This window comes from Pezoporus occidentalis, unplaced genomic scaffold (assembly GCF_034315485.1).
Source record: "Pezoporus occidentalis ecotype Australia unplaced genomic scaffold, CSIRO_AGI_Poc_V1 ctg71, whole genome shotgun sequence".
Lineage (NCBI taxonomy): Eukaryota > Metazoa > Chordata > Aves > Psittaciformes > Psittacidae > Pezoporus > Pezoporus occidentalis.
The window spans coordinates 2,353,327-2,424,943 of record NW_026916062.1 but is presented as its reverse complement, the minus strand read 5'-3'; the positions used below and the strand labels follow the sequence as shown (position 1 = coordinate 2,424,943).

Here is a 71,617-nt window from a genome sequence, read left to right as displayed (position 1 = left end):
AGAAAGTGAATAGACAAATCTAGGAGGAAAAAGACAGAAGCACACATGGATAGCTGACCATGAGAAAATGATTCAGTTATCTCTTACTTTGATCTTATATTTCAGAGAATAAGGATTACCAGAGGAAGAGGTTGTTATCACACCCCTATGATCCCGGGGGTGTTATTTCAGGCCTATAGGTACCTAGGTGCCTGTAATACCAAAGAACTGTGTTAACTAGTTTGCTGTATGCAGTAGTTTACCACTGAAGTGTTACACACAGTACATATGTAGGTAAGAAAAAAAATCAGAATGGAAATCTAGAGGCAAAACTTTGATTGTCACATAGGATCTGAAAATCACAACCTCCACTGCAAGCATACCCTAAAACAAGAAGAGCAGCAGAGGTTCAGAGCACGACTCAAGAATTGTGCAAGAAAAAAGAGTGTTCTTTGGGACCTGCTAAAATTTCTGAGATAAAGTTTTTATCAGAAGAACAGACATGAGCTAATCAAACTGCTAATCAAATTCAAATAAAGGGCAGATTTTGAAGCAATGGTTATTTCTGCTGGTTGCATGCTAATCCCCAGGGGCTCCACTAAGATATGTATCTTCTCACAGTTTCCAAATGCACCTTTCATGCCCTTGGCAAAGCATTACTCAATCTTTCTGAATTACCTTGCAACAGTTCTAGTCAGGTTAGCAGAAACACGTGTTATGTTTACAGATAACTTTTTTTTTATACTCCCCCTTTATTATTTATTACTCTCCCTCCCTTTAGCCTTCAGTCATGATGTTTTTCCTCAGCTAGTTATGCCCCTGCCAGTAAACAGATTTACCCTGGTTTTCTAATATGGTAAGGCCACAGTGAACCCTACAGTATGTGCATATACAGGTAACTCATAAGTCATGCTGCTTGCTCTGTTATGTTTTATCCCTACCAGTTTCCCTACTCAATCCTGAGTTTGAACTCTTTTTCAGATTATTAACCCTTTACCAACCAGCAAGATCTCTCACACCATGGTTGTTTAGATTATGGCTTAGCTACATCTGTAAAACTATCTGACTGGTTTTAAAGACAAGTTTGGGTTTTGCTGGTGTTTTTTTTTTTTAAAAAAAAGGAAAAAATGATGTTTTACCTTTTGGTATTACAATAACTATGAACACTCTTTTGTCTGCTTTAAGCAAACACTGAATTTAAAGGGTGAATTTTCTCATTAAGACCCTGCTGTGCCACCTGCTTCCCCTAAGCAGGTGGCTAGGGAAAGGCCTCAGAAAGGCCCTACTCGAGCTTAACCTATGAGGCAGATTAGAATTTTCACAGCAGTCTCTCCCCAGCCCAAGCCATCAGCAGCTTCCCACACTCCGTCTGAGGGCAGACACCTTCTTCCACTCAGATCCTACTACCACGAGAGACACAAGAACTCCATAAACCGCCCTGACGCCACCAGCATCCCGCCTCTAAGCGCGGCGCCGCCCCACCCCTCCGAGGCTATTTCCTGTCCTGGCCAAACCCAGGTGCTTCCGGGTTGCGGAGGGAGCTGTAGGCTGCGGTGCTGTCGGGCGGGCGGTGGTCCCGATTCTCCCTCCCGGTACAGCTGTGTGCCGCTCCTCTGTTACTTCTGCCTGCTGCGCCTCTCCTGGAGGTGAGCGGCGCCGGGCAGGGTCGTGCTCCTCGGCGGGGTGAGGCTGGGCGAGGCTGGGCACTACTGTTCGCTGTACGGGTGCAGCAGCGGCCGCAGGCCCCGGGCGGGGTGAGTGGGGGCAGACTGCGTGTCTGAGAGGGAGGAGATGGGGGTCTGGCAGTAAGTCTCTCAACCACTGTAGACTCAACATCCTTCTGGACAAGTGCTTTCAGCTGAAAACCCGCGGTTGTCCTGGTGCTGCTAGAGAGTCGCTATGTTCTAAGGGTAAAATTGTTGAAGTTTGACTGGGCAGCCCTAAAGCCGCTTTATCTCTTCCGTTTTTCTGTCTTCCTCAAGGAAATGTGTTAACTCTTTCAGTGTCTGAAATAGCATTTTCTCTGCAAAGGTGAGTTGGACTTGTCATTGCTCTCCTGTCCAGGGAGAGAAAGCACCATAATCAGCACAGGGTGGTGTTCACTTCCTTCCTTCTTTGGGGGGAACAAACAGATGTGACCCTGTTAACCTTTACTGCACTTTAATTCATGCTGCTTTTGAAACTTCATTTTGAGTCAGCAAAGACTGGTGTGTGCTAGTGCTGATTTGGCACTTAGTTGGCCTTATGCTTCTGACCGCTATGTTGTTTCCTGGCTAATACCAAGCATGCATGCTCACATTAGGGAAGTGTAAATACATTGCAAGTTGGACAGAGAGTCTTAGTCTTTCTGACAATTACCTGACTCTGTTAAGCAGAAACTCATGGAAAATGAGGTTCACTTAAATGCAAGAGATGCTTATGTACTTTTAACAGTCAAGCTTGTTCTCTAGATATTTATCTTGGCAATTATATGGCTGTACTCAAAATCAGAGCCTATCAAGAGTGACTGACTTCTGTTTAAAGTTATACTGAAAAGGGAAAATGTGACCTTAACGATCTCATAGCTATTTTTTCCTGTGAATTTTAAAGATTTCAAATATCTGTATTGCTTTAACACTTTTTGTTTTTGCAGATTAATAAGCTTCCTGGAGCATTGTTACAGAGCATTAATGGGAATGAAAGGAGTTTTTATTGTTCTCTTAGAATTATGAGTTTTAAATATAGAAGCATGTGGTTATTCTGGGCCTTGTTTTTGAAGGTTTAGGCATTCAGCTGGTCATAAGTAACAGGAGTTAATGTCAATGTTTGTTTACTTATTTGCTTTTATTTCAGAGTTTGTCCTCCCCTAAGAGAAACAGCTAGTTAAAAAGCTGGTGTTTAAAATTGCTTGTTCTCATTTCGGTTTAGCTTTTTCCTATAAGCTAGTTTAAATTGGTCTGTGAATTTTAATAAATGTTTTGATTGTAATCTGTCACTTGGATTCTGTAGCTTTTCTTCTGATTGTCCAAAGTCCAGCTTGATCTAGGACTGCAAGAATGCTTATGCAAGGAAAAGATCCTTTATTTAGCACTTTAAGTCATCAATATAAAAGGTCCTTTTGTATCTCTTCTGTAATCTAAGTTTTACAACTATTCATATGGTGCTTATTTTTAAAACTTTGACATTTTCTTCAGGTTAAAGTTTATTTTATCATAGAAGTTCCTCAGTGCCATAATGAGGCTAGTAATTCTTGAAGATTATGATCAGGCTAGTGAATGGGCAGCAAAATACATCTGTAATCGTATTATCCAGTTCAAGCCAAGTCAAGGAAGATATTTCACGCTTGGTCTACCAACAGGCAAGTTTTATTCAAAGCCTATGTAAATGATTAAACCTAGAATGATGGTTGTATCATTGCTAACAGATGTAGAATTAAAAAAAAACCCACAAGTATCTTTTTGGTAATACTCCAACGTATGTCTTTTTAAATACAGATTTGATTTGTTTAAAAAGTTGAAGTTTGAGAAACTAAGAAATATTAAATGAGAAATAAGAGATTTCTTATAATGTTGAAAAGCCTTGTAGCAAAATTTAACTATAAAGAGTTTTAAATACACTCAAAATGTTGTGTGGATACATAGAACAATAGAAATGTTTTCTTTAACAGGGAGTACTCCTCTGGGATGCTACAAAAAGCTGATAGAATATCACAAGAAAGGAGATCTGTCTTTCAAATATGTAAAGACTTTCAACATGGATGAATATGTAGGTAAGATGTGCTAATTATTTCAGAACACACTATACTGGTAACTTTCTTCCATTATTAAAACTGTTAAATACTTCGTCAAAGCACAAGGTCAGTCTAGTATGTTTGCACTCCTATGTTAGACTTCTGTCTGTGGGGTCACGTTTAGCATTTTTCTCTATTCCTTTATCCACTAAAATGCAAATAGCAAACAAGTAGATCCTAGACTAAAATCATTGCTTTACAATACTTCTGTAGAAAGTATGTTGTCTTGTAATGTTGTGGTTGTATTTCTTTTGAAGACTACACTGTTTGTGATAAGATGTATGAGAATGGAATGTAAGCCAATTGCCCTGTGCATGCCTAGAATTTTTTTTTTTCTGAATATGATTTCAAATACTGTTTCATCTGACCTGCTTAGGTTTGACTTGTATGCCCTACATTGGTTACACATAGACTAGAATTAAGGCTGTTTGGTTAAGTCTTGTAATATGCTAATTTCGCACTAAATGATTTCAGGGCTTCCCAGAAACCATCCAGAGAGCTATCATTCCTACATGTGGAATAACTTCTTTAAACATATTGACATAGATCCAAATAACGCTCATATCCTTGATGGGAATGCTCCAGACTTACAGGCGGAATGTGATGCATTTGAAAAGAAAATTGAAGAAGCGGGGGGGATTGATCTGTTTGTTGGAGGTATGAGGAAATGCTCTGTAGCTAGGTTTCAAATGAGTATACTGACTCTTTAATCACTATTTTCATGATTTAGCTAAACCCATTTTTTTCAGTTGTGATGTAAGAAAGTTCTGTGATTAACAAAGAGCCAGTACGAATTCCGTAAGAGTATGGTTGGTGTCCAAGTTTCTAATAACTGAATTTCAAATAAGTTTTGACTGTTTTTTTTTACTTTTTTGTAAAAAAAATGGAGAACCAAAAGGAAAGATTCAGTCCGAAAGCTTTTTTAATCATTTACAATGTTTGAGGATCTTTGTTGACTCGCAGGTCTGGAATGATTTACTTTTTTTTAACTTTGACAAGGCATTGGTCCAGATGGCCACATTGCATTCAATGAACCCGGATCAAGTTTGTCTTCAAGAACAAGATTAAAGACTTTAGCAATGGACACCATTTTGGCAAATGCTAAATACTTTGATGGAGACTTATCTAAAGTACCAACTATGGCGCTAACAGTTGGTGTGGGTACAGTGATGGATGCTAGAGAAGTAAGACCTTATTTAGTTCTAGTTGCATGTGTCTGTTTTAAAGACTAATTGGTATTGATACTGGGATTGAAAGTAAAGAGACCTTTGTTTTGCAGGTGATGATTCTTATAACAGGTGCACATAAGGCATTTGCTTTGTACAAAGCAATTGAAGAAGGAGTCAATCATATGTGGACGGTTTCTGCTTTCCAGCAGCACCCTCGTACTATCTTCGTATGTGATGAAGATGCTACTTTAGAACTAAGAGTTAAAACTGTAAAGTACTTTAAAGGTGAGCACTAAATCAGAAGTTACACATATCTTTCAGAAAAACTTACATTGCTTTAAGTGTGAGCTTTCCAACACTTTACAGTAGCTAATGTCTAATGTTATATATTAAAAATTATGTTAACTTATTTCTTGTGAATGGTAAAGTGCTAGGAAGCAGAACTTATGTTCCTTACATTCCTGACAAATCTACTTCAAAAGCGTTTCCTTTGCTTCCCATTTGCAATGATAGTTTAGTCATCTCTAACAGTTTGTAGATCACCAGCAGTCTGGTGTTCCAGAATAGTTGTCTTAAATATACTGGGAAGTTTCACTCAAAGAAAACTTGATACATTTTAATCCTGATCTGTTTTCATGCTGCTTTTGCTATGTGCTGTCTAGTAAACTTAAGATGTGTGATGCCAACTTTGAAGCCACCTGAGGACACTTTTCATCCAGTGCAACTAGCGTAACAGTCTATAGTGACTCTGAATATATTGCACCTTTCTGCTGTGCTTTTATATTGGCAGTAAGCATATTAAGGCAGACTCAATTGAGATTTTTGATAGTCACTGAGACTTCCTGGATGTGAATTACATTCATTGTAGAAGCTGAAAAGTAGTTTTCTCCTAGCTGTGTTAGCACAGTAAATGCAATTGAGTAAATCTGTATATCTTTCTCATTGGCATGGATACCTACAGTAGCTGAGGCATCTGAGATCAAGATTGTAATTTAGGAAGTTACACTTTAGATCATTACTTCACCAGTGCCCATATATGTAGTAGATTGCAATTCTGTCATTACTGTGACTTTTATCCTCATATCACTGTGGCCAGCTTGTTAATTTTTGATTCTTTCAGTATGCTGTTCTCTGCTGTGTACTGGGGGGTGTGTTGGTCTCTACCTGTATCACACTGCTAGGTAATATTTGTAGCTTTCTTTAACTGTGTGGATAATTTTTAAACGCTGTCCTGTATTTCATATAAACAGTAGCTTTGCTTGAGGAAGATATAAACCTAATGTAGAATTAATAGGTATGAATGACACTGAACACTGCTTTAAAAACATCAAGGGCTACAGTATATGAATGTGTGCTATGTGTCACACTCTATTTAATTACCCTATAATACAGAGCAATAGAATTCTTAACAAGATTCTTTAAACTTGCTTAAATTTACCTGCCCTCAAATCAGTGAGATTCCTCCCTTTTAAGATGGAGGAGAAATCTGTGTGAGTCAAATTCAGAATTATTTTTGAATCTTGATCTTCAGGTTAGACTTCTTAGTTCTTAATACTGCTCATTGTGGTAGCTATTTACCACGTTTTTTTCACCATTTAGAAAAATCTTAAGGTACTGTATGAAACTTCAGATTTTATTTTTTTGATAAGTAAGTACCACACTGGCTGGTAATGAGGATAACTCTTACTTTCCTTCACTTTTTTCTAACTTTCTGAAAGCCCTCCTAGAGGCTAAAATTATCAAGTGTACTTACATGTTCTTACTAGAAAAGGGAAAGATAACTTCCTTGCAGAATGAAGCAGAAAATGAGTCTTGAATTTACTAACTAGTCTGCAGAAAAGTCAGTCCATATCCACAAGTATAGATAGTCCATACTTTCGCATGCTCGTCTTAAAACTGTATGCAGAAATCTGTTTATTCAAAGCGTACTATGAGACTTTGAAATAGTTCTTTTGGCATCTATCAAGTAAGGACCAGTGCATATGTTTAAAAAACCCTTTTGTTTCTTTTTCCTGAAACAATTTCATTAGCAGGATTTAAATATCCTTCATTAAATATGGCAGAGGCATTACTTTGTAAGCATTTTTCATGCATGCAGGAAGTGCATAATTATCTCCTTTTCATTTCCCTTTTTTAGAAGAGGAAAAACACTGGTAGTAAGTAAGATGCTTTCAGGTTCAAAATGTGGCTGTAGCTTGAGTAGTGTGTGCAGCTGTTACTCTTTCAGTACAAATGGCTTTTGTATTGAATGTATACTTAATATTTTCTCACTGTTAAACTCAACTGAAAATGTTAGACTTGATCTTTCCATGTACATCAGCCCAGTAGTTATCCTTCATGAAATCTAAGAAACTTTTTTTATGTTGCCTTCTGAGGTTTGAGGGGTTTTGCACAAATAACTGAAGCTAAGTCATTATCTCCAGAGACAATATGAGCTGGGTTCTTGAGTCAGTTACAGGTGGCTGTGTAGTATGGCTGAACATGTCAGAAAGTGGGTAAGGAATTAGAAACATGTTTTATATCAAGTAATCACACACTAATTAGAAATAGATGCTGTATAAAATGCCTTTGCTGTGGTCATATACTATAATGGCCTCAGATTGTATAGTTACTCAAATTTTAGACATTTCTGGAGTGACACTGACTTTGCTGCCAGATGCATTATGTAGCAAAAGGTATTTGAATACTCATCGCCATAATCACTAAAATGTGCACTACTGTCAGACTTTTATAGATTTTTTTTTTTAAGAAAATTTCTCTTTTAATGTCACGTATTACTTCCATTTGTAACTTTATAAGTTAATCTTTAGTTTAGTTTGGGGCCTATAGGGATGCTGGGGAGGCACTCTTCATTAGAGACTGTAGAGACAGGACAAGGGGTAACAGGTTAAAACTTAAACAGGGGAAGTTTAGGTTGGATATAAGAAGGAAATTCTTTGTTAGGGTGGTGAGGCACTGGAATGGGTTGCCCAGGGAGGTTGTGAATGCTCCATCCCTGGCAGTGTTCAAGGCCAGGTTGGACGAGGCCTTGGGTGATATGGTTTAGTGTAAGGTGTCCCTGCCCATGGCAGGGGGGTTGGAACTAGATGATCTTAAGGTCCTTTCCAACCCTAACTATTCTATGATTCTATGATTCTATGAAAATGGACTTTCACTTTGCAGATTGTGAACACTGATTAGTTACTGTTACTAGTTGTTCAGGTGAAATGAGGTTACAAATATACCAGAGTGCGAATGTCAGACCTACCTACATGTAGGTGACTTTTTTACTAAATTGTAAGAAAGTAAAGAAAGAAGCACATTTTTTTTATTGCCCTTTTGTCATCATTTTCAAAAAGCAAGTACCTGAATACAAGGGGGAAAAAAAAAAAAACCTCCTCTAATCACAACTACAGATGACTTGTATATGATCAAACCCAGCCCAGCTAGAATAGAAAGCAGTTGAACTGACCATAAGTAAACTGTTAATTACAAAGACAGTAATGGTGCAATGCTAGAACACTGCAGTTCAAGCTGTAAAAGTATCAGTATATGTACAATTTGAATTTTATGCCAAATTGAGGGAACTTTATGTTGCTGTTATGCAGTCTTTAACACAAAAGAAAGATGGGTGGATTTCATGTATTCATTTGGAAGTGTTCCAGATCTACTTTTTGATGGGTCTTTTCTCGGAGAACTCTCTCATACCTGCTCACTTTATACTGAAGTTTTCATCAGTATTCAAGTGATACAGGAATATATATATATATATGTACTGTCTTTAACGTTTGAACTACTTTAGCCATTATTCTCTTCAGTGAAGTATTTAAAACGTGTACTTCAAAGCAAACTCCAAATAAAAATGTGGATAGAAGGATATGTTGAAAAAGTATAACTAATGTAAAGCTGGCATTGTTGCTTTCCCCCCAAGGTTTAATGCATGTGCACAATAAGCTTGTGGACCCACTGTACAGTATGAAAGAAAACTGAAAGAAGAGTTGAAGAGGAACTCCATGTGGGTCAACAGCAGCAGTTTTAGGTAGCAGATGAGTTCACTGCTATGCAATATGCTGAAAACTGTTTAAAATGGGGAATCCTAGGTACTGTATTTTTTTAAAAGGTCCAATATCTGTACATTTACATTCCGTTTGCTGTGTTGTGCATTTTGCTTTAACATCTGGAGCTCTGTTGTTGACTGGTACATAACTAAATGGAAAAGAACAAACCTGTGGGAAGACTGCATGTTATGTAGGGGGAGAAAAGCAGAGCACTTATTCTAGCACAGCAATGTAACGCGTCTGCCTTGTGTTAGAGAAGATGGTATGTTTCTAAGCATTTGTAGTTTTTGGCTTGATTAGTGTAACTACATTTTTCATTTGTGTCTCTAGGCAGAATGTTTTTGGCCTTTACGGACTTGTAATAGTTGTACAATTTCTACTATGAAATGTTCTGTTTACATATATCTAATGTACACGGAGCTTTTGCACTTGGTTGCCTTAAGTATCTAACAGTTTTTGGGCATCTCAAGTCCTGTTCTACAATTCAGGCAAATAAAAACACAAACCAGTGCCAAAAACTGCACTAAATTCTTGAAAATTATAACTTATTCCACAGATAAAAATATTAAACTTCTGCCATAGCACTTTTTCCTCTCATGTATTTCAAATTACTCTAGCATTTTTATATTTTTGGTAATTGAGCTTTATACATGAAGAAATGTTCCTATCTGGAGGTACCTGTTTAATTGTACTATTGATGTTACTATTAAATGCCTGAAAAGAGGTCAGTGACAGGAATATAATGTCTGCAAGTTCAATACCTGATCATTTGAAGTTAACTGTTAATCACTTTGCAATAGTTACCTCTCATTGTATCATTACAAACATTAAGCTCTTACAAGGAATGTTATTTCCTACTTTGAATATAAGTAAAACTTAAATATAAATCCTTAATTTCAAAATTGTTTTGTTTTGAATATAAATTCAGACATGAATAAATATATCAGGGTTTCATGGAGAGGTTAGGAATTTTGTGCTGCCTTCCACCTTAAGGAGGAGTTTATTAAGACTTTTTGTAGGGGAACAGAGGAAGCAGGCTCTTGTGTACTTATTGGGAAAAGGTGAAACAAAGCATCACTTCTACAGTTTAACTTTTCACCTAGATGGTGGCCTTTTACAACCCAGGTTACATCCTCAGGGATGTGGCAGAGTGCTGGAGGGTTTTAAAGATGTGCTTGGACAGGGTGCTAGGGAATCTCCCTCAGACTCATCTTTCCTATGAAGGGTCTTTTAAGGTGCCTTCAAGCCTGGACTGTTTTATGATTCTGTAAAATTACAGAAGGATGGAAGAGTCCAGTGTAGGAAGCCAGGCCTAGTGTTTCAGTTCTTAACAGTAGATTGAAGAAGCACAGATTTAAAACAGACTTTCAGGTTTAAGACACAACTTTTGCACTTGCATTCTTGAAGCATGGTGCAACATTGGGGGGTAGCAGTAACTGACTTTAAAAGACTGTTTCAGAAGAATGCTGTTAGATGTGGCATATAACCCACAAAATGCATTGTTAGGTTTGTCATTCTTAGTGTTCACAGTTAAGACTTTATATAATTAATATCTGTGTTACAAGAAATGAGACTAAAAATAATCCTGAGTTCAGGTTGCTATTAAAGAAATTGAAGTATGTTTTTGTCTTAGTGATCATGATCCACCTTGTGCCAAAACTGGGAATGCTGTTGAGGAAACAATGTAGTTTAGGGTTAAACATGAGTGTAAATCTGTAGCTTTTATATCCCTCTACTTGTAAAAGCTTTTCTTCCTTGCAACTCCTTGTTTTTGTTTTTTATTCCAAAGCACCTTTTACTTATCTGTCATCCTAGGCAACTGTTCCAACTTGTCTTTTGTGCTCTCTCAAGACATAGGAGACAACTGAATGGGCATCTCTTTTCCTTTTGTAATTACTGTAACTTCTGTGAAGCACAGGCCCACTTATATACTGGTACCTGTACTCATCTGAGTAGAATTAAGGCTGTTTCTGCCTCTTTCCATGAATAGTCTTCATTCCTCCAGTTTATTTCTCTTGTTAAACAGAATTCTACTGTAGGCTTTCTAAACCCAGTTTCAGTGTTTGTGGGTTTTGTTGGGGGTTCTTCCGTGCTTTTTTTGTTTTATCCTAGTACCCTGGTTTTATCATTTCAGACCTTAAGATACTTCCAGTTACTTTCTTATGGAATACCAGTTCTTCAATGACAGTACTTTCCCAATTTGTCAACTACTAAAAATAAGTCAATCCTGTAAATCAGATAAAGTTTTACCTGTTACCCTGCAGTCCGTCATTAAAACCCAAATGGCAAAAGCATTTAAGTTTGTAAGTAAGTCTTAAGTTACTGGATCTTGGGCAAATGAGTAAGTTCTAACAGCCTGTCACATCTGCCCCACCTGACTAAATGGAATAACGTTATTTTTTGTCAAAAGCTAAATTACCAGTTCATTTAAGTCCTTGCTCTCAAACCAGACATCATGTATAAATCCTCTCAAAACTAGACTACAAACTTGTATTATTTTTTCTGCTTCAGATGCCTAGAACAAGGCTAAAAGGCTGAGTTCTTCCATTGTCAAGGCAGCTCTATCCATGCATGTCACTTTCATTTAATTAGGTAACATATCTGATGTGTCATACTCAGTGACTTTATGGAAGATTTTATGTTTGGATACTGTCTAGTTTACCTTTAGTTCTGCTTTATTCCTCAGGCTGAAGGCAGTGGTTTCTCTCTTTTAGGTCTATTTGAAGGAAAAGAGGGGGTAATAATACTGCTTTTAGTTTCTTTAGTTTCTTTTCTTACTGTATCTGTACTTACTTAAAAATCTTTATCTTCATCTTTTTTAAGCTAGCATTCCTGCTAGCATTTTTTTTGGAGGAATAATAATGTTAGAGAGCCTTTATCTACATAAGCATCTTTCTTCAGGATCAGTAGTAGCAGCAGTAGCTTATACCTTTATTAGAGATCAGGGGATACCTTGTTCGCATCCAGATCTTTGGATTTTTGATTTTTAGCACAGCTGAAAACAGCTTCAAATAAAAATGAAAAATCACCACCTCAACATACCAGGCATCAACAAACCACTACAGTATTAGGATTCCTCTCCTCCTCTTTCTGCAGAGTCAGGAGTAATATATGTTGAAAGGAAACTTCTGAATTATCTATTCCAATACCATCCATCCAAGGATTTTCACAATTCATCCTTGTATTCAGACTGAAATAAAAGAACTAGCTTATGATTAATCAATATCAAAGTGTAGTTACAAGTCTAAATTTAAGAACAGCCTCTCCTGGTGGTTGATTGTACTGGTGGAACAGTTACGTATCTTGTGCTTTACTATATTAAAACTTGACATTTCTTCAGAGACTAGGGCAGCAAAGCCGTATTAATGGTGAACTGACACACTTTAACAAGTTTAAAATAAATAGTGTGGTATATTAAAAAAAGTTATCATTTATTTTTCCCGATATTATTTTCCAGCATCATCATGATTTCCTGACAATAGCAACTTTAGAAAGTAAAATAGGAAGTAGCTTGATATTTTTGTGGCAACAGTTCAGACTTTTTTGATAATAAAATAAAAAGCAGCAATGTCTGTCTATATATATATCTTCCCATTATTTTTATAAACTTTTTGCCACACTGTTCCTGTTCTCTCAGACTTGCAATGCAAAAATAAAAGTTATACTAAAACTGCATGTTAAAAATATGAAAACAATACAATGGAAACTTTGATTCAGTCAAGTCAAGTTAAATAACTTTAATTTCATAATAATCTACAAATACCTGTACATTTTAAGTATGTAGTCCTTTCAATGTATGTTCCCCCATATACTTAATTTACAGCATTTAAAGTCAAATATGTTCCCTCTCACAGTGATACATTAGCTCATTATGCTACCGTCTACAAAAAGTTGAGAGAAGAATCAGCTGCGTATCACCGATCTCTACTTGTCAGGTTCTCTCTTTAAAACACGTATAAAGGCATCTCTTGGTACTTCCACATTGCCAATTTTTCTCATCAGTTTCTTTCCTTCTGCCTGCCTCTTTAGAAGCTTCATTCTTCTTGTAATGTCTCCACCATACTATGAAAAGGAAAAATATTGTAGTGAGATTAAACAGAATACAACTACAGTCTACTTCAGAAATGCTAAACTCAAGGCCAGAAAATCTAGTTATATTATGACAAAAGGTTATTTTATACCCCAAGTAGTTTCGACAGGCCACTAGTTAAAAAGAACAAATGAGCAAGTAAGCATATTTGTTCGGACAGCTGACGGTTGAATTCGGTTACCTAAATACATGCATTCACATAACCCTGGATGACATTAGACAAAACCTCTAGGATATCCAAATTCCCTCCAAAGAGCAGCAGCTTGCCAGCTCAGATACACTGTGGCATCTTGACTAGCCCTAGGTGCTTAGGTGCTAGATAGATTAACTGAAATTAATTCAGTGCTGAACAAACACCATCCCATGTACCTGCCTATCAGAAGAAATCTGTAACAGCTGTGAGAAAGGGACACTTTATTTTTTTCCTAACATTTTAGAGGGCTAAACACAAGGTAAGCAAGTAAGAAGCATCACATTTTACTACAGCTTTGTCAAGTCTTGTTGACAGTCAGCTATTGCAATATTTAAGACCTTATGATACACTATTGAAAAGCTAAGTCTAATCACAGTCCAGTCTCTAAAGAAGTACTTTTATAATTTCTTAAATCACTGCAGACAACTTAGGAAATGTGTGAAGTTACACACATGCGTAGACACACATTTATCTACAACTGTTAGGAAATGGTGAGGAGACAGGAGTGAACACACACGGCTGAGTTCACTCTAAGTGTGTAATTTTGAAAAAGCCATTACTCTTATATCCCTTAATACACCGCTGACACTTAAGAGCACAAGCAGAATGTGTCTTTGGTGGGATTCTAGAAGAAAGGCCTATCATATTAGCAGGACTCTTAGGTTTATAAACATTAGAAACAAAACAAAACAAAAAAAATTACTTACACATTTTGCCACAACATTTTTTCTGTAAGCTTTCAGCCTGTTAAACAACATAAATGTATTAACACATTAGGACATCTGTATGTGGAGCTAAACACTGAGTCATCAAAATTCTATGTGTTGCTTTTCTGCAAGTTTTGTAAGATGCATTGGAATTATGATGTTTTGTGTACAAAAGATGAAGTTCTAAGCAGAAGACTGACTTCACATTTCTCAATTCTAGAATATTCCGTAGGGTAATACATACATAAGAATTACAGTCTTGCCTTTTCATCCAGGATTTCTGCTATGATTCACAGTTAAGTGTTACGTATTTAGAGATACATACACACAAATTCTTACAGCACCCCTGCTTGGGTCTCTGCCACAGTTTAAATCCTGTTTAAACAGCAACAGCAAAAATGTGACATTATGTTCAACTTGCAACATACTTCCTTTGGAACAGTACAGTACAGTTCAGTTCTTTTTTTTTTTTTTTCTGACACTTCCAGGGATGAAAATATTCCAGAACTAGCTGGGATTTCCCCCCCCCCCCCAGTAGAAAGAAGCTTTTTCCACTGCCAAAGAGGAAGTGGACAAATGGGTAGTGCCAGCTGTACTCTATCCACTAACTGCAATGCGGACCACAGGCAATTTAAAATACTTTTTTTTCTTTTCTCCCCAGTTAAATTTATACAAAGTCCTTAGGCATAGTCACAGCTCAACCGCCGTTCTTTCCCCTGCCCCCAAGAGGTCCCAGCAGCATATACAAGAAAAACAGGAGTTTACAGTAAAGTACTGTAATGTACAAAACTATTTAGGTGAGACACTTAAAAGTCCGTATTTTAGGTTATCTTAAGATAAAAAAAAAAGGGGGAAGGAGGGAAACAGATGGGCTTCACTTACGTTTCTCTTGCAATGATTCTCTTGCCAATAGCAGCCTGAATGGCTATTTCAAACAACTGTCTAGGTATAGCATCTTTTAGACGTTCACATAAGAGCTTACCAGTAGCATATGCCTTATCACTGAAAAAGAAAGTCACTGGTGTTTTAAGAAAGTCATACAACCCTCAAAATACACCCACACCAAACTGATAAAAGGATTTGAGTAGAGGTTTTCCTCTTTTTAACTCAAAAGATAAAGCTGATGAGATCATAATTTTACATCTAACGAGTGGTCACCATATATCCCCTGCTTCATACAAACAGGTGATAGGACTGTATTAATAGAAGTTCTTCAAATAAATTTAAAATATTTACAATAAACATCCTGATTACACCTAAAATACACAAACCATTAACACCTGCATTACCACAAAAATATTGTATTTAGTGCTCAAATTAACAAAGGGAAGTAGAATTTTTTAATTATGGTATGTATTCCCTTATTTTTCTATTACAAAATGCTCCTCTTTTTCACATCATTTCCAAAAGTGGCAATGTCGCAAAATCCTCTGTTTTCATTTGTATTTGTTATCTAATAGTAATACATGTATGTCAGTCATTTAGAATCATTTAGGTTGGAAAATACCCTTAAGATCACTGAGTCCTATTAACATACAATGAAAACACTGTATATTAATTGGAAGTCTTTATTTATTTGGAATGGAGAATCCAGTAAACCTACCTATGTATGACAGTTGCCAGTTCTTCAACTGGATTTCCATTTAGAAGAATATCCATTTTGATGAGGTCTGCTGCCTGGTATCCTGCATCTTCATAATCAAAACTAAATGAAAACAGTTTAAAAGTTAGTGAAGATTTTGTAAAAATTACATTCTGCACTCTTTGTTTCCATGAATTTTAAGTTAAAGACACATTTCTTAATAAAGCAGTTAGAAGCCCAGTTTTTAATAGTCCCTTGGTATGTCTCCTTTATGCAAGACTAGACCAGAAATTTACTGCAGATAGATCTCATATCCAAGGCAACAGAAGACATCATCCACTCTTCCAACCTACTGAGCAAGGTAAATGAATTTAAAATTCTACATGCTTAATGCAAATCACTTAAAGAGCATATTCAAGTACTTATTTTCTATCAGGTGGAAAGTCTTCAACACAGCTTTTGAACAGTATATATCCTTCATGTCAGAGAAATCAAACACTAACACCCTGGATTGTTTTCTTTTCATCCTCTCATTTCAGAGACTATTTATATGGCCCCAGTTATCATTCTCTCTGACAACTAAGGTTTTTTCTTCATTTCCGAAACATATTTGTCCTTTGGTAGGTATGGGCCTTGCTGTCTATGTATCAGTTTGCAAAAATTCTTAAAATGCAGGAGATGTGTATCTTACATATCTGCATCTTGTATGGAAGTATAAATGTGGAGAATGCCGGTACCACTAATTTGGTCAGATCTGAAATACCAGAACAGAGGGGAAAAAGAAAAATCCTTCGAGTATTTGAAAGTACTTCTATCTTAATAGGTTTAATAAGCCATAGTTGTGTAAATATAACAGAGGTATGATTACTGAAAGCATTAAATACAGTAACAAAATTAGGGAGTATTAGGAAATAAAAATCAAGAAGTAACACAATGCAACACTGTCACACCCAAATCAAAGGAAACACTGCACAATTCTACCCATGAGATGGCTTCCTGATAAACAGGTTGGTTTTCACTTGGCTGGACAGCTAGATCCTGAGAGAAAATTCAAGATCTTCATTCCCCTGTTTCTTCTACCTGTCCTTGACTCTCCACTTTTGCTTATGCTTCTACTGCAAACAGATGTCTAAACTTGGGCAAAACACATCTTTCCTCTCATTTTTACACAAACTCAAACTAAATTCAGTCTCGATAAAATACAGTTTTATTCTTATAAACTGAATCATGTAATTAGGTATACCAGTTCCTGTCAAAATGTATCTTACTAACCACATCTCTACACACCACGTTTGTAAGAGCCTCCTGTGGCATAAAGCCATGGAGGCATAATGCCATGCAACATTTTTCTTCCATTAAACTCACAAGGCCCTTCACAAACAGCTGAGCATTATTCTAGCCTTTGAATTCCCAGAATCCACCCACCACAGAACATTCTGTCTCAAAATACAGATGATTTATTTTATTCCCATAAAATAAGTAAGTGTTGTTTGTTTTAAATACAGTATGTTGGTTAGTTTTACTGGCTTTAAAGAATCAGCATTCTTTTCCAAGAGACAATGAATACAGTCAGAAGTACAGTTTCAGTGATTCCTTTGATGGAAAATGCTAATTGTCACTTCAAGACAAGTAAGAACCATCCAGATCTTACTCATATAGATGAGTGAGTGCCACTCTAGAGGGCATGCTTGAAAAATACATGCATCAGTAAAGAAAATTATTATTGTGTAGTGATGCACTTTCAATGTTTCTCAGACTTACTTCCATCCATTTTCATAGTGAATCTAATCCATTAAGGGTGAAGCAAGACTAGATGTGCAGCACCACAATATTCTTCACTTGTGCCTTTCCATATATTCTTCTCAAATCTTTTCTCATTCCCTCCCTCAGGATCCAGGGTGGGGGGTGAAGAAGAGGGGGGAACAGAGGGAGGTAGTTACCTTGCATAACCAGAAGACAGAGACTTAAGAGCATCATAAAAATCCAACACAATTTCATTCAGTGGAAAGAGGTATTTTAGCATAACCCTGTGTTCATCAATGTACAACATATCCTTCTGGACTGCCCTACGATCCTAGACAAACAAAAACTGTTTCAGTTCCCCTTGACCAAAATTTGCACAAATAAATACAAAGCAAATTAAATAAACAACTGTTCAGTTACACAAGAGAACTCCAGTACTTCAAGCCCAAAAGCAACTTTCTTAATGGTTGTTTGCTAAAGTCCTAGAACAAACTGCAGCACCATAATAAATTAAGTGGTTGTAGCTTAACTGGACATATGACACAAGTCTATCCTCCCCAAAAGCTGAATTTCTGAAAATATTAACAGCTTCTGTTTACTGCTGCCTTTTAAATGTATAATTATTTGTCCACAAAATTTCACTGAAATTAGATTTCACACACACTGGAGTTTCACACACCCTGGAGTATTACACAATAGGACTTGCAGGCTCATCTTTCCTGCCAAGAACTATTTTTAATAGATCTTTCAAAAGCATTTAGTAATTACTGTACCCAGCATCTAGTGTTTTCACTTTTAAGGAGAACATAAATTGCAAATGACAAAACTAAAAACTATATACCAACCTGACATAAAACAATTATTTTCCCAATATATTCCTGAGGTGTTACAATAGTACCAAGAACAGTTGGCTCCAAATATTCTGATACTGAAATTTTATCAGGAAACTGAGCAGGGTTGATAATAGTAATCTCTGCTTTACCATGCTCCTGGAAACAAACAAACATACTGTGATTTTACAGATAAGTTAACTGAATAGCAAAGGAGACAAATAGGAAAAAATGCTAAAAAATGTTTCACTAGTTTGGAAACACTTGTGGATTATGTAACCCAAACTTATACCAAGCACAATTTTAGAAGAGATTTCTACACCACATATAGAAGTCCTTGATGAACATATCATTAAATATTATACAGGAAGATTATATGAATGACTTTTCATTTGGGAAATGGTGGTTTTTTTTAGGCATTTTATTAAATTAATTTTAAATAGAAGAAGTGCTTAGCACTGGGACTACAATTTAGGATTATCCATAGGAATTAAAAAAAAAAAAAAAAAGCCTTTCTGACCATCTTTCCAGCTTTCTCTTGCCTGTAAAGCAAGGATCTTCCTTCTTACTCCATCCTGGTTCTGTAAGGTGTAAAGCACGGGTTCAACAAAAGACCTGCTCTAAGTATTCTGGAGTTTGGTGAAGGGAACATTCTTCTCCAAGTAGAACTTGGGGTTCAGGCTCCCTTACAAGCTTAAGTGCACTTAAAAATTAAGTTTTTTATTCCTGTGTGAGTGCTTTCATGACCTATTCTTTCCGGTTCATCATCCTGATATGGGCTGGAGTTATCCTTCCAAAGTAAGAATAAAAGATCATGTTTCTTACTGTGTACATACAATTTCCCCACCAAAGCAAGTGATTATACTGCTTCCACAAACAAGCACCTACTTCCAGTACCATTTGAAAATAATCCCACATCAGCAATCCAGAATCATTTGTGCACCAAAGGTGTCAACTGCTTCATGCATAGCTGCTACACTGCCTAAGCAAGAAACCAAAATAACCTGAGAGAAAAAGGGTCTATGCATTACAGCTTCCAAGTACAGCAACCTTTCACATATGCCCTGTTACTAATTTACAGATTTTATGTAGTGTTTAAAAGTACATGTTGGATAATGAGCCAGTACTATTTGCAGCCTCCTCTTGTCAGCTGGTGCTCATAAGCCCTTATCTGTCTCTCAAACTCAAAATAGTGATTTTATTTGTACCCAGTGCAGTGAAGTATGTAGATGCCTTTTCACTGTAATCAGAGACTGACTTGTTTTCACCAGCCCCTGCCAGTCTACAGTAGCATTATATGCTGTTCCTAAAAATACTGTTTTCTGATGGGTAAAGCCTTAAAGATTATTTCACCTGCTTTAAACTCAGCCCAGTCAGTATGCACTTAAAAGAACACAGCAAGAAATATGTCCTATATTCCCATTTTCAAGGGCAGATGTAAGACATAAAAAGAGAATGCTTGAAGTGGAAAGAGGAAGGAAAGTTAGTGTTCTTAAAAAAAAAAAAAAAAAAAAAAAAAAAAAAAATCTATTGCCATTAAAAAAAAAACTTTTAAGTTAAATACTGGTGTTTCTAGTATTTACTATAAAATAAAGTACTAGCCTAGATTTTGGGGAAAAAAAAAAAGGTGTAAATGTTTATTACAGGAGGTGTTTAAGCTGCTCTTTACACAAAGTTATAATAAATTTAGCATACCTTTATCAACTTTGCTGAAGAAAGAATAGCTTTATATGGAACCGTAGGTGCAGTCAAAATAACAGACATGTTATACTCTTGCTCCAAACGCTGATTGAAGACTTCCATATGTAAAAGACCAAGGAAACCCAACCTGGAAAAAAATACCCTATTGGTAAAAGTATGCGTATATCCTCTGGAATGTTACAGCGGTTTGTTTTGTCTGCAGGGTTTTTTTAAGCTCCAGCTTGTTTACATTGCTAGCCTGGCAGTATCAGGCACAGCAAACAACTTCCAAATGATCCTACCACTCAATTGTACGAGTCTTGGAAAACAAAAACTATCAAACACAACAAATTTCACACTCTGCACAAATAATGCAAGAAAATCAAATGCTCTTGATTTTACCTATAATGAATTTGAATTAAAGCCCCTATTGTTTAATTCATTTTAGTTCTACCTTCAGTTGATTTAAACCTCCATTCTCAATTTAAGAACAGTTCCAAGCATGAAAGCAGTATAAAAAGCCTAACCTCCATCCAGCTCCTAAGGCAAGGCTACTGTCACGATGAACAGTTACACTGGAGTCATTCAATGTCAGCTTTTCCAAAGCGCTTTTGAGATTATTATATTCTGTTTGATCTACAGGATACATTCCTGTCAAAACATATCAGGTAGAAGTGATGTGATAGAGATCTTTATTTTTGTGTGTACTTACCTTTCAAATATGCATCTTACAGTGAACACAGTAATAAAATCAGAAATAGCTCACTTTCTGTTCCAACTGTTTTTAAATGTGAAAAACAATATAAGGGTTTTTTTTAATTAGTTAAGATACAATAAAGTTTTAGATTACCTCAAAACTAACATTCAAACCATAATGGTACGGCCACTGTATTCATCTAATCCTTCACAGTTGTGTAAAATGCACAATTGAGTATAACAACAGTTTGCAGGGTTGCAGTGTAAACATACAGTTTAAACATAACTCAATAAGCAGACCAATGTTCCTTCAAAGGTAAGAGTAAATAAAAAAAAAAAAAGTGCCATTTCAAAGTTGCAAGTGTTGTGGGTTTTTTTTTTTAATTAATGAAGCCAGCTGTTTGTGCAGTTACTGCCTGGAATAGGTTCTACTGTATCACTTTTCACATCACCATGTGTTCAGAAAGTGTAGATTACTCTACACCAAGCAGTAACACACATGTACACCAAAATATTATTTACAGGATTACCCCCTTCTACATTCACTGACAGGTGACCTCATCACCATGAGACAGTTCAAGTGAGTTTTGCACATTCCTTCACAAGTCCAGAAAGTGTTCTACAGAAACTGTTTTTTTCCAAAGCCATCCTTCATAGCATTTGTAGTGGTTACTGAAGCTGGTGGCAACAGTTCTTCAGAACTATTCAAGATTAAGAAGTCAAATATTTTACAGAATCATTCTCAGTATTAGCTTTGGCAGTTTATCGTGTTTAACAAAAATAAAATAGCTGCTAAGTTTTAAAAGACTAAAATCCCAATTATTATGGAAACCTGATTATCAAGATGAAGAATTCCCCAAAATTTACTATTTTTTTTAATTTACTTTTTAAGTCGCAACATTTCTTTTCCAGCTTATCAGGAGTTTACTGGCATTAAAAGCAATAATCACTACTAAAAATGTATGTTAGACTTCTATTCATAGAATCATAGAATAGTTAGGGTTGGAAAGGACCTTAAGATCATCTAGTTCTAACCCCCCTACCGTGGGCAAGGACACCTCACACTAAATCACCCAAGGCCTCATCCAACCTGGTCTTGAACACCGCCAGGGATGAAGCATTCGCAACCTCCCTGAGCAACCTATTCCAGTGCCTCACCACCCTAACAGGAAAGAATTTCCTTCTTATATCCAATCTAAATTTCCCCTGTTTAAGTTTTTACCCGTTACCCCTTGTCCTATCACTACAGTCTCTAATGAAGAGTCCCTCTCCAGCATCCCTATAGGCCCACTTCAGATACTGGAAGGTTGCTGTAAGGTCTCCACACAGCCTTCTCTTCTCCAGGCTGAACAGCCCCAACTTCCTCAGCCTGTCTTCATACAGAAGGTGCTCCAGCCCCCTGATCATCCTTGTGGCCCTCTTCTGGATTTGTTCCAACAGTTCCATGCCCTTTTTATGTTGAGGACACCAGAACTGCACACAATACTCCAGGTGAGGTCTCACAAGAGCAGAGTAGAGGGGCAGGATCACCTCCTTCGACCTGCTGGTCACACTCCTTTTGAGGCAGCCCAGGACACGGTTGGCTTTCTGGGCTGCAAGCGCACACTGCCGGCCCATGTTCATTTTCTCATCAACCAACACCCCCAAGTCCTTCTCCACAGGGATGCTCTGAATCTCTTCTCTGCCCAACCTGTAGATGTGCCTGGGATTGCTCCGACCCAGGTGTAGGACATTGCACTGGTCATGGTTAAACTTCATGAGGTTGGCATCAGCCCACGTCACAAGCGTGTCGAGGTCCCTCTGGATGGCATTCCTTCCCTCCAGCATATCAAGGGAACCACACAGCTTGGTGTCATCAGCAAACTTGCTGAGGGTGCACTCAATCCCACTGTCCATGTCAGCAACAAAGATGTTGAACAAGACCGGTCCCAACACCGAACCCTGAGGACACCACTCATTGCTGGTCTCCCGTTGGGACACTGAGCCATTGACAACAACTCTTTGTGTGAGGCCATCCAGCCAGTTCTTTATCCACCGAGTGGCTCATCCATCAAATTGATGTCGCTCCAATTCAGAGACAAGGATGTCATGTGGGACAGTGTCGAATGCTTTGCACAAGTCCAGGTAGATGACATCAACTGCTCTACCCCTGTCCATCAGTTCTGTAGCCCCATCAGAGAAGGCCACCAAATTGGTCAGGCAGGATTTCCCCTTAGTGAAGCCATGCTGGCTGTCACCAAGCACCTTGTTGTTTTTCATGTGCCTTAGCATGCCTTCCAGGAGAATCTGCTCCAAGATTTTGCCAGGCACAGAGGTGAGACTGATTGGTCTGTAGTTTCCCGGGTCATCCATTTTTCCCTTCTTGAAAATGGGGGTTATATTTCCCTTTTTCCAGTCATTGGGAACTTCACCTGACTGCCATGATTTCTCAAATATGATGTCCAGCGGCTTTGCAACTTCATTCACCAGCTCCTTCAGGACCCACGGATGGATTTCATCAGGACCCATGGACTTGTGCACGTTCAGATTTTTAAGATGGTCTCGAACCAGATCCTCTCCTACAGTGGGCACAAGGTCTTCATTCTCACAGTCCCTGCATCTGCCTTCCAAGACTTGGGTGGTGTGGTCAGAGCCTTTGCCAGTGAAGACTGAGGCAAAGAAGTCATTCAGAACCTCAGCCTTCTCCAAATCCTGTGTAGCCAGTTCTCCTGAGAGCTTCCTGAGGGGGGCTACATTCTCCCTAGTCTGTTTTTTATTTGCTATGTACTTGTAGAATCCCTTCCTGTTATCTTTAATGCCTCTAGCTAAGTTTAATTCTAACTGGGCCTTAGCTTTCCTAACCTGGTCCCTAGCTTCCCAAATATAAACCCAATCTACAACTATTATTGACACTGTTAAATCACAGGGAAAATTACATAATGCTATGACGTGCCTCTGTAGCTAATTTTCTGCTTAATTTCTTAGCTAAAATTTTATTCCTCACAGCTCTAAATATTCATATATATTCTTTTACAAGCTTTAATGTCTTTCTTAGTTTTGTTACTGGAAAAAAATAATTCCACTTCATATCAGTTTACTTCTTACCTGCAAAAACCATTGGTTTCACTGACTTAAAGCCAGGCAAAGGCTCCACTGGTTGTTTATACAAAAACAGTGTGTCTCCTATTTGGGCTTCTGTTACTTCTTTCATTCCAGCAATCACGTAGCCCACCTGTCCAGCATATCTAAATAAAATTGGTGTTATATGGACATGGATCTTGGCATTATTAGTATTTCCAGTATTTTTCCTACTTGACTTAGCCCAGACAGAAATTTTAATAAATTACCCCCATAAAAGCCCATACACAGTCCAGAAGCAAGAGTTAAGCTATCTCTCCTCTGAGTTGTGAACTTTCTCAAGTAGCTCTATTTCTGTTTCAGTTAAACAGTACATCTGTAGTTCTAGATTTTTCTGTGTTACTCCCAGTTAAAAGCTGCAGCTAGAAGGAGCTTCTCACAGATCTAAGACACAGAAGCCAGAACAGTTCTCAGGTGCCACCACAGCAAGTTTCGTATACCAAGAGGGAGAAACAATACACAAACGCCTTCCACCAGCACACAATGATATTAGGATAGGAATCCACGGTAGATAAAAAAAACAGAGAATACTGGTTTTTGATAGGATGGAGTTAACTTTCTTCAGAGCAGCACTGTATGATGCTGTGTTTTTGATTTGTGACTAAAATGCTGTTGATAATATACCAGTGTTTCACCTATCACTGAATACTGTTTGCACAGCATGAAGGTGTTCTCTGTTTCTCACTCCACCCCTCACAGCAAATAGGGTAGGGGTGGGCAAGAGACTGGGATGTGACACAGCCAAAACAGCAGATTCAAACTGACCAAAGAGATATTCCAGGCCATGTAACATCAGTGTAGTTTTTCCAAGGTAGCCGTTACTTGCAGAATAGGAGGGCATCAGCCTGCTTGTGGGAGGTCGTAAGTTACTGACTGCCTTTGAATCACTTTTTTATCTTCTTTTTCATTCACTTATTAAACTGTCTTTATCTCAACCCATGAGTTTCTCCTCACTTTTGCTCCTTCTTCAATTCTCTTCCCCATCCCAACTAGGTTGGGGGAGTAAGCAAATGGCTGGCTGGGAGCTTAGTTGCTGGCTGGGTTCAATCCACCAGACACAGTAACATAGGTTCACTGAGAATCTCCCAAGAAAGTAATTAACACATACTTGGATGCAAACAGATAAAACTTCTCCACTAATTCTAAGTACCTGTTTTAATTCCCACTGCTGCCATGAGAAGCCAGTTTCTGGAAGCTGTTGTATTCATGGATTTTAAGTCTTTCACCCTCAAAATATGCTGCAGCAATAACTAAGATGGAGCCCCACTCCCTTCCACTCTCAAACAAGGTAGTTCCTAGAAATAAATTGGACAGCTGAATAAGAGTATCAAATGTGAAGCCTTAAAAAAAACCTAGCTGCCCAGGTGTTCCATGTACTATAGATGACAGAATGGCTTCTTCCCCCTAGAATCATCCAAAAAACAGTCCCTAAAATTTCTGCCTCAGAATGCATTAAATTACAAGTAATCATTAAAGAAAAAGAAAAAAAAAAAAAAACACACAACAAAACCCACCACCAAAGAACTAAAATCCCAGACATCTCCCAGCCACTCGAAGCAAAAAAAAAAAAAAAAAAAAAAAAAAAAAAAAAAAAAAATCAACCAGAAATGCAGAATTTTATCTTAGACCAATTTATGATTTGTTCCACACTAAAAAAATTTTTACTTACAGCTTATGTGTCGGCTGTTCATTTGGAGTCAGAATTCCAACTTCATTAACTTCATATCTCTTCTTTGTGTGTGCAGACACAATTTTATGCCCTTTCTGAATCTCCCCACCAAAGAGTGCAATGTTAGCTATGACACCTCGGTAGTGGTCAAAAGTGGAGTCAAATACTAAGGCTTTCAAAGGATCAGCAGTATTACACTGGGGTCTGTCACAAAAAGAAAAAAATATAAACCCATATATTACATACTGTGTTTTTAAAACACTGAATAAACAAGCACTCCCACCCCCCAAAAAAAAAACATACCAGGTTGGAAGAGTCCTCAAGGATTATCTGGTCCAATCTTTCTGGGAAAACATAGTCTAGACAAGATGGCCCAGCCCCCTGTCCAGCTGAATCTTAGAACTGTCCAGTGTTGGGGAATCCACCACTTTCCTGAGATTATTACACTGGCTGATCGTTCTCATTATGAAAAATCTTCCTCTTGTGTCCAATTGGAAACTCCCTGGGAGTAACTTGTACTGAACTGTATGCCTGTGCTGCACTCTTGGATTATGTTTTATCAGGTGCAAGACCTTAGACTTGTCCTTGCTGAGCTTCATGAGGTTCTTGTTATCCACATCTTCCTGGAGGGTGGCTCTCCCTTCCAAAGTGTCCACTCCCCCACTCAGTTTGTTATCATCAGCAAACTTGGCCAGAGTACACTTGATCACATCTTCCTAATAATTTATGAAGATACTAAACAGCATTGGGGCCCAATATCAATCCCTGGTAGTCCTCACTAGGGACAGGTTGCCAATTTTAAAAGGAGCTGTTTGACACCACCCTCTGGGTGCAACCAGTCAGCCAGTTCCCTACCCACTGCACAGACCACTTGTCTAGACCATAATGAGTCATTTTCTCTAGGAGGAGAATGTATGAAACGCTATGAAGAGCCTTGGAGAAACCTAGACAGACAACATCCGCTTTTGGTCCCACATCAACTGAGCAGGTTACTTTGTCATAGAAGGCAATCAGGTTTGTCAAAAAACATTAGATTTCTCCCACATATCTTTATAGAGTATTGACTTAAAATCAGATCAACATTAAATGCAGAACTACTGCCAATACTGTATAAATGCAACTCATGGTTTCCTCATTAACCTCACAAGGTTTCATAATTAAATCAAGACTTACGGTGGAATCTTCTCAATGATCTTCTGAAGAACTTTTTCAACATTTGTTCCTTGTTTAGCAGAAATCTAAAACAAGTCCAACAACAATTTTATAAAACATATTTTACACTTATTCAGTATCTAGTAGTGTTATGTTTACTTAGTTTTAGTGGCCACAGATAATACTTCTATCCATAAAAACACTCTGAAGCACACTACAGAATGCTAGTACTCCGAAACCTTTCTGTGATTATAAATTATTCTGGAACAAATTTTTTCTCTCTTGAATAGCAATTATTGCCATGGTACAAATTAAAGCAATTTATGGACAACAATGAGAAATAATGTAAAATCTATCTGATGTAATTCATCAAGACATACTAGTTTTTTAACAGAGACGTATGTTCTCCACTCTTCCAAGAGACAAACTTTAAAGAAATTCACATATGTCAAAAACAGGCAGAGAGCACCCTGTTGACTTCCTACATGTACCTGTCTTTCATTAGCTACCAAGTAGATATAATTGTACAATGTTGTAAAATGCAACACCATGTTATAAAAGTTTTAAAACCTTAAGAGATTTTACCCTCACACATTCATCTACAGGGATATCAAACAGCTTCTCAATTTGTTTTTCAACTCTTTCAGGGTCTGCATGCTTCAAGTCAATCTGAAAAACAACAAACATATCTTCCATATGATCCAGCACTGTAAATTTCAAATATACAAGTAAAGGAACCTTTAGTTCACAGCAATTACTATAAAATATTAAAGAGAGTAAATACACAAATTTCTTACTACACTCTAGTTATTTTTCATTATGCAATCCTATTTTAAGGTACATTTCAATATTCTACACATTTAAACAATCCAACTATTTAATATGACACTCTAAAACATTTATTACCTTATTTATGACAGGAATTATTGCAAGCTGTGCTTCAAAAGCAAGATAGAAGTTTGCCACTGTCTGAGCCTGAATACCCTAGAAAATAAGCATTATAAAAGCTTAGAATGGAATCTTCCTGAGTTTTGGTAGTAGTGTTTGGGTTTTTTAGGGATGCTATACAATATAAGATTACTTCTACCCATTTGGGGCACGGAAAATAAGTCAAGGTTATTGATGACACACACTGCTGAGAAAGAAAACAACTTTCCTAATTATCATTTCACATAATCTGAATATAAGTAAACAAATGAATAATGCTGTATGTGTGTCCACTTACACGGAATTATAGACAACACAGTATTATGCATACATTATGCACTGAGTACATATTTTGTGTATGTTATTTATTTCTGAAGAGCCAAGATTATAACAGGTACCTCAAACAGCAGATTCTTTGTTCACAACTATTCACAAATAGACTACGACAGAGGAATGTTATCTTTAATACATGATAACATGTTATTAAAATAACATTTTAATAATAACATTATCATTATCTCCAGACTGTCATTTGCAAATTTCATACTCCGTAAAAAAGTAGGATCTGATTCTTCACTAATCCTCTGCTTTTACTGCTGTGTCTGTAAACACACAAGTATTAGTCTCTAGATTTTTAAAACTCTTCATACTTTTCCTGCCACAACATACTTCTGTGGAGACAGACTTTCTCTATAGCTTAAAGAAACTACTGAAATTCTAAGTAGAAAACAAAAATTAAGAACTCCACCTCATTGGCATCCACTACAAGTATGACACCTTGGCAGGCAGACAGTGACCGTGATACTTCATAGCTGAAATCTACATGGCCCTGTGGGGGAAAAAAAAAAAGCTTACAATTTCAAGTATTTCTAGAGTCTTTTGCAAAGCCTTCTATATTATGATGTTTTCATTTGTATATACATTCAAAGGTCTTACAAAAAAAAAAACAACTGAATAAACATAAGAAGCCACAAATCTCCTACTTTTAAATAGAAAGACATTTAGTTTTGTGTGACTTAAACACTGTATATACTTAACTTACTGGCGTGTCAATAAGATTTAAGAGGTAGTTTACTCCTTCATGATTGTAAAAGAGAGATGCAGATTGTGCTTTAACTGTAATTCCTCTTTCACGTTCAACTTGCAGTTTATCCAGCACTTGCTTATTATGTGCAGTTTTAGCAATTGTTCCTAAAATTAAAAAAAAACAAAACACCACCACAACAGTTTTCTTGCCTCATTTAGTAGATAAGCTCTCAAAATAAGTAATTCTTGAAAGTGTTATTAACCAGAAGAACATGGAACTTGCAGCTGCAGAAGCTTGTCCATCTGATTAGGCTAAACTTACATTTTTATTTAAAAATAAAATTATGCCTCAAATCCTTAACATTTATGAATTTATTTTTTTTTTTTTACATATAAAGTTATATATTAGAGAAGAGATTCAGAGCAGCCCTGCCAAGAAGGACTTGGGGGTGTTGGTTGATGAGAAAAAGAACATGAGCTGGCAGTGTGCGCTTGCAGCCCAGAAAGCCAACCGTGTCCTGGGCTGCCTCAAAAGGAGCGTGACCAGCAGATCGAAGGAGGTGATCCTGCCCCTCTACTCTGCTCTTGTGAGACCTCACTTGGAGTACTGTGTGCAGTTCTGGTGTCCTCAACGTAAAAAGGACATGGAACTGATGGAACAAGTCCAGAGGAGGGCTACAAGGATGATCAGGGGACTGGAGCACCTCCCATATGAAGATAGGCTGAGAAAGTTGGGGCTGTTCAGCCTGGAGAAGAGAAGGCTGCTTGGAAACCTCATAGCAGCCTTCCAGTATCTGAAGAGGGCCTACAGGGATGCTGGGGAGGGACTCTTCATTAGGGACTGTAGTGATAGGACATGGGGTAATGGGTTCAAACTTAAACAGGGGAAGTTCAGACTGGATATAAGGAGGAAGTTCTTTCCTGTTAGGGTGGTGAGGCACTGGAATGGGTTGCCCAAGGAAGTTGTGAATGCTCCATCCCTGGCGGTGTTCAAGGCCAGGTTGGACAGAGCCTTGGGTGACATGTTTTAGTGTGAGGTGACTCTTCCCACAGCAAGGGGTTGGAACTAGATGATCTTAAGGTCCCTTCCAACCCTAACTATTCTATGATTCTATGATTTTATATAAGATACGTTCCTTAATAAGCAGGATACAAAACATCACAGATTAAGAAGTAACAGAAATTCCATCTGGTGCTAAATAATTTTGATGTTTAAAGCAATTTCACTTCCTACCATTGGAGAGCAGCTGCATGGCCCACAGTTCTAACCACTCCCAAGTGTAAGAGCATTATCATAGAGCTTGACAGACCTGAATTCAAAACTCCATTCTATCACAGGCATCACGTAAAACTGCCCATAGTGACACATAGGGGGTAATCATAAATAGTAATTTTTATCAAAAGCTTCTCTGCCATGTTCTGTTCACCCCTTAAATGAGAAAAAGCAAGACTCTCCAAAATGAATCTCCTCTTCGGAGATACAGCAATTGCTTTATGGCTTACCTTAGAGAACCCTCAATGGCAACCTCTGTTTCTCTCTTCCAAGGAAAGCCTAGTTTCAGAATCAGTTATAGTTATGAAGATCCCTTATCACTTCTGTTTCTCACTTACATTTTAAAAGGAGTAGTTTTCCTTATCCTCAACAACAACAAAGAAATAAAAACACTGAAGTCCAAGAAGCACTCCAATGAGAACAAAATAAATACCTCTGGAGATGAAAGTAACACATCTTCGCTAATACTTACAGTGAAGGAAAAAGCAAATATATATAGGTGCTAAGAATCCATGGAATTTACACTGACAGTTATTCTACTCACTAAATCTAAACAAACATAACAGTGTACATTTCTTAAGCTTACAATGCTGCATCTTCAAAGTATCAGCTTCAGTACACCAGTGAGCACCACCACCATGAAAGGCAGCTGTTTACAGTTCATTCACAAGAAGGCATAGGATTACTTTCACCTAAGTACAAGCAGCTGAATTTCCTCTCTGTTTCAACAACACTTGAAAACTACTCTATTCAGAGTACCTGGGTGTGACAGGCCCTCTTCTGTCCATTCCAAACACTGGTAGTAAATATCATAAACTTGCCATGTACTGGTCTAATGGAACACTAGTCAAGAATAACAGGAATAGCATCTTGAACAAGAAAGTACACTCCTTTTCAGTCTTTTTTTAAAATACATACTTCCTTGAGTGAATTACACACTTCCTTCATATTCACATCTGTAGCACTACACGACTGACACCCCAAAAGTACTAGCTACCTGGCACTAGAAGAACAAAGATATTAGAAATTTTAGTAATAACTAAAGCTACAGAAACTTACCCATCATCTTACACGTCAAGAAAAGGTAGTATAAGTGAGAACACTTACCTGTAATTTCCAGCAATCTGTCCGCTAGTGTACTTTTGCCATGATCTACATGAGCTATAATACTGAAGTTTCTAATGCTTTCAACAGGGTATGTCGACATATCTAATTTTTCCTGAAAAACAGAAATTTATTTTCATAAACCATGGTTAAAGTCTCTACATACAATATGACCTGGCCTTTAGAAAAGGATTAACTCTTTTCTCCCTAAAAGGTATAGATTGAATAAAGATACAAAAACTTAAATTGTCATCAGTGTCTAAATTACTAGGATTTCACTTTACTCCTGAGTACATATATCACTTGCTGCTCTGAATAATCATCAAGTATGCTGTGAAACAGCAAGCGTTGTGAAAGGCACTATGTTCCTAAGAATATAGGGAGCTGGAAAATTTAAAGCAGTTTCAAGTTTGTGAAACTGTTAAATTTAAGGATTAAGAAAACCGGATTCAAAGGACCATTATGGACATCATTCTTTACAAGCATGATAAGAATACAATTACATTACCTAGCAGCTCAGGTATCAGTAACCTTATCATAAGGAACAAGCAGACTTCGTGGAAAAGGAAACTACAGGTAACACTTATCCTGGCTAAATTAAAAAAAACAAAATGCAGAAAACCAGCCTGACTTCCTTGGTTCACACACAGAAGGATCCAACGCTAAAAGACTTTCCTTTCTGTTACACCTGCTCATTCCAAGCAATATCACATTTTGAAGAAAAATAGCTTTTTTTTGCTTTTCAAAGCTTTTGACTTCAGGAACCAGGAGACTCCCCAAAGCAATCAGTTACACTTCACCTAAAAACGCTGATTTCAGATACACAGAGCTCAACCCTCTTACACAGGCTATGCATGTAGCCCCGGGACAAGAGTAGCAGAAAACAAGCACGGAGTTCTAGCATCAAAACACGGCACTAAACAGCATTATCTGCCGTGTCCCTTGCAGGCTGCCTCGGGTTGGAGCGGCAACCCTTGCTGCGGCCACAGGCCCGCAAACCCCTCTATCTCCAGGGCGACACCGCCTGTCTGGAAAGGTCCCTCCTACACGAGGGCCCGCCGCCCGCGTTAGGGAAGTTCGGGCTGGCGGAACGTCCCCCCACAGCCCTGCGGACTCACCTTGCCGGGAGAGCTGTACAGCCGCTCGCACGCCGTCTGCCCCGCGGGCAGCCAGGGCGGCAGGCAGCGAGAGGCTGCACACGGGCAGGGGCTCCGCAGACGGGCCCACCACGCGGCCGTCCTGCCAGCGAGGGCCATGGCGCTCGGGGCTGGGCCGACCCGGTTACAGCGCGGAGGGACGCTGGGCAGCCCCAGCCCACATGGCGGCCCGCCTCCGCCCCGCCGGCTCCGCAGCCGCCCCTCTCCTCCTCACGGCCCCGGCGCGGGAACAGGCAGAGTCCCACGGCACGACGCGGACTCGAGCGGTCGCGCGGCTGAACACGCTGCCCCGCGCGACGGAAGTGCTCCCCCCGCGTGCGGAAGCGGCCTTATCCCCGCGGCGCTGCACCGGCTGGGCTGTGTCGGGAGCCCGCGCGGTGTCCGTGACAGAGGTGGGAAGTGGTGTGTTAACGGGGTTAGGTGCGGGCTGTACGGAGCATCTGCCGGTGTAGCTGCCCCTGAGCGGTGCCTGTAGGGAGCACGTGTGAGCAGTTACAGAAAGCAACTGCAGAGGGAGCTAAACCGCGCGTTTGCGCTAGCAACGCATTGGGTGTCGCGACATGCGCAAAAGGGCATAATCACAAAAATAGCTACGAAACCGGAAGTGATTGCAAACTAAATAAAGGTTCACTAAAGGTTGCGCTTGCCCTCCATATCTAGTCCGTAAAGAATTCAGACTTACATTTGCACTGCCTGCACACCAGGCTGCCTGAATACAGCCAGCATTCAAGGAGGTTACTGGATGAACCTCTGCTGCGTCTTCATCCTGGAATTCGTTCTTGTCCTGTTGGAATGGAGTGAACACCTATGGAGTGGGTGCCGGTCCATGCAGGGAGACAGCAGTCCTTAACGTCAAGCTATTGGCAGGTCCACATGGTTTAGAATTCTTACATGAAGAAAAACTGGAATGGAACTGTGTTTCAGTTGTGACTTCCAGTCATGTGAACGCAATACATTAACTGTAGAGGTGCCATGAATGACCTCGTGCTCACCAACAGGGAAGGGCTTTTTGGAAGTGTGACTCTCCAGGGCAGCCTTGGATGGAGCGATCATGAGATGGTCGAACTTGAGATCCTCAGGACAGTGAGAAGAGTGTGCAGCAAGCTCACTGCCCTGGACTTCAAAAGAGCAGACTCTGGCCTCTTCAGGAACCTGCTTAGGAAGGTTCCATGGGATACAGCCCTAGAGGGCAGAGGGGCCCAAGACTCTTGGTTGATATTCAAGGATCACCTGCTGCAAGCTCAGGAGTGTTGCATCCCAACTAAAAGGAAGTGCAGCAGGAGGGCCAGGAGACCTCCTTGGATGGATAAGGAGCTCCTGAGGAAAATTCAAAGGAAAAAAGAGGCTTATAATAAGTGGAAGCAAGGATAGGTGGCATGGGAAGAGTACAGGGATGTTGTCCGGGAAGCTAGGGACCAGGTTAGGAAAGCTAAGGCCCAGTTAGAATTAAACTTAGCTAGAGGTATTAAAGATAACAGGAAGGGATTCTATAGGCACATTGCCAATAAAAAACAGACTAGGGAGAATGTAGGCCCCCTCAGGAAGCTCTCGGGAGAGCTGGCTACACAGGATTTGGAGAAGGCTGAGGTTCTGAATGACTTCTTTGCCTCGGTCTTCACTGGCAAAGGCTCTGACCAAACCACCCAAGTCTTGGAAGGCAGATGCAGGGACTGTAAGAATGAAGACCTTGGGCCCACTGTAGGAGAGGAACTGGTTCGAGACCATCTTAAAAATCTGAACGTGCACAAGTCCATGGGTCCTGATGAGATCCATCCGCGGGTCCTGAAGGAGCTGGTGAATGAAGTTGTGAAGCCGCTGGCCATCATATTTGAGAAATCATGGCAGTCAGGTGAAGTTCCCGATGACTGAAAAGAGGGAAATATAACCCCCATTTTCAAGAAGGGGGAAATGGATGACCCGGGGAATTACAGACCAGTCAGTCTCACCTCTGTGCCTGGCAAAATCTTGGAGCAGATTCTCCTGGAAGGCATGCTAAGGCACATGAAAACAAGGTGCTTGGTGACAGCCAGCATGGCTTCACTAAGGGGAAATCCTGCCTGACCAATTTGGTGGCCTTCTCTGATGGGGCTACAGAACTGATGGACAGGGGTAGAGCAGTTGATGTCATCTACCTGGACTTGTGTAAAGCGTTCGACACTGTCCCGCATGACATCCTTGTCTCTAAATTGGAACGACATCAATTTGATGGATGAACCACTCGGTGGATAAAGAACTGGCTGGATGGCCTCACACAAAGAGTTGTGGTCAATGACTCAGTGTCCAGCTGGAGGCTGGAGACCAGTAACGAGTGGCGTCCCTCAGGGTTCGGTGTTGGGACCGGTCTTGTTCAACATCTTTGTCGCTGACATGGACAGTGGGATTGAGTGCGCCCTCAGCAAGTTTGCAGATGACACCAAGCTGTGTGGTTCGGTTGGTATGCTGGAGGGAAGGAATGCCATCCAGAGGGACCTCGGCATGCTTGTGAGGTGGGCTAATGCCAACCTCATGAAGTTTAACCATGCCCAGTGCAAGGTCCTACACCTGGGTCGGAGCAATCCCAGGCACAGCTACAGGTTGGGCAGAGAAGAGATTCAGAGCATCCCTGTGGAGAAGGACTTGGGGGTGTTGGTTGATGAGAAAATGAATATGAGTTTGACAGGCCCTTATTGGTTTTGGGAGGACAAAAACTAGTAAATCCTTTTCCTTTCTTCCTTTTCTCCTTCCTTTCTTCCTTTCTTCCTTTCCACTGTCCCTGGAAACGTTCAAAAACTATGTAGATTAGGCCCTCAGTGATACGGTTTAGTGGTGGTCTTGGCAGTTCTGGGGTAATGGTGGGACTTGATGATCTTAAAGGTCTTTTCCCACCTACTTGATTGTATGATTCTAAAGGGACAGCAGTGATTGGAGTTCATATTTTGCTGACAGTGAATTTTTCACATTTCTCACATTGGCTTCTCATATTTCCATAGTATGTCAAGTTCTCCAGACATGCTTGAAAATGCAGCTTAATCTTTTATTCTTTGTAGTTTGTGATGATGATGACCAAAAACTTCTATTGTAGCCAAGCTGACAAAAGTAGAAGACACATATATTTCTTGCCTTAAAAATAAAGCAGAAATGGTCATCAGCATCTTTGCTTTCTTCAAAAGCCACAGCAGCAACCAAGTGAAAAAGTAGTGATTCAGTCTGTGAAAGAATATAATCTGAGATTATTATAGTCTGTCTAATATAAAGAAAAGACAAGAATGTTTCCATTTTTATTGTGATGCCAAATTACATGCTTCTAAGCCTATGGAGGAAAAAGTATATAACAGAATACATAACATATAATTGGTATTTTTCTTTATATTGGAAATCTTTGTCATTTAAGGCATTCCCCTTCTATGTTCTGCTTAGTAGAAAGACAGTATTTTAGAATTATATTCTGTTTACTTCACTAGGTTCATAATTCCAATGTATTTTAATGAGCAGTAATCAAGAATATTTCTTCCCCTTCTTGTCCCCTGTAATATATTCTTGGAATGTAGACTGTGATTAGGACCTTTCCGTGAGTTTACCAGTCTAGTGGAAAATTTTCTATCTTGAGATTTTCTTGAGAAGGCTTAATCAATATTAGATGGATTCCTGTTAGCTTGATTGGTGTTTACAAAATAGTTCAAACATAGGTTCAAACATAGTTCAAAAATAGGTTCCATCATTTTAACAAACTGCATATTGAGAAAAATGCTTGAACAATAAAAATCACTGATTAGAAGAGTTTTATTTCTAATGAAATATTTTCTTTCTACCAATGTGACATTTTGAAGTGTGTTTTCACCCAGGTATTACCCAGTTAGTTTTACACGAATGTTCTAAATTTTAGAGGATACTTTGTAAGCAATATATTATAGCACGTTGAATAGATATGCATTTAATAAAGTCATTTGAACTAACAGTCACTCTAGACATTTCAAAATACCGAAAAAGTGTCAGATGCGTCTGGATAAAAAGTCAAAAAAAAAGAAAAAGGAGGATGTGCTTTATGTTTCACCTATACATAATAAAGTTTCTAAGACTTTCTGGATTTCATTCTTCTTTGCACTAGCATATCATTATTAATAAGAAGCAAGGAGTCTTGATTTAGAAGGCTGTCAGTGATGCAGAATCTTTTGCCACATGGGACAATCGCTCTTAACAGCTACCTACTTATAAATCCTTAAAAAGGTGGATTTATTTCTATTCTGAATTATTCTATTATCTGCTGCCTGTTGCCAGGACTGAAAAGACCATAATGAAAGTTTCTCTCCTGTATAAGTTCTTACCTGATCCGTAGGCCTCCATTAAGCTTTTCTTTGTAAGCCAGGCTAGGTTCCCTGAGGTTTTGATTGAAGGAATCACATTTCTGGTTTGTTTTTGTTTGGTTTTTTTTTTGTTGTTGTTTTTTTTTTGTGTGTTTGGTTGGTGGTTTTTTTTTGTTGTTTGGGTTGGTTTTTTTTGCTTTTACCCCAGGCAATCGATTTTCCTATCATATTTGCATTGTTCTCTACTAATGATTTTTTAATGAGGAAAGGCTAGTAACATAGCCTTCCTTTTCTCATTATTGACCTATTTATGCTTTGAAGGGCAATTCTTTTGCTACAAAGTTTCTGAAGCTGGTGTTGCCACTAGTTAAGCAGGCACTGCTTTCTGTGTTCCTCGATGGGTAACTACCTTTGGCCACATCATAAATACCAGATTTGATTATACCCACCTTACAATACAATTCAGATTGCTTTGCATCAGTAACTTATCCTTCTCATTATCTAAATAATTCTCAATCTCCGTTTTATTTTTAAGACTATTAGAATTTATTTATTTACCCACTGTTAAACAGAATTGTTAAAATACATACAAGCAAGGAAAAACTCTGCTAGACTTCCAGTAGAAACAGAAGTATGTGATGATGAGCATTTCCTCTTACCGTACATTTGAGACCTAACAAGTATACAAATCCATTTGATGTGCAGTGTAAATGTTGTTTTGTTGCAATTTCGTAGTCAAATATTGCATGTTATCAAACTCACATACTGCATAGAAATCTACATGTTTTATATTGAGAGTGTTATCCATCAACTCTGTCAACCTGTCTTATAACTTTATTTTAACAAAGAAATCAAGTTACTTTGATGGGATATATTTTTCACAAATCCTGGTTGATTGGCATTAATTATGTTCTCCTCCTTTAATTCTTAATTATAGTCCTCTAGCATCCATTCCACTATTTTGCATATGATTGACATCCAGCTGATGGGTCTGTAATTGCTCTCTTTAAAAATTGTAACATGTTTGCTCTCTACCACTGTTCTGGAACTGACAGAATTGCTGAAAAGCCTTGTTAATGGTGCACAGAGCTTGTCAGGCAGCACTTTTAAAAGTTTTGTATGCAAATTTTCTGGATACAGCTATTTTAAAATTTAATTCTGCAATATTTTCTGGTATTGTTATTAGAATGTAAAGAATTCAGCCCTTGTTATTGTGTGACATACATGTATAAATATTGCTGGATTGGATTTTGATAGAAATTAACTGTTCTGTATAACAAATATTATTTTTCATCTGGTAAGTGTATCATTTAATGGATCAATATGTTTGGAAGTTTTTTGTCTGAGGAAATGGATTTGATTCCTGCAAACATTAAAGAGTCAGGACTTAATAATCTTTAATTCTGCTAAAAAGCTTTTACCAAGTACCTGTAGTTCTCATCTTCTTGTTTACAGACAGTATATGGCTTTTCTAGATTATTTACAATTTGGCCTGATTTTTTTTCCAAATCAGTGGCTTTGATTCTGCTTTTTCATAGGGCATTCAACCAACATAAGTCAGTATGAGCTGACTTTTAAGACAAAATTCACTTCTTTGTATGTTATTTTACATCTATACAATTACAAAAGCTGCCTGAAAAACAAGTGATTTGATGATTAATAGAAAGCAGAAAAAAAAAAAGAGAGAAAAATTACTTACAAAACCAGCTAATCAAACAAAACAATTCTGCATGTATGTCAAGATGAAATAAATAAATATATTTATTTTAAAATATTAGGCAAAGAGTGGAGTCCCTGAAGCAACAATACCTTTCAGCTACTAGCAGCGAGAGTGAGTACCTGCTAATTATAGACATTTTAAATAGCATAGAACCTTTAAAACTAAAGTGTTCTCAGTCCATCTCCACATTCAAAGGGCAATTTCTGAGCTACTTCAGCCTTTTGAGTGTTTGGTGTCTTTTCAGTTTCTCTAAGGCATTGACCTTTTGGCCCAATTTGCATTTGAAGTCTGAGCAAATTTGGTGTTATTAAGTTTACCAGGGAAATAGGTATTTCCTTTGGTGTCACTGTTAATGAGCCAGTTACTGTCTGCTGCAGCTGCTGGTTCATTAGGTTTACTTCCAAGACACATCTGCTATCTGTCCCCATTTCAGGATTCCTTGACTGTGTGCTGTAGGAACAAAATCTCTGTGTGCCACATGAAGTGTGGCATGCTGTGGTATATTGTTATATCTCCATTTCTCCCCACCCCAAGGTCTTTCATCTTCTGTGGTTTGATCTATTCCATTCTGCTGCTCAACTGCTACCTGAGGTTAACTCTTCCTTCGTATTTGGTAGTTATAAAACCAGTTGGAGTCACAATTGCATTAACCGCAAATATTTGTGGGAATGCAATACTTTCTTAAAATAGAGAAAATCAAAGAGGATATATGCAACTTAACACGAGTAATTTCATTATCCACAAAAGACTGGCTTCACTTTAATTTCCACATTTAATAGAACGAAACCTTGCATAACTTGATAAGCCTAACTCACTTTTATCTTTCCATTGATCAAATGTATACTTTTAGGATGGCTTACAACAGTAGCTGAAAGCAGGAAGAATATAAGAAACACTTCACTGGGTGAGATGAATGGTTTGCCCATGTTTCCTTCAGCAGCGGTAGCAGGAGGTGCTGTTTACTGGGAGCATGAAATTTTGGCCAAGGCCTCCAGTGTATTCCCCATGCCCACCTTTGCCTTCTCTCCAGAGTGAAGAATCTCTGCCTCCACCCTTTTCATCATTTTTCTTGCTGTTCATTGTATCCTCTTTAGCTCCACTGGCTCACCATCTCTTCTTAAGATTTTACTTTCCGGAAACATAAAAGGCAATTTAGCACTTTATTGTTTAAACATGAGGTCCCAGTATATTGATAGTCAGTCCTGAGGATGAAAGCAGTATTCATCCGGGCATATAAACCATATCTGGTAGAGCACAATCCACATTCCTTACTAATTCTATTCAGTTCTCTCCAGACATACATCAGGCCAAGGTCATTAATCCCAATTTTAATTGCTTTTCTCTCTCATTAATTGTCTCTGTTAGAAAGCTAGGTGCATCCAGCTGTGGGGAATGGACAATTAAAATCTTTTTGATAGTTATTGCCTAAAGAAAATGTTTCTGAGCAGAAGAGAAAGGATTGTTCATACTGGACACGAGTATTGAAGGTATTTCAAAAGGGCAGCTTTGAAGGTTTGATTTTTAAAACACGGTATATTTTGAATGACAGTTGTATCCCTGCTTTTTATTTTCAATGACAATAGAAGGATACATGCCTTTTGTACCATTGTGCTTAATTTTCCCAATAGCTAGAAATATCTATATTGTATGACTTGTCCAGCAAGATAAGTGAATGTCTCTGAAAATTACCTTATGTATTTCTGGGTACTTCAATCTGTAGCAATAAGTAAGAGCTGTGCAACAGTACAATTCATGACAGGCTTTTCATTTTCATCTTTCAGAAAGGAGTTTTTAAAGGAGTAAACTAATATATAGCAAGCACTGTAGTAAACCTTGGTAAAAAACTTTCACATTATTTCTTTTCATAGTTATCCTAGCAAAACAGGTTTGGAGCTTTTTTCCTCCTTGTTTAACTTAATGCTAAAACAACATTAGTAGTAGACAGTGATGATTTTAATAAGCACTTCCAAAAGCAATTCACCCATTAGAATTTTGGCTCTGATACTTATACACCTATCTTTGTAGTATTGATTTTTATTTGGGGTTTTTGTTTTTGTTTTTGTTTTTCTGTTGTGGATCTTCTCAATGTTGATAGGAAAAAATTACCCTGGGTCTTTGTTGAACTTCTGCATTTGGCTTTTAGTTGATAAATTTTGTCTTGTTTCTGTATCCATCTCTGATAATGGCTACTGTGATATAGAGTAACAACACACAAAACATAGGCTAAGGAAATAGTAACTGGGAAGTTTGAAAGCATTGAGAGTGAGATTCTGTTTACAGATGTAATTTGAATTAATACTGCTCATTCATTTTTATACTTGATCAAACACTTTTTCCTTCATAAAGCATCATTTTTTAAATGATCCTTAGAGAACGGCAAGTATATTTTCACTCAGTTTTCACCATGAAAATAAAAAGCATGGTGAGTCTAAGCTCAAATACTTAAGATTTTACAAATTTATAAGCAACAAGGTCTTTATGTAAGGTCTCTAATTACAGCATGGGCTGTGGCAGTAATCCTTTGCTTGGATTATGAATGAGTGTACACTCTGTGTCACAGCAAGCCTGCACCCTGAATGACCTCAGCTGGGATGAATCCTGAATTCACAGATCCCTGTCACACCATTTGGAATCCAGCATACTGTCACTGTGTGGAATTTTTTTGTATACAAATGTGTGTCATATATCTTTTTCCTATTCAAATTGGGTTGGGCCCAGGAAGGGCTCGTCTGCAACAGCAGATTTTGTTGCTCAAGGGAATAGACCCTGTGCTGCTATCCCCTTTTTTCCTATTAGTAACTTGCAGGATCTGTGTGGCATATGTCTGACTTTTGGCAAGGTCAGGATATACTCAGAAATTCATTAGGAGGCCCAGATTAATTATTAGTAAAGGTTTTCTCTGGTGATTTAGGTTTATTTCAAGATTTCAATGTATTTCTTTTCCCCTTTCCTTGCCTCCTGTGGAAGCAAAATTGTAGCAATCAACAAAAGCTTTTACTGTATGCTTTTCTCTTAGTTTAATGTTCTCTCATATGCAACACCTATATATTTAAAATAATATGAGCAAAGCAGTATATATATCCAGAAATCTATTGCATGTTTTACAAATCACCAACACCTTTTCCTGCTCTTTACCTAGGTGCAAGCCAATACTCCTCTGTACATAATTACTCTGGGTGCAGAAAGGAAGGTGAAATTTTGCCTGAGAAGCCTTTTAAGGATTCCAAATTAATCTCTTGTGTTTTTCCAAAAAGTAAAACTCACCTTCTGGAGCTAACATTCCCTCTAGGGGAGTTGTGATCCATAGATTATAGACAGAAAATGCTGTAGCTGCTCATTTGAAACCTTTGCAGCTGAAAGATCCTGAGTATGCTTAGTCTAAAAGACTAATGACAGTTTGTCCTTAGGAACTTTGTGCCCTCCACACGGAAGAAACTTTGTTGCTCAAATGTTTCCACCTCTCCTGTTCAGTCCGATTTAGGGAGAGTCATTGTGGTTACACAGGATACAGTGTTGCAGTTTTGTTATTCAGCTAAAAGGCCTGTCAAAAGTGCTTATGCAACACACTTCTCATGCTGAACGTCTTCATTGTGTTTGTTTAAATAATGTCACACCTTATTTTAAAGCTTGTCGATAGTCTAATATAAGGTTCTGTTACCGCAGAACCAACATTACAATACAATAGTAGAAAAAATTCCATCTTAGGTCTCAGAAGCTTAAAATTTCATTCCCAGCTGTATTCTAGTTTAATGAGTTTAATTAGATTTCCTAAACTCCCTTTTCAATTGTCTAACAGCAATGATACCTACTTCCTGCATAAAACACTTCACAGCCTATTGAGCAAAGCCCTACAAAACCAGTGTCCAGCAGAAAAAGCTGAATGGGGAAGATATGTATTATGAGTCGGAAGCTGAAAGGTGGCTAACTCAGAGCAGAGACAGGAGAACAAGGACTCCAGTCAGAAGTAAAAAGCTGTGTGGAAGGAGATGTATAGTTAAAGCCATACATAGCTGGAGTTTTGGTAATTGTTGGAAGTCAATAAATGCATCCCACATAGAATTAAGGATGTTATTATCTTATGCAGTGGGTTTCTGCCCTTTTCTTATTTTTGAATTTGTATTCTTTTGGGTGCTTTCCTCCTTGACAAACATAAAGAATATGAATGGTCATATATAAGTCAAGACACAAAGTCTCTTCAGCAATGACAGTGATTGAATGGACGGGGAAGAAAATCAATGCTTCCTCCAAACATTTTCCTGGTTTTCTACTAATTCTAGTTTATGGACTTCTTGAGCTGCATACTGTTCCTGTGCATTTAGAAAGTCTTGGTTGATTTATCTTTCATAGACTTGTTTCAGATCCATGTAAATATTCAACATGCATAACTTCCTTTGATGAGGAGTTCTATAGGTCTGTCACCTATGAATGCTTTATTTCTTTGCTTTGAACCTAACGCTGGCTTTTGTTCTTCTTTCAGAAGAAAGAGTCAAGAGTTTATCCCTACCCACCAGTCCATGTCACTCAAGTTTTTAAACCACTTCTATTCCATGGTTTTCCAGCACAAAGACTCCTCTCTGACCTGGTTTTTCTTCAGGTGAAACCTGTTCCATACACACCTCTTCTGCCCTTCTCACAGCATGTCACCATTCCGCTGAACACTTTCTGAGATAAGGGGCCTAGAACTGCTCACAGTATTCAAGTTGTCAGTCAATTCCAGTTTTATTTCACGGTACAATCATGTTCTCTCTTTTACTGTCTTTGCCTTTCCTAGTAATTTCTAGCAGTAAAATTGTGGTTTTGACTGCAATTGGGCATTGATATCTACAACTATTCATGCAGGAACCCATAACTTATTACTTTTTTTGTCCAAGTCTAACAAACTTGTTCAGCATAAAAAAGGAAAACATCAATAGTTTTGGATTTCACTTTTTTTTTTTTCACCTTTTACCCACCCTCTGAAGACCTGTTATAGGAAAGAATTAGTGTTACAGTAGATGTGTCTGAGGACTGTATGCATAAAATTTATTTAGTAGACATTTTATATAGTTTAATTAATTGATTTCATAACAAAACCCCACATTTTGTAGAAGTGGCAAATGGTATAGTTCTTTACAAATAAATTTTCCTCTCTTCTTTACTAACATATTTTAATACTGACCGACTTCTAAAATTACTAATGGGGACTGTAAATGTAAGTAATTAAGCTTAAGGCTTACTGAATTAGTCCTTAATGTGATTAATTTTTACATTTGAAAGAACTATAGAATAATTGACTAATTATTATAATGGACTTGCCATACTCATCAGTTTGAGTAATAAATAGTGTTACATAGATGATTCTACAGCCAGAATTCTATAGTCTTTTCTATCTTATCTTGTTTAATTTTGTGCTTTTTACAAAAGGTGTACCAGAATTTTTTAAAATATTTTTATTATTACCCCATTTTGTCAAAAATGGTGAAAATTATGCTCCATACCCCCCTTTTCTCTTAGCTGAGCAGACACCATATAGTATGGAATATCCCTTTGCTCAGTTTGGGTCAGCTTTCCTGGTGATGTTCCCTCCCAGTACCTTTCCCACCCGTAGCCTACTGGTGGTGGGAATGTTGGAGATATACAGCCTTGATGCTGAGCAAGCACTGCTCAGCAGGAGCCAAAGCCCTGGTGTGTCATCAACACCTTTGTAGCTACCAACACAAAGCACAGCACAAGAAGGGCTGCTATGGGGAAAATGAATTCCATCTCAACCAGACCCAGTACAGCTATCTATTTTTGAGTCCTGGATAAACAAAGGTCACGGAGCATTACTGAATAAATTCCCTACCTAAACTAAAATATAATGTATGATCTGATTATTAGATGTCTTATTACAGGAAATTTACTAGCACTTTTGCGCTTTTCTGCTCTGAGTTTTATTTTACCATTGACTAATAGCTTCTACGATCTTTTTGCTATTTGCTGTTTTGTCCTAACAGATTCTGGTCAAACCACCCTGTGACTGGCTCTGGTTGGTAGATCTTGCTTCAAAAGGTCTTCTAGATGAGGTTTGTAAAGCTTCTGTCCTGTAAGGCACCATTAGAAATCTTCCCCTAATTTACAATTACATTTAAGACACATCTGATAGCACTTATTTAATCAGTATAATGGTTGTCCCATTAAGCAGTGATGGTCGTATATTTATTGAAGCAAAATCAAGTAAAATGCCTTGTATAAATATAGGTCATCAGTAGTTACCTTTCCCAACTACAAACCTTGTTAGAAAATAAATTAGTTTGAAATGAGCTAGTTTCCAGAAGCCTATGTTGGTTGGATTCATTGATTCTATTATTTATTATTTGAGCCCATAATTTACTAGGATTAATAGCATGGTGACAGGCCAATAATTACTCAAGGCATCTCATTTAGCCTTTTACAAAATGGCATATTTACTTAGTTTTGGTCTTCTCCGACTTTCCTGCTTTTTCCATCTCAACAATGTTGCAAGTTTTTGACCAATTCTTCAAAAACTTTTAGATGCAGAATTTTAAAATATCGATTTGAGCAGTTCTAATTAAATGTTTCTCCAAGCGAAATTTAAGAAATTTGGTCTTCAACCTCACAGACTCTAATATGAACCTGAGGCATAGATTAATGACCTGATAATGCATACCATTTAATATCACATTCCTTAGATTAACCAGCCCAATTGGAAGCTTTCCAATAAAGAAGTGAAAAAGGCAGTACCTGTTAGAACTGGTTAAGTATCTGATATTAAAGAAATGCTGCCTTTGAAGTTTAAATGCTCTTTCAAAACCCATACTGTGCTACAAGTTTTCCAGCAGCCAGCACTATAGAACAGAGGTTCCTAATGTTTTATTCATAACAGGTCAGGTAATGAAAAAGATACCATGCTGAGCATTGCATGAAAAAAATTAACTGTTAATCTGATGCCTACACATTCAATAAAGGCCCTCAAAAATCAGAGCAGGGTTCCCTGTCTTTTAGAAGACTTGCCCTGGTACTCTCATGGTATTTGCTGTACTGCAGGAGACTGCTTTGCAAATGGACAAGAGCTCCTGGAGAAGCAATGGTACAGGAGAATGTGCCTAGAGAATGGGTCCCTGGCCTTGGACCAGTGAATGGACTGGCCCTAAGGTGCCTTCAGTGTCCCTCCAGGTGTTGCAGTCCAAGGGAGCATCATGTTTTCCCCAGGAGGCATGTGATCGATCAAAAGCTCTCTTTGCAGTCCCAGCAAATGGCCCTAAGGCTGCATGTATCCTGTGGCGCACAGTGTGGGAGCATCTGCTAGAAATGTACCCAAGTAAATGAATTTACCCTACTAATTTAACAAGTATTATTACACATTGTTAAACCTTTTCAATATCTAACAGCTCAGCTCATGACGGTCCACCAAGATCTTCATAAATACCTACCGAAGAAGGAAACTCTAAACTACAATCTAGATTATGGAGTTGAAATATATATCTATGGACCAAAATTTGTTCATTTTGTTCTGCTTGCATTGAAGATTCCTATCCTTTTCTGCTTATTGTTAGCACTTGTCAAATGCTGGCCATGATACTGACAGGTTGTGGTTTTTTTTTTCCTTCATATGCATCTGTTCAGAGATCAAATTTAGAACCTTATAAATAGCACCAAGATCATCCCTGCTGAAGCAAGAGGATATTTTAGGTGTTCTCCAATATGTAAATTCAACAGACTGGAGTTTTCATCAAATATCTTAAAAAGTAAGTAATCTTAACTCCAAATTCTTCTGGAAAATAAATTTATCTCTTCTGAACTCCATTATACAGTTTATAGCATATCTGGTTAAGCAATTATTTCATTCCTTATAGTGACAGCAAAGAACATTAAAGACTCTGGATTTGAACTGTTGGGGCAGAGATGCCAACTAAAGTATTTTAAAAGATATTCCATGTAAAATCTTTATTGAACAAATGTGTAACTGGTGTGCAAATCCAAATAAAACTACAGTGAATAGCTTAGTACAATTAATTTCTGTTAATTCATATTTACAATGTAAAAATTATTTCTCTTCTAAATTTGGAAATACTACATGATTGGCCAGTTGTTGAGAAAATAACATCAGAATAACTTCTACTTTGAATACTCTAGCTAAATGCAGGAATTAGGTCCCCATAGATAAGTCTGATTATGGGAAAAATAATTAGAAACCTTAATTTCCAGCATTTCAAGGTTTCTGATGAAATACCAATCTTTATAACTTTTAACTTAAAAAGAGATTTGCAAAGATCTTTCCTATAAGAAGCATGTGCTTGATAAATATAGAGATAACCGTGAGAGTAACTGTGAGGTGAAAAGCAGATTTTGCCAATAGCATTTGGAAAGTTAGAAAAGCAGGCTAAAGTGAAAAAAAAAGGGAAATGTTAGGAGAGTTTAATATCTTACATGAAAATCTGTGTAAATTGAATATGATTATGGTTGTCAGTCAGGAGTTTAACTACATAAATGCCATTCAAGCGGTGGAATACATGCATGTACCTATGCATTTACAGGCAAGTCCTGGTCAGAGTATTCGCTAAATCACTTAAGGATGTTAGCTGGGAGGAGAGAGCTCAGGGGGATCTCATCAATGGATATAACCACCTGATGGGAGGGAGTAACAGTGACAAAGCCAGACTCTTCAAAACCTGGCGGGACACGGCCCAGAACAGTCTGTTGTCAGTGACCCTGCACTGGCAGGGGGTTTGACCAGGCAATCCCCAGAGCACCCCCCAGCCTCACCCCATCAGTGGTCCAGGAGCTCCCTGAACCCATGCACTGCTCTGAGCAGGTATAATGTCTTTTCTAGCTGTGGCTCAGCATAAAAGCAATACTGAAGTGAAACAGGGTCAGTCCTTGTGGCTACTCTTGCTCATAGAATCATAGAATAGTTTGGGCTAGCCCAACTCCTGCAATGAGCAGGGACATTGCTCAAAGCACAGAAGGTAGACCTGCCAATTTTGAAGCTGTTTTCTGGATTTATACTCAGCCATGCTAATAACATAAGAAGCACGTAGACCAAATCTAAGAATTAATAAAATACCTTTGCAATCTGAAACACTCTGCAGTTCCAAAAGGTACATAATGCATCACAGAACCAATGTGCTTCATTTCTTATATTGCTTATGTATGATTCAGACAACCAGTCCTTCCTACACACAGGATATGTGAAATGGGCCCAGTGTGGGCAAAATTCAAACAGTTATAAAAACAGTTATTCCTTTCTTAGTCTAATCAGTCTATAGCTACAGAGTTGAACTATGGGTCAGCAGGAATAAAACAGATGCTGCAACATATTTTCTTTATTATTCTTTACTATTTACTATTTATTTATTTTACTATTCAGTATGCTGTCCTTTTCAAAGGCATGTAGCTAACCAGTGAGAATGTTTTTCTGGTATTCTTAATATGCTAACTGCAGTGTCCTTAAACATAAACCTTGAATTCTGTGGATATATTTGTATTTTTCTATTGTTTTACGATAGTAATATATAATATTGCAAAACATAAATTGCTGAAATTAGTATTTCTTTTCAAAATGAAAAATACTTTTAAAAAAACCCAAATTTCTAAGAATTCAGATGTGGCCACAATTTTTTAGGTAGGAAAAAGGATTGTTTAAAGCAATAGTTTACTTGAGATATATATTCTTTCAAAATTACCTTTTTTTTTTTTTTTTTTTGGTAACAATAGGGAAGTCTTGTATAACACTTGTAAATTAATATATAATAATTAGGAGTAAAAGAAGACTAATTTCTTTTGTTACAACAAAAAAATAGTCTTTTTTTTTTGTCATTTTCAAATCATCTTGAGTTTCTACAGAAAGACTCATTTGAGTTTGTGTCTTTAAGGCTGCTATTTTCATTTAAATTTAGGACAGTTAAGGCATAGATATTGGCTTGTTGCAAAACCTATTTTATTGATATTTACAATATTTTTGTCCAGCCAGAATGTCAAATTTTGAGCAGTTTCAGATCGACTTTTACCAGTCCAATTATACCATAGATGACCAGGAAGAAGGTGACAACATTTGTGGGTCTAACAAAAACCTCTGTGGAAGCAGAAAGTAAGTATGCTAAAAAGGGTTGCATAGTCAGTATAGTGGAAGTTTTAGTAGAACCATAGCAGTAGAAAGACAGGAGGAATCTTATTTCATTATTTTCTTACATTTTTTAAACCTATTGGTGACTTCTGCCTGTAGAAGAGGGAAACTGAGGGAAGAAGTTCTGAGAGTTTTGCCCTTAAGGAGATTTTGACAGGACTGCAGTAGGAAGGCTAGGTTTTGTGCTACTTTTATACGTACAGATGTTACAGGTTGTTTACCCAATTGGAGTGACTGAGCTTCATGTTATTAATGTGGATTTTATGGCACATATTGCTAGAAATTCTGTAATCTTCTCAGATTCCAGAAAAAAAAAATATTTGTATATGGCTCTTTCATTAGCTGTATAGACATATATGAGGATTGTCACCAGGTTGCTTAGTGGAAAAGTCAGGAGTGCCTCGATTTGTTGGTGCCCTCACAGCTCCTAAATTCCCTTTCCCCTCTCCTCAGTCTAGGGGCCTGCAATGTGCCATTGTCTGAGCTGTGTGAGTACAGAAGTGAGTGCAATAGGCTGCAATGTGCTGCAAACCGGCAAGCAGCCCTGCCTGATTTCAAAGGGAGTTGCAGTGAAGGGAAGCAAAGTCATGGTCAGCAGCTCAGAACTCACTACACACAATGGCTACTGTTCCCAGGTTCCCCAGATTGAAGATAGCGTCAAATTTAAATTGTGGTACATGGTGAGCAGCTCTAAGCTGTTGTGAAGCTGCTCATTGCAGTTACTTGGTTTCCTGTGATTTGCTTCTTGTCTTAGGAGCCAGACAGGAGAGCAACCTCCAGCCGGTGCTTTTGCCCCATCGGAAATGCTTCCGTCGTGTCAGAATTACACAGGTCAGATTTTGCAGCCAATGTACAATCCCAGCACTCTCTCCCATCTTAGTTACGCTGATGGATTTGATGAGGAACCTCCTTTGCTAGAAGGTAAAAATAAAACCATGCACAATGTGCATGGTTCCTGGGAGCGCCTATAGTTTTCTTTACCTGTAAAGAAACTGCAGCAAAGCTTCCTTGCCTGGCTATGTGAGCTTCGTATAACAGCCACTGGCCCCCAAACTTAAGTTTTCTCATCTGAATTCACACTGGATTTATGCAGCCCGATGACATGCATAGCATATACTTTACTACCACTAGATGACAGCATAACAGTAAGATTTGCATCCACATTTCCAAGTATTTTTTTCCATGCTGTGTTTATCCTGCACACATATCAGAACATCTATAATTAATAAATACTGATAATAATTCTTTTTTTCATATCTAGTAATAAATTTAATAGTTTTAATAGTTTTAAGATGCTAAATAACTTGTTTCAGAGGGAAAGAAATTGAGGAAGCTGCTTTCATCTTCCATTAGTCGATTATTTAACTATACAAACAATCATTCTTTCTGATGATTGAACCATCCTAATGCTACTTGTGCTACATTAAAAAACAATTGGAGAATCCATTTCTGGTTATTTCAGCATAATGTAGAAAGAGCGTATTCAGCTTGCTTTTGCACCCTGGAAAGCAAGTGGAGTTTTCCCTACTGAAAAGACACCACTACTGTGTTAAAATCAGCAAGCTCACACTCTCTGATATAGAAAACTGCTAGATTTCTACCTCTCAGACCTCCAAGCATTTAATTCCACATGCAGCTTACCCTGTGAAAAGGATTTTGAAACACAACTGCTTCTTATCTGCTGGGCTTCAGAAATATTCCTATCTGTGTACCACATAAATCTGACCAATTTCAATGCAAAATAACTTTATTTATATAATGGTTTGGCTCAGCTCCAGGTGATGGATCAGTGGAATAAGGTAAAGACTTGGCTTTCCAAACAATCTGACACACTGTCAGTCTCAATAATTCTGGCACCTAGTTTTGAACCCAACTTCTCCCATACTGGAGTATCTCAGGGAAGATGTTTCTCTTGCAAGCTGAAGTTTTCCTGGAGAAGTTATAAGAGACATCTTTGCCCCAGTAAAATTAATGGCAGAATTTCTGTTGACTTTAATGGTGAAGAATTTTGTTCCTTTTCTAGAGGTCCTCAGTAATTACTTTTAAAATGCAAAAGAGCTTATACAGCACTCTACAAAGTATTATTAACTTGCCTTGAAGGGACAAATGTCATTTTTAAGTGCCTCTGGCAGTTCAGTCTTAAGGCACATATCTTGTCAGATTTGCTAGAATAAAGTATATATATCTCTGTCCTCAGCCTTCTAGAGTATCTTGAGTTCTGCAGTTACATATTTTCAACATTTTTTCATATTTTTCAACATTGCATATTTTTCAACATTTCAGTTAGTGAGGTATTAGGTACATGTGGTTTAAGTACAAGGGAAACAAATATTAACTCAAAAATGCTGAGGGTAATTTTTTTTTTTTTGGGGGGGGGTTCACTGACTAGAATTGGATTTAATAAAGTAACATTCCAATTTAGAATCAGAACTGACTCTCAAATATACTGCATATATATCAGGGACATCCTGTGCCTAATACATACAATGTCATCCTACAACATTTTCTTCATTAAAACAATTAATTTGATTGCTTGTTTGGGGTCTTGTGTACCTAATGAGTTTCTGTAAAAGTGTTGTTTTCTTGGGAGCAATTAACAAACCTGAAATTTCTGATTGCAGAGCTTGGGATCAATTTTAAACACATATGGCAAAAAACATTAACAGTTCTAAATCCAATGAAGCCTGCAGATGGCAGCATCATGAATGAGACAGACCTCACCGGACCTATGGTTTTCTGTTTGGCCCTTGGAGCAACATTGCTGCTGGTAGGATGTGATAGGAATCTTAGCGGATTTCTTTCCTAACAAGCTAATGACTAGGTGATAATGCGTGTGAAGTTGCAGAAGATGTAGTACTGGCATAAAATGAGTCATTTGCTGTCGTTTGTTCTGAGATTATATATTAAAAAGTCTCCTTGCTTTGAAAGTACCTGCATAAAATTTAAATGTAATGTAGATGTGAAATGACATATTACTTCCAGTGGAAAGAAAATATTACACTATCTTTTGGGGTAGGATTTAGTATGAACAAAGCACAGATCTCTGCAGTGTTTATCTTGGGGAGGCTCTGGACCCCTGACGCATAGCAGTGTGCAGTAGGTAAGGACCTATCAAGGAGGTTTTAGAAGAGTGAATAAAAAGGCATAGCAGACCAGCCCATTTTTTTATAACATTCCTGCTACTGTTTTGAAATTGTCTTCTCTCAGTGTTATTTTAGGGAGTTCAAAGATGTAAAAAAATTTAATGTAACTAGAATAATTTGAGAAAGGTAATGGAAACAGTCTTTTTCTCTCCACCTCAAATTTGTAATACCTTGCTATAAATTTTTCTAGTCCTTTCTTAGTTTATATTCTTTTTCTACATCATCTGTTAAACAAAATATGGTAGCCTGTTTAACCTCTTTCTTCTTTATGAATATGGCTTTCCTACAGGAGGAAAGTTAAATGGGGATTGTGCAGTACCCCAGATTCATCTGTTTATCACTGACAACAGGGGCTCTCCAGTGCTGCTGAAGTACAGCTCTGATTGTCGGCAGCAATTCATCAGTCAGGGATAAGGTGGAACCATTCTGGAAGGTCTTTACTGCTCTGCAGCTGAGGTGAGAGAAATGATGCTCTAATTCTCCATCTCCTCTGTGACAAATAGTGCTGAATCAGAAGATTCTTGCAAGTTCTTACTCAATTTGTAATGTCAGTGCAGTACCTTGAACGTGCAAACTGCAATATAAATGGCAAGTATCATTATAATTTATGTCCCCATAAAAATAAAAATCTTTTTAAAGGGTGGAAGAGGCAGGAGGAAATGGAATAAGAGGAAAAGATGGTGGGAATCTAGAGAAGACAGGCTATTTTCCATGTAAAGAAATAGAGGTATGAGGGGAATAAAAGGAGAAAGTGTTGAATTGATTATAATTAGGAAAATGGAAGGAAAGCTAAAAGAAAGAAAAATGGCTGTTATTGATTTTGCTCCCTGAATAGCCAACAATTATAATGAAGATCAAAGCACTATTATTGAAATAAACTAATTGCCATATTTATTCTGGGATATTAAGCAGTTTGAGTGTCATTAGAAAAACAACTATTTTCAGTGCTCCAGTTTTAGGCCAGCAGAACTCCTCTGATACAGTGTTTTAGAGCTACAACTTCACAGCAATAAGTCTGTGGGTTTTCCATGGGCCTGTTCATTTTATCTCAGACGTATTTGAATGCTAACGTGGCTCTTCAGCTGTGTAAGCCATGATATCCTTTTGTGCCTGAATAGTTCTCTTCTAATAGCACCAGGAACATAATTTGGTTGAGAGCTTGATTCCAAAAATAATTTACAAATTTTATTTAATTTCAGCTTTTAACTACAGAAAAATATGCAAAGACATTCTTCAAATGGCAACTGTTCTTTCAAAGGACAGAGAAAAAGAGGAATGGGTTGTTAGTCTGACAGCAGGACTTGATCTTCCTCATGCTGAAACAGGGCAGCTCCACCGCAGATAGAGAAACAAGAGTGTGAAAGTAAGCAGAAGTCTGAGTCTCAGCTGCTTTCCATTTTATGCAGTCATTTATATGAAATCAGACTTCCCAACCCACTTAAACTAAGGATAGTAGTACCCCCACTCTAGGCAAATGCAAACAAATGCACAAAATTTTGACTTTCTTTTAACCTTGTTCCTTCTGAGGACAAATTTAGCTCCTTCCATTCATCAAAGCCTGTCAGACTAATCAAGCCTGATTCTGGTTTTGCTTACATCACTGTGAATTGGGAGTATTCCCGTGTGTGTGAGTCAATATATTTACATATGTTAAGAAAGACTAGAATTGGAGACGATATGTTCAGCTGCTTTCTTTTTACTCTCTCATTCCTCTGCACCACAAATCAATCATTTCACCAAGTAGAGATTTCAGCTAGGTGCTAGTGTTAGTGCTCCCTTCTCTCTCAATAGTTTCTTAATCTTAAACTAAGCTGCTAAATAGTGCTGTGTGGAATAGTTAATACACTGAAACAAGCAGTCTAAAATATTAGCTTGCAGTTGTTGCAACTCTCTGAGACAGAGTTTTTCTTATTTATTCTATAGTAAAGGCTACCCCAAACCATTGTGGATGTTAAAATTGTTACAAATCTTTAATGACTGAATTGTAATTGATAATAATCTAAGCTGGTGTTGCTCTCCCATGCTATCTCTAGCAATAATTAATTTTATTTGGCGAGTCTATTTTTCCTAATTATTTTATACCAGTAGTATACAAATGCCAGGGAAGCACTCCTCTGTGCCAAACCAGGAAGATTTCTTACCCTGTTAGTTCAGGAATAAATTATGCCTTTAGGGTGGAACACAGTGGGGAACAGGCCAACACTCAAGACATTGTGAGGATATAGCCAACCTGGCTGTACCTGACCTAACTTGGAGGACTAGAATCAGAGGAGAGCTCGGCGGTGAGCCAGGTCAAGCTGAAAACAGGGTAACAGTGCTGGTACAAAGGCAGGTCTTATTAGCTGAGGCTGCCTTTCACATAAGTGTGCACTGCTCTCCCACTAGACCTGGTTAGCTGTCATCAATATGCAACATTAGGACTTTCAGGCTGTGTCAGCACTGGATCAGGCTCTCTCCACTTCACTGCTTTCTATCTGTCCACCTCAACTACTGCTGGCATTACAGTGATAGCTTCCACTCTAATGGATACAGGAAGAAGGGGCAGAGAAGAAGGGTCCTCAAAGTTGATTTCCACCAGATTTTCTTAAAATGTATGGATAAGTAAAGTGGGAGGTCTTCTCAATCCTCCTTAGTCGTCATGAAAGAGATACTTGTAAATACTACAAACCATGAAAAAACCTTCAGTAATGATTCCACCTTATCCATCACAAAAGAATCCAACCATAAGCTATAAAAAGATTAGGAAACTGAGACCCTCTATTAGTTTTGATTCTCATGTGGTTTAGCATATGCAGTATATAATGTGTGCTATATGTAGACATGTGTGTATGCACAAGCACACCTGTGGTTTAAGTGTGTACATACATATTATTAATTGTCAGGAAAGTGAAACATTGTGGCCGTTCATTTGAAAAGTTTATTCCATGGTCCTGAGCTAAGGGTTGAGTGCCGGATTTAGCTTTCTCCTTCACAAAAGCATTTTATCATTAAGATATACAGTTCCAAGACAAAGCAAACAAAAACATCTTCATCCCAATATGTTTATTTCTGATGTATGAATGTTTATTTCAAAGCTACAGAAGTAGAAATGGCAGTCTTGCATAGCCAACATTCGGTATTTCATTTTTTAGAAGCTCAAAGAGAGAGAAAAAATATTTAACAGTCTTTTGTGAGTGTTCATTTTTGGGAGTGAACAATGCCTTCATGCCTGTACGTGATCCTTCAAAATGATAGCAAGAGATGAAGAAGTTGGTGGTGCTGTGGCCATTGTGGCCTGTTGTACTAGCTTTGTGTATAAATTAGAAAACATCAGGCTCCAGGCTGTCAGGCTGGTACCTTTCACAGCCACTAAATTCACACAAAGGAATAAAATCTGGGAGAAAACCCACAGTTGTTTTACTTTTTTTTTCATTCACTGGAACAAAATAGAACACAAGCTGACAGTTGCTACTCAGGTTTATGTTAAAATGAACCTGTTGTATTGATCTTACTACAGAGATGTGTCTTTCTCATGGTAGTCAAGGGAATGAATGGACATATTCACTCTGAAAACCAGCACACTTTCAGCAAAGTTTTACTAGTTTTATTGCAGGCCTGCCTGAAGTTCGAGGTTTGTAATAAAATTTAGCCTATCAACTAAGTCAGGTCATCATTTTACTTAGGAGACTTTTCCACAGCCCCATGTACACCTATTGGAAAGATGTTTCCTGACACTAAAATGTACTTTCCATAATTTCTTCTCAGTTTGTTACCAATTAAACCTTCCCAAGTCTCCCCGACCAATTCCTGTCCTGTTCAGAGCCCAATGAGAGTAAGACTGAGAATCAGCCTTATAATTTTAAGATAGCAACAAGCACACTCTCACAGTTGTACCTTAGAAATCACCCAACAGTATCAGCTATCATTTACAATTGAATTGGTGTAGGTGAAGCAGACAGAGTGTCAATGAGAAAAAATAACAAACCTAGTGCTTGCATTCTGTCTTCTCCTACCACTTTGCAATCACTTGCTCACTTCTGACACTTCATGCTTACTCATATTTATTCCAGGCCGGAAAAGTTCATTTTGGCTATGTGTATGGCATGAGTGCCATTGGATGCCTTGCTATGCATGCCCTGCTGAACCTGATGAGCGTCTCTGGAGTCTCGCATGGCTGTGTTGCAAGTGTCTTGGGCTACTGTCTGTTGCCCATGGTGATCCTGTCCTCTTCTGCAGTCATCTTCTCGCTACAGTAAGTACCATTCTATAACACCAGTAATTATATATCTATCTATATATATCTGACAGTACGTCAGAAGGCTAGTGTTATGCAAAACATGGGCAGGTGGTGAATTTTGACATCCAAAACTGCAACGAAAACCACCATTTTATTCATGTGTGTGAGTGAAATGGACAAAACTGGGCTGTATTTGAGAGGGGTGATATATATTCATTTTAATATGAGTACTTAATTCCACTTCTTCCCACTTGGATTGAAAGTGCCTTTGATTTGTGGAGCAGCCTCAGATGTGATTTTTGTTTTGCAGAGACCAACAGCAGCCAAACTCAGGTATCAATTTTAAAAGCAACTGCTGAACTTTGGTTTTATATAGCTGCTTCTCCTGTTTCTTTTTTTGTTCATAGTATCAGGCTCTCATCCTTACGCTTCCTTTCCTTCTGTAGACTAACTTCTGCATGACAGAATGAAATAATCAAGCAACCCTTAACAATTTGGAGCATTAGAACAAGTGTTTAATATTTACCAGAGTCATACACTCTGAGGTATAGTTGTGGTGTAATTGCAAACCTGAAAATAACTGGAAACTTTGAAAAAAACCAAATGTGTGGTGGCGTATGTATCCGTGTGGCTGTGGGTAGGTGTTCAGTAATATGCCTATGAATAGGAAATTTGTATGCAAACCTCTCCGTCCTCCTCATTTGGTAAGCCTTTTGAGATACAGACTGTGTTAACTCCTGGTTCACATTCAGCAAAGTACAAGGAAGCTACAGGTGTTGCCTGAAGGCCTTCAGCAGTGCTTTTATCTGTTGTTAACACATTTTTAATAAAGGCTCCCCTCCTTAGTCTTTGTTGTTCACTTACATTTTTAACTCTCCAATCTGTAATGGATGGGACTTGGCAGCTGATAAATAAGAAAATCCCTGTTTGTTTTCTTTGGAAAAGCTGCAATTTTATATATGTATATATTATTTTTAAAGGAAATGATATATTGGGATGAAGATTTTGGCACAACAAGGTAAATTCTTGCTTTGTGTTTCTATGGAGCTGATGAGCTAACCGGATCATATTCCAAGTATAGAAGTGTTTCTGAGCTGTCCTTGGTGAGATGAACAGTAGTGACACTGAAGAAGCCTTTTATTTTCTGTTCTACACTTCCCATATTTTCTTGATTAACCTGTTTAAGAATACACCCTAATAAAAGGTGCAGATACATAATTATATGACAGATGGGGCAAACTACAAACCAGCTGTTAAAACTGCGCAGGGTACTGTTATCTGTACAAGGAATCCCCGAGCACATGCCACACATTTGTAAAATGCTATGAATTTACAGAAATCACATCTTATGAACATCTGTAGATACTGTACTGTGAAAGCCTTTACAAAATTAAACCATTATTTCTGAAATTCATTGATAGCTTAAGTGCCTGTATACAGAATTCTGTAGTCCTTTCTCATTCACTCTATGAAACTGCTTGAACAGAGCAATTACCCAGGTTAACTATTACAAATACGCTATTAAAATAAAGTGGCAACTTTAAAATCCAACATATATTTCATTATTTTTACTTAAAATTACAAAGACAGAAATACATTAATGATTTTTAAAAATATTTACAATAATGTTATTTCTGTTTATTTCAAAGTATAAAGAACTTAAATGTTTGTTTTCATAGAAAATATTTGTAATATAATGCACACATCTATCACAAAGTTACATACTGATCCAACAATTTTGAATTTTATTATTAGTTTTTTCACTGTAACTTAATATAGCAAAATAGGGAGTGTTTTGAGTGTTGAATAGTACTGAAAAGAAAACCAGCTCTCCCATACAAACTTGTGGGGAACCAGATTTGTTTGCTGATATCATGTCTGAGCCCAAGCTGATTAGGTCATCTTTATGGGAGAATTATCAGCAGACTTTTTTTCCTGGAAAAATACACAATTCTTTACTATCAAATCCCTGAACAGAGTGGTCAAGACATTTCCTTAGATAAGCAGTGAAGGAAATGAGTGTAAAAGTGGAGAAAAAAGTTCTCAAACCCAGCTGATGCAAAGGACCCATTTGGTGATGGTGACCACATCTGCAGGTTGTGAAAAGGGTAGAGAGGGTCCACTCACATTTGTCCCCAGTTCAGTTGCACACTAGCACACCCCAAGTCCTCTTGGTCACTGTGAGAATGACATCTGCCTTTTGCCTGAGTATTTGGCCCTCAAGGACATGCCAGACACAAGCTCTCTGAAAAAGCCAAACCATTCCTTTTGGCAGTAACATGCTGTTAGACCAAGGCTGAATTTATAAGCACACAGAGGTATCTCTTGGCTGCAGTATGATTTTATGACACCTTTCCATCCTGCTCACTGCTGGTCCTGGAATAGCCCATGAGGGACAATTGGACTTCAATTCAAGGCAGAGCAGCTACAGCTTTAAGCTGTACTAGCTTGTGATAGTCCCCTAAAGAATCATTATACTAGCTGAAAATTGTCATCACAAAGTATTTTCCTGTTGCATCCCAGCCTTCTGCCAATATCAGTTCCTGCTCAAAACGCCATCCATACCAGCTCTGAATTTCTGGCTGTTTAGGAGAGTATCTTAGCATCTTTGTTTGAAACAAGAAGCCAGGAACTTGTTTCACAGAACCCAGTGTAATTTCCCTGAATGCCACTGTATAGACTTGAAGAACATTTAAACTAAGGATATTAAATCACATGGTCTTTGATGTTTTATCTTTAATGGGCTGAAGTTGCAACGAGGTGCTGAGTCACCTTAAAATCAATTCTCTCTTTCCTCCCCCAGAGTTCCAACCACTGACAACACCAAGTGCTTTATTGGCCTGGAATCTGGGTTGCCAAGAAATTAACTATTTTATGTGATATGATTGCATTGAGTGAACTAAGTCAATTAAATAAGAAGAGCTTTACTCATCATGATTTAATTAGAATAATAATATTAGTGGAGATTATTTCTGATAAATGGACCTAAGCAAGTATACATAGTCTGTCTCTCACTTCCGGTTCTGTTTCACTGATACTTTGGAAGAGTGGGGCACCAGGAAGTCCCTTAGCAAGTGGCAGAGGTTCATTCACTCTCAAAATCCTTGAGACTGACAGAGAGAAATGTAACAGAGCTGATCTCATTACGTGCTTCAGCAGTGTATTATGTGTGTGATCTCATGCATTTTACAGAGGCAGGCTGCAAATGCAGTGTACAAATAAAGCATATGTGAAACATTATTTATTTGGTTCCTACAGGTTTAATAGTGAGCTCTCCATAATCTGCAGGAATGTTTTAGTTGGCTTTTGAACACAGACCCATAGTCATCAGTTCTCCAGACCACCTGGCATATGAGATGTGGCAGAATGTAAATTCAGAAGTGCCCAGCTGTCACCAAGGGACAGTGTGGAAAGCCGCCATCCTTTCAATGTGCAGAGAAGGATACAAGGATGAGCTAAATATTTTTCCCCAGTGGTTCTTTTTCCATCACTTACTTTCTACTCAGTGTGCACCCTTTTTTAAAAGACCAGTTAAGCCTTCTCCTGGAAGGCACTCACCACCTTCCTGCCTGGTCAGATGAGGTATGATTCCTTAAGAGCCTCATTGCCTCTCCTCAGAATCCAAGGCACACTTAAAACATATGACACCTGTTACAAAAATGCAGCCCCTCCAGGTCATCAGTCTGCCTGGTGGAAGAGTAGGTCTGTAGTGTAATTTTAGATCCTAACAACTTCTACAAGAGAATTTTGGCTGCAATAGGACCTTTGCTAGCTTTACAATTAAACATTAGCTGTTACATCTGCTGGAGGCCAAGAAGCTTTATTTTGAAATGCATTGTCCTTTCAGCAGTACTTCTGTTGAAGATGCTGCTTTTATACATGTTGAAGTTACTTTTTTGTTTCCTGTTCTTGTTTTAATTTTTTTCTCAGGCTTGACTTTAATTATGTCAGTCAGTCCTTGGTTCTTCCAGTGACTGTTACCTTACCAGTAACAAGCTGCTAGACATGAACTCAGGTTTGATAAGGTTTGTTGCTACATTTACTAAGGAGTGGACTCTGTCATGTTTCTTTCATTGTTTTGTCTTTTTCTCCTAGGGGGACCCTGGGAACTTTGTTAGCTCTGTTTATTATTGGATGGTGCAGTTTGTCAGCCTCCAAAATTTTTACCTCTGCGTTGGCTATGGAAGGACAGCAGCTTCTTATCGCGTATCCATGTGCTTTACTTTATGGACTTTTTGCACTTCTAACAGTTTTCTGAGATGTATTTTCTGGTAACCTTATTACAGTCTGTTTATGGTTGCTGGAGGGGCAAGGGGTTATTTACTAATTTTTAGATTGCCTAGAGTTGCATTAAGTTCCATTAACAAAATTAGATTATGTAACCTACCTTTTATTTGCCTAATGGCTGACAATGAAATAAGAAATCAAGTTAACAGGTAGATGACTGCAATAATGGTGTTTTGGATGTCTTACAGCTTAAAAAAGAAATTTGTATTGAAAAGGAGGCAAAAGTTTGAAAATATGAAACTGATAATTTTAAAAAAATCTGTTCAGTGTTTAATATATAATACATATACTGGAGAGCTACTGGAAAGCAATTATGCAAATATTTTATAAATCTGGTAAATCAAGTGAAAATACACATTTATTTGTTTCAAAAAACCCATCTTGTCATTTTGTATGATTACTAATTAATATCCAGAATTTATGTGCTGGTTTGTTCTTTTTTTTTAACAAAAGAGTGAGTAGACCTGCTTTGTGATGTTGAAGAATTGCCCAAGGTTACAACAGAGGGAGGAAACTAGGAATGTCATCTTGGGTTTGCTTTTTTTCAGATGTGCTACTCTCCAAACCTCTATTGTACAGTTTGTAATGTACAGGAATGTTGTATTTTAAAATTGCCACTAAATGACCACCTGCTGTCACTGCAGAAAAGCACCACACAAAGTAAAAAAAACTCCTAAGAATGTTTCCTGCAAGGCAGAGCTGCATTTGAGCAAGCAAAATACAAATCTCCACAATTTTATCTGCCCCCCCCCCCCCCCAAATCTATTTACTGCTTTTAGTTTTACAGGAACCTAACATTTTTATAATGGCTATGAAGCACAGAGTGCACAAGATGATGTTTCAAAATATAATATTAGAGGTACCAAGCCATCAAGAGGAAATGGAGACGTGTGTACAGTCATAACAAGGACAAAATCTGGTGCACAGTGGTAGAGAAATGAATGTAGCTGTAGAAAGGGCTAGGGAAAAGAAACAGATGAAATAAAGGGAAATATGAAGCAAGTAAATGGCCGCAGATTTTTTCCTCAGTAGTTTAGGGTGTCTTCCCTCTTGATGTATATTTTATGATATCAATTATCCTCCAATTTATTCATTATTGTGATGAAATGCCTACAAAATATTTCTCTCTCTAGACAGAGGACCAATGATTCCATGAGAGAGGGTCCTGATACTGCAAGTACTTATGCAGAAGCTTAGTATGGCAAACCTGATGAAGAATACGATCTTTTTCAGGTCAGAGGTAAATTAAATGATAATTTTGTCCTCAAGCTAGTGATTCTGTTTCTGAATTGAAAGAGCATTTGGTAAAAATATTTCCCATTGCTGGCATATTTCATTTTTTGAGAACTCTCCTGCAAACCATACTGGAATTTATTTTATTGAACTCCAGTGTAACTAGTTTAGACTAGGGGTTATGAGAAATAAACAAAATGTAATGTGTACTTAGTTGTCCTGGTTTCAGCTTAGATAGTTAACTTTCTTCCTAGTAGCTGGTAAAATCCTGGGTTTTGTATTTAGGATGAGAACAATGCTGGTAACACACCGATGTTTTAGTTGTTGACATGTAATGCTTACCCAAAGTGAATGATTTCAGCCTCATGGTCTGCCAGTGAGGAGGGGCACAAGAAGCTGGGAGGGAGCACAGATAGGACACCGACCCAAACTAGCCAAAGCGATATTCCATACCATAGAACATCATGCTAAGTATATAAACTGGGGGCAGTTGGCCAGGAGCCACTGATCACTGCTGGGTATTATTCAGCAGTTGGTGAGCAATTGCATTGTGCATCACTTGGGCTTATTGAGTTCTATTCCTCTCTCTCTCTTTTTCCTATTATTAATTACATTTTATTTTGTTTCAATTATTAAACTGTTCTTATCTCAACCTGTGGGTTTTACCTTTTTCTGATTCTTCTCCCTCCATCTCACCAGATGTGGGGGAAGAAGGTAAGCAAGTAGCTGCATGGTACCTAGTTGTCAGCTAGGGTTAAACTATGACATAAGCCAATTCCTTAAAAAAATCACAATTCGTTTATACATGCATATATGTATACATATATAGTGCATTTGTCCATTTCTTTGTTGCAAAGCTATGAACACTGGCACAGAGAGGCAAAGTTGGAGTCATGACCCTGAAGCATATTGTGGCTGTAACTAGGCAGGACCTAGTTAGGAAGTGTGTGAATGTGGAAGGTCAGCATTTGTGTGAGCAACAGATTTGGCCCTGCCGTATCAGGCAGTAAATTTGCCACTGATGAGGCAAAGAGAAACATGTCAAGTGACTCCAGGCTATACAAAATCAGGCAGTTTGATTTATCATGTACTAGCGGCCTTCTCATGTCTGAATGGGGAAAGGTTCATATTGTTGAACTTTTTTCTGAAGTTCAGAAAAGATGGTTTGGAAACATTTAGATACGTTTTTGTCCTACACTTCCTATTTGTTATCGTTCAAACTGACTAAAAAAGTATAAAATGGTTCTATTCTGCAGCACTTTATATTCATTTTCATCCTGATCTGCATGATATGAATGGCTGAGGAGCCAATGAATCAAGCCATCAATTTGTCTTTTGATGTCATAGACAAATCAAATTATTTACAGGGAAAATTAACACCTTGAAATTTTTGCAACAACATTTACAAAGCAAATCACAGTATCACAGTATGCTGGAGATTGGAAGGGACCTCAAAAGATCATCTAGTCCAATCCCCCTGCCAGAGCAGGAACACCTAGATAATGTTACACAGGAATGTGTCCAGGCGGGCTTTGAATGTCTCCAGGGAAGGAGACTCCACAACCTCCCTGGGCAGCCTGTTCCAGTGTTCCGTCACCCTCACTGAGAAGAAGTTCCTTCTCAAGTTTAAGTGGAACCTCTTGTGTTCCAGTTTGTACCCATTACCCCTTGTCCTATCATTGTTTGCCACTGAGTAGAGCCTGGCTCCATCCTCGTGACACTCCCCCTTTATATATTTATAGACACTAATAAGGTCACCCCTCAGTCTCCTCTTCTCTAAACTATAAAGACCCAGCTCCCTCAGTCTTTCCTCATAAGGGAGATGCTCCACTCTCTTAATCATCTTGGTTGCCCTGCGCTGGACTCTCTCCAGCAGCTCCCTGTCCTTCTTGAACTGAGGGGCCCAGAACTGGACACAATATTCCAGATGGGGTCTCACCAGGGCAGAGTAGAGGGGAAGGAGGACCTCTCTCGACCTACTAACCACCGCCCTTCTAATACACCCCAGGATGCCATTGGCCTTCTTAGCCACAAGGGCACAGTGTTGGCTCATGGTCATCCTGTCGTCCACTAGGACCCCCAGGTCCCTCTCCCCTACACTGCTCTCTAGCAGGTCGTTCCCCAACCTATACTGGAACCTGGGGTTGTTCCTGCCCAGATGCAGGACTCTACACTTTCCCTTGTTATATTTCATCCCGTTATTCCCTGCCCAACTCTCCAGCCTGTCCAGGTCTCGCTGGATGGCAGCACAGCCTTCTGGCGTGTCAGCCACTCCTCCCAGCTTAGTGTCATCAGCAAACTTGCTGATAGTACACTCAATTCCCTCATCTAAATCATTGATGAATATATTAAATAATACCGGTCCCAGTACTGACCCTTGAGGCACTCCACTAGTTACAGGCCTCCAACTAGACTCAGCCCCATAGACTACAACTCTCTGGCTTCTCTCCTTCAGCCAGTTCGCAGTCCACCTCACTACCTGGTCATCCAGTCCACACTTCCTCAATTTAGCCGTGAGGATGCTGTGGGAGACTGTGTCAAAGGCTTTGCTGAAGTCAAGGTAGACCACATCCACCGCTCTGCCATCATCCATCCACCGTGTTATTTCCTCATAAAAGGCTAAGAGATTGGTCAAACATGATTTCCCCCTGGTGAAGCCATGTTGACTGCCCCTCATAACCCTCTTATCCTTGATATGCCTTAAGATGGCACCAAGGATAAGGTGTTCCATCACTTTCCCAGGGATGGAGGTGAGGCTGACCGGTCTATAGTTACCCGGGTCCTCCTTCTTGCCCTTTTTGAAGACTGGAGTGACATTTGCCTTCCTCCAGTCCTCAGGCACCTCTCCCGTTTCCCAGGACTTGGTAAAGATGATGGAGAGTGGTCTAGCAATGACTTCCGCCAGTTCCCTCAGCACCCGCGGGTGCATCCCATCTGGACCCATGGATTTATGGACGTCCAGATTGCTCAACTGATCTCTAACCCATTCCTCATCGACTAAGGCAAGTCGCTCCGTCGACCTGACTTCATCTAAGGTCTCAGGGGTATAGGGCTCTTCAGGACGGCCTGCAGCAGAGTAGACAGAGACAAAGAAGGCATTCAGTAACTCTGCCATCTCTGCATCTTCTGTCACCAGGGCACCCATCCCGTTCATCAGTGGGCCTACATTGCCTCTGGTGTTAGTTTTGTCTGCCATGTACTTGAAAAAGCTCTTTTTGCTGTCCTTGACCCTTCTTGCCAGGTTTAATTCTAAGGAAGCCTTAGTCCTCCTAGCTGCCTTCCTACATCCCCTAGCAGCAGCCTTATATTCCTCCCAAGTGGCCAGCCCCTCCTTCCATGACCTGTAAACTCTCCTCTTCCACTTGAGCATACCCAGCAATTCCCTATTTAGCCACACAGGTCTCTTGGCCCTCTTCCTTGACTTCCTACGTGTCGGGATGCTCCGATCTTGAGCACGGAAAAAGCAGTCCTTGAATGTCAACCAACTATCTTGGGCCCCTTTTCCTTCAAACAGCCTTGCCCATGGGATTTCCCCTAGCAATTGCTTGAAAAGGCCAAAGTTTGCCCTGCTAAAGTCCAGGGTTGCAATTCTACTTGGTATTCTACTAGTCCTACCACACAAGATCCTGAACTTCACCATCTCGTGGTCGCTGCAACCAAGGCAGCCCTCAACCCTTACTGCTTCAACCAGACCCTCCTTGTTAGTGAGGATGAGATCCAGCAGCGCTCCTCTCCTGGTTGGCTCATCCACCATTTGCAGGAGGAAGTTATCATCCACACACTGGAGGAACCTCCTGGACTGCGGCTGGGTTGCCGAGTGGTCCTTCCAGCAAACATCAGGGAAGTTAAAATCCCCCACGACGACCACGGCCTGTGACTGTGAGGCCTCTCTTAGCTGCCTGTAGAAGGCCTCGTCAACTTCCTCACCCTGATCTGGTGGCCTGTAACAGACACCTACAACAGTATCGCCCCTGCCAGCCTGCCCCTTAATTCTCACCCACAGACTCTCAACTCGCTCATCATCTGTCCCCAGACAGAACTCGGTGCATTGTAGTTCCTCCCGCACATAAAGAGCAACCCCACCACCCCTCCTGGCTGGCCTGTCTTTCCTGAAGAGGACATAGCCCTCCATGACTATATTCCAGTCATGTGAGCTGTCCCACCACGTCTCTGTAATTGCCACCAGATCATAATCTCCTGACTTAACACAGGTTTCCAACTCCTCCTGCTTATTTCCCATGCTGCGCGCATTGGTGTACAGACGTTCCAGGGAGCGAGCTGAGCACACTGATTTCGCCCTAGGATTATAGGAGGCCTCCCAGTCTTCATTAATTCTGGAGCGCTGCCCCACTGGGGCAAGCCCAGCAACAACCCCATCCCCCTTCGAATCTAGTTTAAAGCTCTCCAAATGCTAGACTAATTATAGTTTTATGTTTATTCTATCAGAATTTGCAACTTTTTTCTTTTCTGCTCTGAGATGCATCTTCATAATTTTGAATGCAAACTTTTTAATTCCAGTAATTTTCCTTGCTTTATTGTTTAGCCATACTGTTTCCTTTTTACCTGTTTGCAAGGGTTTTCCAGCAATCAGTATGTGCTCCCAGTATAGTGTCCTTCAGGGATCTTTCTGCTGCCTGTGGGGTTTAACTTTCTCAACCATCCTTCTTCTACTTCTTTGAAACAATATTCCTCCTTTTTACCTAGCTCTCCTTTCTGAAGGTCACTACAAGCATTTGGCCATGTTATTCCTGTGTGCTTCCTGAATCTAAAAACATTATGGTCACTATTACAAACTCTTACTTCCTCAAACATAAATGCTATTTAGATCTAAGATCAGTGCAAATCATGTATTTGGTAATAAACTCTTACTCTGACCCTGGACAGTCCTAACACCACCCAGCTTTCCTATATTTTCTCTTGCCTGAGCCATTGTATTTAACTACCTCACATCATTCTATAAAAGTTTAAATACAAGCCTGGCAAGCTGTTGCCTTCAACTTGCCAAAGAGAGGATTATAAAATAGTAATGGGTCACAGAGTGATTTTTAATTCATGCTTTCCACCCCAAAATGTTAAAAAAAAGAAAAATAAAAATCACAAGGCTCAAACATAAGCTTCAAAGGAAAAAGGAAAAAAAAACAATCATGGTTTTGGAGAGTGAAGGTTTACAAGCTCTCTTTGGTTTCTTGTTTTTCATAGCATGCACATGAAAGTTCAATTCTGAATGTGCAGTCACACAAAAATAGGCACTTAATTTAGTTCCTGTCTGTTATTTGAAATGGTGATTGTTGGACATAGTCAGTGTAAGAGAGGGATAGGTGGCAAAGTGTTTGCCTGCCTTCCACTGTGCTTCTTGTGTGCCAGACATGCTCAAGGTCACCTTTGGAAATGACCTTGCAGCATTCTGCTGTAGTCTAAACATTTTGCTGTTCTATTGCAACAGAATGCAGGAGGGTGTGACAGTGAACGTATTCTGAGTGAGAGGAGACGGGAGTGTGCATACATTGCATACTGTTCCGAGTATGCAATGACAATAAAATGGTTATCTGAACAGCAGCTGCTGATGAAACATCAGGTTGCATCCAGAGACCTGCCCCCCTTGGCAAGCCAAGGGCAACATTTGTAGCACCAAGGTTCCATTATTTATGAAAAGTCATCTTGTCACATGTCACCTCTAAAAGGTTATAATATATGCCTTGAGTATTTAACTGCTGGTAAACTGAAATGAGGACTGAAAGCTGCTGACACATTGAACTGGACACATGCCATGCTTCCTGGTGAAATAGCTCCATTAGCAAAGTGTGATATTTTTCTGGGTTTTAGCATGGAAGTCACAGAAGGCTTATAAACAAAAGCAGTGAAACTGATTTAATGACTGCATTATGTTATTTGAGAATGAGACATGACAGCTCTGTGTCTTGTCTTAGACTTCTCTTGCCACCACATTTATTTCAGCTTCTTGCTAAACAGCCATTTTCACATGTTGGCATTTTCTCTTCAGTGAATGGTCTTAAGTGAATTTTGAGTAATGTTGGATTACTGACCTTTATTCATATCAATAATGGATATAAGTGAATCAAGAATTCAGTAAATTGTGTCTGGTTTAAATTTCCTTTTCCTCCTCTATTGTCAGAAGCACATTTAGTGATAGTGATCACGCTGTTATGGGCGTTTTCATACCTGGTAGCCAAAAAAATGCACATATATGATACACATACATAAAAATAAAAATATATACACATGTGATAGGTTACAGGACACTGGACCTGAAACAAGTTCTGAGCACTGCATCACCACTTTTTGAGGGCGTAACATTGGCAATCTGGTGACCCAGCCTGGGAGATGATGTGTGTGCTTTCAAAGAAATAAGCAATTGCAGCATCTGATATGGAGAATCACTGCACATAATGGAAAAGTTCAGTCATGTGATGCATTCAGTGGTTAACGTGTTTTCTGACAGATAACAAAAGGCTACTTCACCAGCAAGTAATGAGTTAATGAAGTGTAATGGCTACAAAAATAAACTTGGTAATTAATCTCAATCTGCCTAGATCATTGTAATAAGAAATTGATCTCTACCTGTGTGTGCATTACTAATGGATATGCTCTTTTTCAAAATCTGCTCTCTTTCAAAATTTGCCCTTCACTGATTCCATGTTCATTTAGCCTTTTGCATGTCTATTCCAAGTAATCTGCAATGGTGCTTTTAGAAGTACTGATTTTGTAGCTGTAGGCCATGATTTTGCTTAATCTCACCTCCTTGATGTTCCTGATGGGGCATTCTTAGAAGAGGTCAGAGCATACACAGGGGTTGTGGTTTTTAGTTGTGTTACCAAGAAAGAATAACATCTGCAGCAATGACAGTACATTTGCTGTGATTACCAAGCACATTTATTAGACTTGTGGACTCATCATTACCTTAAAATTGCCCAGTGACCTTGCTGCTGCATCACTGAACTAGGATGGTGAAGAACAATGCAATTCACAGTGATCTGCATACAGTTGCATAATAAAGACCTTGGCCAACACATACCCTCTGCTATGCTAGCATTTTAGTTGCAATTGCAAAAAAAGAATCATTACTCATTTTGCCACAATATTAAGCGCAATGGTAATGAGTGAAAAGAGGTCACAGAAGCACCAAGCGCTTTCAATTGTAACATGACAGACCACATAGGAAGCCACTGCTTTGCAGAGAACAAGGGATAGATTTTCAAAGGCACAAAGGCACAAAGGTCAGTCCTACCCAAAGTAACTGAGATCTGAGCTTGAGAGTGTACTTTGATGATTCTCCTGACAGTCTCTTGACAAGCAGTCCTGAGCAATCAAAGTGCAAGAAGCCACCAGGCAGTTTCCCAGGAGACTGATGACCCCTTATAATTCTGGTTAGAGATAACCATAGCAATCAAGCATAAGAAGCTATCCCAGTGTGTGGTTGCAAAAGGTGATCCCTGGCTACATTATTCCTTTGTGGTTTTTTAGTTTATTTAAACCTCATTCCTGGACATTGAGTGGCTGCAGCTTGTCTAGCTCAAGCACTTGATGCTTCTTAGCTCCAAATGTCTGATATGGAGTTTGACTGGACTCTGGTTTGCTTTTCAGCTAAGTAAATTGCTGGTTGCTGTTGGTTTGACCCTTAGCCCCTCTCCTGAGTATGCTTCTTAGCCAAATGTTGTTCTTCTCCCTGAAACCAGAAACCAGGCTTCCAGTTCCAAGTTCATAATTTTAGTCATAATCTTGCCATTTAACAGTCTGCATCCTTATTTTTATTTCTTTGATACTTCACCTACCTTCTAGAAATAAGGCACACACAGAGGAAGAAAGAGTGCTAGTGAACAATGTGAAAATATTTCTGAAATAAAATCTTAGCATCACTTGGCCTTAATTAGTTCTTTTGGTCTACAGCTGACTGTGAAATTAACTGTGCAGTTAGGATTATGTCATCTAAACAGTAATGTTGAGAGAGAAACCTCTAATATATTTTAAGAGTAAAAATAGTATTTTCAATGCAAATACCTTGTTGACACCCCAGATATGATTAGGGGTGATACAACTGCATGTCCCAATGGAAAGGCTTAAGAAAAGAATACTCTAACATTTAAAGAGGCATAAGGTAAGCACTAGATTTTATCTCTCCATTGTAGAACAATATGATACTCATGCATTACTGTTCAATCGTTCTTCTGAATTGCTAGCCAAATGGAAGTACACTGTTGATGCACTGCAGAATGTGAAATAGTTTAGGCAGTTATTCCTTGTGAAAAGTAGTAATGGCACTTGGCTCTTCAGAAGAAGTAGGTGTGATAATGTGATCCACTTTGAACTGCAGTTGTGCATTTTGCTTGGTGAGTCAATTTGCTGGAGGAAGGTGATACTAAATGACACTAATAACCACAAAAAGGATGAGTGCAGCATAAATTTGCTTATATTTCAGACATTGTGCACATGGTGCATAGAGATTTGCGGTGTTGCAGAGTAGCAGCACTGCGATATATCTCACCTGCATAATGAGTGCTGCTGAATAACTGTTGGCACTACGTAGGAAATCCTTTGGCTGAGATATGAGCATACCTAATGCTTCCTGCCTTGCAAAATGGACCACTTCTCATAAGAGAAGTTCACCCTGGAGACATGAATTTCTGAGGGCAGACATTGAAGTGATACATTTAACAGAGCACTTTGCAGTTTTCTTCACCACTCTCACTGCCTATATACTTATATTCTCTCTTTCCAGTACACCAGTCTGATTCTTGATTGGGTCCTGCTGCAAAGGAGGCTCAGATCAGTTGCTATGGTCAGTTGCCAAGAATACCCTGAAGTGCAGCAAGGATTCCCACGTAATAGTCCACCAGAGCCACAACCTGTGTTCAGTGAATAATGTAGAGATGTTTTTGCAGAGATAGATCACATCTGTGTTGCTTGGGGCCAGGATATGTATGCATGTACAGCAGTTCAGCTCCTGTGCTATAGCTATGGCTTACCAAAGATCCATGGTCCCCATATGACCACAGCCCTTACAGGTCCTTCCTCTGGTTCCACCATTGAAATATTACATGTGTTACATGATCAAACAGAATGAAAGACATTTTCCTATTTCAGACTAAAACTGAACTAAAACTGTTACAACAGCTGAATAATCATAGATACATAAAAAGTCAGTTCAGGAAAGAATGCTGAGAGACCATTTAGAACATACTCTTCTTCCAAGAAGATTTGACATAATTCTGACACCATGATAAGACAGGGTGACTTTCCTTTAAAACTTTAACTTTTCTGTCAGATCTTTCAAATGGTTATGCTAAAGATCTGCACCTTTCTTTAAAGAGTTGGTCACATATACTAGACAGCCTATGGTTATTCTGTGTGTGTATTCATATGTGTGTACTAGGAGGGATGTTAAAGGTACACTAACAATAGGCTGTTGGTTATCTGGTTTAGAGTCATTAAGTTACAAAAGAGACTATGATGCAAATTAAACTGCTAAAGGACACCTGCAGAGTCTAGTTTCAGATTTCAGGTGCATACTGCTGATTGCTGGAAACTCAAAGGCCATACCCAGGAAAGAGTCACTCTATACTTGACTGGTTTACCATGTTTTTTTCTTAAAAATATACTTCTGGCCACTGTCAGAAAAGGGATGTTGAGGTGGATGGGGATTTGGCCTCACCAACGACCATAATTCTTATGTTTCTAATTATTCTACTCATCCTCATGATTATTATGTAGCACCTAATGGCTAATCAAGAATGATATCTATGCAAGGTGCAAACAGAGAATAGGGCTTCTTTCCCAGAACAGCTTATGCCAGTGAAATATGACTGCTGTAGCAGGACACAATTGATGACAACACTGCATTAAAACATTGCAAAGCTTTCCTTCTCTATAGCCTGACTGGTGCACCACAGAATGTGTTCTGCTGCGTAATCACTGCAGTGTGGTACTAATGATCTTGTTAGGCTTTGTGTGCTTTACTGCACAGTTTGCATACTTTGTGTACTTGGGATACGTCAATGTTTCCTAGCTGTGCCAGTGGTATTTACATTCTGATTGCTTAACAAAATAATGCTGCACATTTAAGGAAGGTTGTAATGCAAATACGATGCATGGCAACAGTAATAATACCCTGTATGTCTATAAATCCCAATACACGTGATGTCATGCATTCAGATGTGAATGAACTGGATAATATGAAGCTACAGGCTTCACATATTGTTTATACATAAATTCTGTATACATGTGTTTACCAACATTTTTAAGCATCTCAAGGAGTTAAGGGAAGAAGGTTTTGCCTGTGAGAAAAAAAGTCATTGTGGTTAACACACTGGATTAAGACTTGGTCTACATAGGTTCAATTTAGGCACTTTGTTGGATTTCCTGTGAGAACCTGGGCAGTGATTTGAGCTTTGAATCCCAAAGGTGCTTAGTGATTTGGCCTTGAAACATCTCAGCAAGGATAATGATAGTTTCACATTTCACAAGCATACCATGAGGAGGACTTAGATCCTTAAAAATTACCAGGCACTCAAGTGATAAAGCCTAAAGTCTCACAAAATACTTAAGTGAAGCATCCTTTCCCAAACTAGCCAGTGGCCACATCTTCCTAGTGTGGGGAGGGGAGAAAAAAAAACCCAGACCTCAGAGTCCCTCTTTACCATTGATGATTCTCATTTAAACCTCCAGGGAGCAACCTGAAGAGTGGAAGATGCAAATGTTATCCCAAAGCCAAGATGGGT

The 71,617-nt window shown here is 38.6% G+C and overlaps 3 protein-coding genes across 6 annotated transcripts; 2 read left to right on the top strand and 1 right to left on the bottom strand.

Annotated features, from left to right (window-relative positions):
* The first annotated feature begins 1,521 nt into the window (after positions 1–1,521).
* Positions 1,522–9,856, top strand: GNPDA2 (glucosamine-6-phosphate deaminase 2). 2 transcript variants are annotated; one of them, XM_062642443.1, is made up of 7 exons: positions 1,522–1,625; positions 3,153–3,320; positions 3,630–3,727; positions 4,223–4,405; positions 4,748–4,932; positions 5,028–5,202; positions 8,828–9,856. In XM_062642443.1, the coding sequence occupies exons 2-7, from the start codon at positions 3,193–3,195 to the stop codon at positions 8,884–8,886; spliced, it is 828 nt and encodes a 275-aa protein (XP_062498427.1). In that variant the 5' UTR covers positions 1,522–1,625; positions 3,153–3,192; the 3' UTR covers positions 8,887–9,856. The 2 variants fall into 2 exon arrangements, with proteins under 2 accessions (XP_062498427.1, XP_062498428.1); XM_062642444.1 differs by having other exon boundaries at positions 1,523–1,625; positions 3,153–3,316; positions 3,626–3,727.
* A 2,815-nt stretch (positions 9,857–12,671) lies between these two features.
* On the bottom strand, positions 12,672–32,206 carry GUF1 (GTP binding elongation factor GUF1). Of its 3 annotated transcripts, XM_062642440.1 has the most exons (17): positions 31,862–32,206; positions 30,747–30,858; positions 28,383–28,531; positions 28,089–28,169; positions 27,320–27,397; positions 26,999–27,082; positions 26,435–26,499; positions 25,262–25,465; positions 23,560–23,699; positions 20,307–20,430; positions 19,795–19,927; positions 18,115–18,258; positions 17,467–17,600; positions 15,548–15,649; positions 14,827–14,946; positions 13,945–13,981; positions 12,672–13,016 (listed from the first exon to the last, which is right to left on the bottom strand). In XM_062642440.1, exons 1-17 carry the CDS (start codon positions 31,997–31,999, stop codon positions 12,879–12,881), a joined length of 1,983 nt encoding a protein of 660 aa, XP_062498424.1. In that variant the 5' UTR covers positions 32,000–32,206; the 3' UTR covers positions 12,672–12,878. The 3 variants fall into 3 exon arrangements, with proteins under 3 accessions (XP_062498424.1, XP_062498425.1, XP_062498426.1); XM_062642441.1 differs by lacking the exons at positions 20,307–20,430; positions 23,560–23,699; XM_062642442.1 differs by lacking the exons at positions 25,262–25,465; positions 26,435–26,499; positions 26,999–27,082; ... (3 more) ...; positions 30,747–30,858; positions 31,862–32,206 and adding an exon at positions 24,743–24,811.
* A 13,316-nt stretch (positions 32,207–45,522) lies between these two features.
* Positions 45,523–59,635, top strand: YIPF7 (Yip1 domain family member 7). Its single transcript, XM_062642423.1, has 6 exons — positions 45,523–45,627; positions 47,853–47,969; positions 48,760–48,926; positions 50,627–50,772; positions 55,198–55,379; positions 59,460–59,635. The coding sequence occupies exons 2-6, from the start codon at positions 47,854–47,856 to the stop codon at positions 59,620–59,622; spliced, it is 774 nt and encodes a 257-aa protein (XP_062498407.1). The 5' UTR covers positions 45,523–45,627; position 47,853; the 3' UTR covers positions 59,623–59,635.
* Positions 59,636–71,617: the final 11,982 nt, after the last annotated feature.

Bases quoted from the DNA above. Each gene is read 5' to 3' on its own strand.
- GNPDA2 (XM_062642443.1), top strand. From the start codon at position 3,193: ATGAGGCTAGTAATTCTTGAAGATTATGATCAGGCTAGTGAATGGGCA. The intron at 3,728-4,222 runs GTAAGATGTGCT...AAATGATTTCAG, and splicing joins CAACATGGATGAATATGTAG to GGCTTCCCAGAAACCATCCA. The intron at 4,406-4,747 runs GTATGAGGAAAT...AACTTTGACAAG, and splicing joins GATTGATCTGTTTGTTGGAG to GCATTGGTCCAGATGGCCAC.
- GUF1 (XM_062642440.1), bottom strand. From the start codon at position 31,999: ATGGCCCTCGCTGGCAGGACGGCCGCGTGGTGGGCCCGTCTGCGGAGC. The intron at 30,859-31,861 runs GTGAGTCCGCAG...TCTGTTTTTCAG, and splicing joins TGTACAGCTCTCCCGGCAAG to GAAAAATTAGATATGTCGAC. The intron at 27,398-28,088 runs GTGGAGTTCTTA...CTTATTTTCTAG, and splicing joins TTGTAGTGGATGCCAATGAG to GGTATTCAGGCTCAGACAGT.
- YIPF7 (XM_062642423.1), top strand. From the start codon at position 47,854: ATGTCAAATTTTGAGCAGTTTCAGATCGACTTTTACCAGTCCAATTAT. The intron at 50,773-55,197 runs GTAGGATGTGAT...TATTTATTCCAG, and splicing joins TTGGAGCAACATTGCTGCTG to GCCGGAAAAGTTCATTTTGG. The intron at 55,380-59,459 runs GTAAGTACCATT...TTTTTCTCCTAG, and splicing joins GCAGTCATCTTCTCGCTACA to GGGGACCCTGGGAACTTTGT.